General features: G+C 38.4%; 3 protein-coding genes and 1 long non-coding RNA gene across 4 annotated transcripts; 3 read left to right on the forward strand and 1 right to left on the reverse strand.

Moving 5' to 3' along the window:
- Positions 1-1,921: 1,921 nt before the first annotated feature.
- LOC137099533 (uncharacterized) lies at positions 1,922-12,016 on the reverse strand. The gene is made up of 5 exons (XR_010910766.1): positions 11,959-12,016; positions 7,302-7,436; positions 7,046-7,201; positions 6,599-6,767; positions 1,922-3,817 (listed from the first exon to the last, which is right to left on the reverse strand). It is a non-coding gene; the product is annotated as an uncharacterized lncRNA (long non-coding RNA).
- Positions 12,017-22,344: 10,328 nt separating this feature from the next.
- LOC137099529 (deleted in malignant brain tumors 1 protein-like) lies at positions 22,345-34,026 on the forward strand. The gene is made up of 8 exons (XM_067476502.1): positions 22,345-22,464; positions 22,655-22,690; positions 23,035-23,346; positions 23,665-23,976; positions 24,295-24,606; positions 31,280-31,513; positions 32,806-32,940; positions 33,038-34,026. The coding sequence occupies exons 1-8, from the start codon at positions 22,422-22,424 to the stop codon at positions 33,268-33,270; spliced, it is 1,617 nt and encodes a 538-aa protein (XP_067332603.1). The 5' UTR covers positions 22,345-22,421; the 3' UTR covers positions 33,271-34,026.
- Positions 34,027-46,090: 12,064 nt separating this feature from the next.
- LOC137099528 (deleted in malignant brain tumors 1 protein-like) lies at positions 46,091-52,597 on the forward strand. The gene is made up of 9 exons (XM_067476501.1): positions 46,091-46,201; positions 46,391-46,426; positions 46,749-47,060; positions 47,379-47,690; positions 48,010-48,321; positions 48,639-48,950; positions 49,269-49,580; positions 51,370-51,510; positions 51,608-52,597. The coding sequence occupies exons 1-9, from the start codon at positions 46,159-46,161 to the stop codon at positions 51,838-51,840; spliced, it is 2,013 nt and encodes a 670-aa protein (XP_067332602.1). The 5' UTR covers positions 46,091-46,158; the 3' UTR covers positions 51,841-52,597.
- Positions 52,598-63,064: 10,467 nt separating this feature from the next.
- Positions 63,065-70,413, forward strand: LOC137099530 (uncharacterized). The gene is made up of 8 exons (XM_067476503.1): positions 63,065-63,180; positions 63,377-63,412; positions 63,509-63,823; positions 63,908-64,219; positions 64,895-65,188; positions 65,576-65,899; positions 68,309-68,446; positions 68,549-70,413. The coding sequence occupies exons 1-8, from the start codon at positions 63,138-63,140 to the stop codon at positions 68,644-68,646; spliced, it is 1,560 nt and encodes a 519-aa protein (XP_067332604.1). The 5' UTR covers positions 63,065-63,137; the 3' UTR covers positions 68,647-70,413.
- Positions 70,414-72,089: the final 1,676 nt, after the last annotated feature.

Consider the following 72,089-nt stretch of genomic DNA (forward strand, 5'->3'; position numbering starts at 1 on the left):
GAGCTGACGCAGTGGTTATTGGGTACTAAAGTGTTTGGACACTTTAGTACTAACTGACCCAGGCAAGTCATAGAATTGTAAGTTAATTTAATCACCTTTTTACCCTGACTGTTTACAATGGGGTCCAACCAGACTTAAATTGAATCCAGACTAATAAACCTTTAACTCAGACTTAAACCAAACAAAACAAAGCTGATTGATAATTGTAGTGAATAACTGAAAACTACACAAACCTAAGACTGAGTTAAAAAGAAAGCAAATAAAAATATGAATTCTGCTACAACTTAAAGAAACATTTCTCACTGAAGTTATTTAAGATTTCATTTTTAAGTGAACTGCATCATATTTCATTGTGAATTTTGCTCACTGTTCAAACTATGTTTATACTGTTGAATAATTGTTGAGCCTGCTGAATGTAATTAGCTGGTAACTAATATTATAAAAACTATAATATAAAATATTTTATTTTTTCAAGCATTTTGAAGATATTTGCTAGTCTGAACGTAACCCTACGGCTCCAGCTACAGACTGTGTCTGTTACTCTTCTTCAACCCCTCCTTATGAACACTGGTCCATTCTATCCTCACATGGTTGCTAAAAATTTGTAATATCTGTACAGATTTACTTTTACAGTTTTTTTAAAGTTTAGAAATCTAAAACAAGAATAATAACCACCCTGTCCCAGCTGTAGCCCTACATCTTGATTGCTCTGCTCCTCCTGTCCATCACACATGCCTCAATTCAGCTGTAATTAGTCTCTTCAGTATAGAGTCAGCCATTTCCCACATACCGACTATCACAAAAGGAATTATTGCGATACTCTTTGCTCTGCATTAGATAGAATACACAAGACCACAGAACACTCAAGTTCATCACTAGTCAGTGTACATTACAGGTTTTTAATAGAAAAACAACAAGCACTATGTAGAACTCAAGTTATGTAGGGGGGACTATATGTATGTGTATATATATATATATGTGTGTGTGTGTGTGTGTATATACATATATATGTATACATATATATGTATATACACACACAGAAGGATGGGCAAACATTTTCTCTCTAGATGTGCAAAGTTGGTAGAGACATACCCCAAAACACTTGTATCTGTAAAGGTGTTTTTACATATTATTGACCTCAAAAAACTTTTGAAAACCATATATAATTTTTCTGTTTACTTCACAATTATGTACCACTTTGTGTTGGTCTATCACATAAAATACATTTATGTTTGTGTTTGTAACATGATAAAATATCTAGTAGCAAAGTCACTGTATCAGTGTGTGTACACTACTTTGTCTTCCTACAACTCCAACTGTCAAGAAATTCTGAATAATTTATCAACCATTAATCAATCACAACAGTTTATGTAAGTACCAGCATGTATTCAGAAAGATTCAATAGATCTACAGGCCCCACCAATCAAATCAGAAATGAAAAGAATAGTTTAGCTTAAAGCCATATTGTGGCAATATCCATGGAGATTGGAAATGAGGAATGTTCTTTCAATTTTATCAATAAACAACATAGGTGTCAGGATATCGTTGCACTTCCTGTCCCTGGACTTTTATTTTGTGGCCCCTTCTCCTTACTTCCTGTCCCTGGTTCTGTTCACCCAGCTTTACCCTCGTTGTCTCTCACTGTTTGCACCTGTTCCACCCTCTATTTAGGTTCAGTCTTCCCTTCACTCCCCTGCCAGATCCTTGTCATTGTTAATGTGGTCATTACTGTCATCAATGTTGCCATTGTTGTTACCCGCACCCTCCCTATAGTAGACTCTGGACTTTTGGAAAGAAGTACCTGACTTTGTGTTTTTTGGACCTTCATGGCTTCATGGATCCTTTAATTCTGGACTCTTCTGATGTCTCGTTTTTGGTCTGAGGTTTGCCTTCTGTTTCTTTCTGTGATTTGCTCTAATTTCCACTTGTTTGTCGTTGGTTGTTTCAGGTCTTAGGTATGCTTCTGTGTTTTTCTATTTGCCATTGCTTTGCATTCTCTTTGTTTATGTCTGCCTCCCCTGAATTCCTATATTAGTCTGTGCTCCCGTTTATAAGTTTTCTTTGTCATGCGTTCATTCGATTTTTGTGGGTTATGTTTCTCATCAGCGTAATCTATTTGGCATTTACCTGTTTGTTAGTTTCTTTAAGTTTTCCCGGTTTATCGAATTATTGTAGGCTTCAGATCCCTGTCCGAGGTTTTGGTTCAGTTCATGATTCACTTTAGTTATCCTCGGGTTTCATGTTTTATACCTGGCTTGTTTTCTTTGTGTTCCCCTCTCAGGAACGAGTTTGTTAATCCCTTTAGCCTTTTCTTAGTAAAGAACCTGTTAATCAGTTCCCTTCCCCTTGCCGTCTCTTCACTTGGGTCCACCCCCTTAAACCAGAATCGTGACAATAGGAAGGTTAAGAAAGGAGGATATCATGTCCAGCAGAATAAGATTAGGATTTTCTTACTGACAGTAGACAGTACACTTAAAATAGTAGATAAGCAGCTAACTGTGTTATGCAAGACATATCAGATATAGATGAGACAATAATGCATGATGTCATGATGGAGTGTCCGTGGTACCAACAGGAAAGACAGCAAATGTTGGAAAAATTTATAAGAGCCAAAATTTATCTGAAAACAATTTTTGTAACACGTAGTGGGCACAGTAAACTTGAGTTTTTTTCAACTTCAACTTCTCTAGAGAAAGTTTCATAGTGTGGGTTTTCAGTCTGTGGGGGGAATATTCTACACCTTACTGCTTTATATGAAAATGCTGATTGTGCAAAAGCTGTTTTGCATTTTGGAATACTACACTGCCTATTAGAAGTACTTCTTGTTGCTGTGTTAATCTTTTCAGAGGTCAAAAGAACAAAGTACTTGAGAGGTGCTAGTACACTGTTGTAAATACTTTTGAAAAACAGATGTAGCGAGTCTTATCATGTTATCAAAATTTAATATCTTGTGTTTAGTGAGTATGTGACAGTGCTGATGCTAAACATGTTCTTATCCCTGATGATTCTCTCCTCTCCACTCTGCTTTTTCCTCTCGTCGCTCTCCTGTCTCTCCTGGTCTCCAGTTAGCCTCAGTCCATTCACCTGTTCCCTTCCTTTATATGCTCCGTTGACCTGTCCCTCTCTGCCAGATCGTTTTTCTAATCCCCTGAGTAACAAGCCATTCTCTGGTCCTGAAAACCCCTATGGTAAAATCTAGTTCGAGTTCTCTGTTCTGTGTTTTTAGATTTTTGTGTTTATTCTCCAAGTGTCAGTTTGTTTTGATGCTTTGTTGCCTCCCTGTCTAGCGCCAGCGCTTCCTAAGAACGCCTGTCTATTTTTCCTTATTCAGTAAGTGACTTTGAACTCTTTGTATGCAGATTAAGAACTTGGCGGACTCATTGTTTACGAAGAGGATCTATAGTTTAGCCTATAATTCAGGGTCTGAGTTTTCCTTCTCCCCTGCATCTTTCCATTGTTACTTTGTCTTTTAGTTGTACTTTGTTCGGGTCTTTCTGTGTTTTTGTCTCCCTGGTATCTGCCAGCCACCTTTAGTTCCTTCCTCTCCAACTGATCAACATTCACATAATCATCGTCCTCTTCATTGTCATAATCATTACTGGCTCTGGTAGGCACTGAAAAGATGAGCATTGAAGCAAAATATTAATGGGTGTGAAAAGACTTTGATGAAAATGTGTATTTAAAATGAGTAAACTTTATGTCCCTATGAGAACATCTTGGCTGAAGATGAGGGTTGCAGGCTGGTCGACTTGTCTCCTCCTCCTCCTGTAGATGAAAAAGGCCACCAACAATGGCAGCAGCAGGCTCCCAGCAGTTACTGAGGACACCAGTGGCAACAAAGAGGAAAAAGAATAAATCTAGTCTGTAAAATATGATTGTCACAATATAAAACATCATCATCTGCATACATTTGCATTTTAATTCCTGCACAGTGAGGAGGAAGGTCCACTATAAAACCTGCACTGGTGGAAATTGAGAAGTTAAACTAAAGATTTAAGTCTTAAGTTTTACTCATTTCTATTACCTTGTTGAATTACTAACAATCATTTCTAACCACTACCTGACATCTCCCACCCTGTCAATGTGCCTGTCATAATGCTTATCATGGGTGGTTATGTGTCAGTCAGACACAGACCTAGATAAAACCAAAGATATTCTGGATGATGGAGGACGTTGTTTCAGTCAGAAGCTATAATTTGTCAGTCCACACATACTGCAGGTCGTTGATTAATACTTTGCATTAAGATGCTAATTATCTTTTCCATCTTTCTGTTTTTCCCAGCAGTTTTTTAAGAATTGTTATCAGCATAGTTATTTTTTTTAAGGATTGTTTTACCAATCTTTGTAATAAAAAACTGGTCATTGGAATCGATCTTCATTGTGAGGGTTGGGCAGATTTGATCAGTTATCAGCACATTGCGCATGCCAGGTAGTTTTCTGTTGGACGTGATCCTGACTTGTAGGCAATAGTAACTTTGTGAAATCAGGGCAGCTTCCGTTTTAGAGCCAGACCCTGCGGTCGCTTTCTGCTGACTGGAAAACCCCATGGGATGATGGGAAATACCAGGCTCTTACCTGATGTAACAGTGGATTGGTTTAGGCTTAGTCTTAGTTTTTTTTTCAATTGCTAACAAGCATTGGTTAGAGCTGAAGTCAGTGTCAAAACTATTCACAGACACTAAAACAGAAGTCCATGTGAAGCAAACTGTGAATTTTGACATTGTGACTTCAGTTGTTACCAATGTTTGTTATTAATTGAAAAAAAAACTGTCACTTGTGTTTCGAAGAAAACAAATATGCTGTTATGGCTTAAACGAGTGAAAAAATGGTTTAGTGTGTCTGGGGGCATTGTGGCTGTGGTGTTATTGTTTTAGCCAGTCAGTGTCTTTACCCCCTGCCACATGCCTCTGGGGTTCTTGTTGTTGAAGTTAGTCTTTATGCGCATCTAGTAAATGCCCTTGGTCATTTCAATGCTCGTCCACAGATTTGTGCCGTGCCCCTTTTTTAGCTCTGTGGGTCCATGATCTAAAAGCGTAGTTGCATAGTTAATCCTGTTTGTTGGCTTCGGGTTGGGGAACAGTTTTTATCTCTATCACACTTTCAGCCCAAAAGTTTATATAATGCAGTACTGGAGTCCACTGTTCGGTCGGCTCTGAACATAGTGTGGCCTGCTAGCTCGATAGCAGCATTGCGAATAATTTGGTCCAGCCACGTATCAGTGACAATTAAAAAACAGTATTCCAGACTGAAGTAATGCAGAGTAGTAATTCGTTAAGATTTTTGATAAGCGACCGGGAGTTCGTAAGAAGACTAGGAATGACCGATTTGTAGGGATTATCCTTTAGCTCAGCTGCTAGTTGCACCCCCTTCATACCCCACTTCTACTTTCTGTGCCTCCGCTGCCTGCAGCACTTCAAAGGGGTGATGGGAGAGAGAGAGAGATCTGAGTCTGCATTTTACTGCAACAGACAGCAGTTCCACCTTTTTCCTTTAAGGCAAAGTAGACCTGTGTCTCTTAAACAGAGCTACTTAAAACAGACCAGAAATGTGGTTTGGAGGATCCTTTCTCAAAGTGATGCCGAAAAACTGGTCCATGCATTTGTTACCTCTAGGTTGGACTACTGGAGTTCCCTACCTTCAGGATGCCCCAGTTACTCCCTAAAGAGCCTGTAATTAATCCAAAATGCTGCAGCAAGATTGCTGCTTGGAACTAGCAATAAGGATATTTCACCTTCACTAGCTTCACTCCATTGGCTTCCCATTAAATCTAGAATAGAATTTAAAACCCTGCTTCTTACATATAAAGCTCTGAATGGTCAGGCTCCATCATATATAGAAGACCTCATAGCATCATATCATCCCAGTAGACCACTTCGCTCTCAGAATGAAGACCTACTTGTGGTTCACAGAATCTGCAAAGGTAGAATGGGAGGTAGAGCCTTTAGCTATCAAGCTCCTCTCTTGTGGAACCAGCTCCCAGTTCAGATTTGGGAAGCAGACACCCTCTCTACTTTTAAGTCTAGGCTTAAAACCTTCCTCTTTAATAAAGCATATAGTTATGCTGCCATAGGCTTAGACTGCTGGGGGACCCACCCCCCAATGCACTGAGCTCCTGTCCTCCTCTTGACCATCTCTCCTCTCCTCTCGCCCTGCAATTGTCATCACTGTATGTCATTACTCTGTGTGTTCTCTCCCGTAGTTGTCTTTGTCCTTCTCTGTGTCTTCCAGTGTGCAGGTACTGGTCCAACCAATCTGCCCGATGTTTTGTTGTTGCTTTTTGTTGCTCTGTTCTTTTCTCTCTCCACTTTCCACTCACCCCAACCGGTCGAGGCAGATGGTCGTCCACCGAGTCTGGTTCTGCTGGAGGTTTCTTCCGTTAAAGGGAGTTTTTCCTCTTCACTGTTGCTTATGGCTTGTTCCAGGGGGAATTGTTGGGTTCTCTTTATACATCTTTATAATCTTGACTTTATTCTGTAAAGTGCCCTGAGATGACTTTGTTGTGAATTGGCGCTATATAAATAAAGTTGAATTGGTAACGTAAAAATAGAGAGAAAACAGAGTACTGCCAAAATCCTACAAAAACGTTTATTCAACTTACCATGAGGTTTGCTCCTAAAGTGCAGGATTCTGATGAATAATCGAGAGTTTAAGTCCAGCGTTGGCTCTGTGTCATTTAAAATACAGTAGCTGTAAATATTTTTAGGCTTCTGCTGTTGATTCTTAGATCCCTTCCAGTTGCAATCTGATCTTCAGGCCCTCAGGTGGTACTGCATTAAAAACAGGCCAATCATCGCATTCTGTTTTCAATTAAGTTTTTTACATCGTCCAAACTTGATTGGAATGGGGGTTGTAAAATAATGAAAATTACTTTGATGCAAATGTTTATATCCCCCTTCATTAAATATGTAAATAGCAATTGTACTAGCTAAATGTGAATTCAAAATTTTTGTAACAAATATATAAATAAAAAAACTTTTTGTTTTTGTGTTTTAGCCATTTCTAAATGCAAACTGTAACTAGTGGAAACATACTAACGCCTACTAACTTTATGCGAAATGTCCACACTTTCTTCACAAAATTCCTCAGATAGATTTAAATAGTCACTGATGCCAACTCCTCTTTAATTTCTTTCCTCTCCAGTTGATCATTTACATAGTTGTCGTCCCCTTCATCTTCATAATCGTGTCAGGTCTGACAGGCACTGAAACACAGTCATCAGAGCAAAATATGAATAGGTGTGAACAGACAGATGATAGTGTGTATTTAAAATGAGGAAACTTTATGTCCTGGTGAGAACAAACTTTGGCTGAAGATGAGGGTTGCAGGCTGGTTGACTTGTCTCCTCCTCCTGTAGATGAAAAAGGCCACCAACAATGGCAGCAGGAGCAGCAGCAGGCTCCCAGCAGTTACTGAGGACACCAGTGGCAACGAAGGCACTAGGAGAAAAAATATGTTTAGTCTGCATAATATGATTCTCACAATACATGCATAATAAAACATCATCATCTGCATACATTTACATTGTAATTCCTGAACAGTCCACTACACAACATGCACTGGTGGAGATTTGGAAGTCTGTTGAAAGCAGACAAATCTTTTGACAAAAAAGTGTTTTAGTTTTAGTCATTCGACGTATCAGTTACTAATTTCTTTTACCTTGTTACATTACCAACAATAATTTTCTGACATCTTCTATCCCTCCTGTCATAATGTTTTACATGGTCTGCTCCTCACATCATTTCAGTTTTTACCAACTGCTTACACACAAAATCTTTTCATGTCACACGATTTTTGAAACCTCTCACTCAAAGTGCAAAACTACATGCCAAATCTCCAAAACCATGAGATATTTCTCAGCCTTTGACTCAGTTTTCAATTGCATAAAACCCTTTTTTTAAAACACTACACACAATTCTCTACCTAAAACACAAAGATCTATCAGGAAGTGACTTGCTTTGCTTTTCCAAACACAACCAATGAAAATGCTACACTTCACCAGGTAACACAGACACACTCCTCAGATGTGCAAACACTAATTGCTTAACTGATCACAAACCAATCACTGCTTTACTTTACAGTAGTATAGATAGACCTATAAATAGGTCAAAGGTCAGATTACCTGTTTTGAACAATGGATGCTAACAATGAACAGAGAGCAAGAGGAGTAGGAGGAAGAGGCAGGGGACAACGAGGACAAATACCAGGAGGAGAAGGAGGAAGGAGAGCCATCTCTGATGAAATTAGGATAACACTTGTTGACGCATGTGGGAATATAGAGGTTGCCTCTGTCCAAGGTTGGAAACGTCATGCTAGGAGATACTTCCCTCGATGTTTGGCAAGAGAAAACATATCCTGTGATGTGGACGAAGTATTGTAGCCAGACCCAGCTCGGAGAAGAGATGAAGCTTAGCACTAGGGACTGCACCCCCCCTGCCAATTCCTGGACCGGGACCGCACACACAATTGACTGTATTCTACTGTAAAGAATATACTTTTGGTTTACATGTTTATAGTTTTGTTGTATGCTAATGTATACAACAGTAATGTGTGGCCTAATATAAATATTTTCTGTTTCTACATTGCATTGGCGTTTCCAATGTACTTGTTACCCGTCTTAGCGGATTACTTTCCCGGTAGAACATTGTGTTGAAATGATATATAGATATACATATAACCCTATGAAAGACCAAAGAGCTTTAGATTTAGAACAGCAGTGTTTACATGGTAAATCCAGAAATGTATTATTATGAAAGAAGTCATTCCTGCCAATGTCTTTCTCTCCTTCCTCTTCGCCCCCTCTCCCTGCCATTCTTCTCTCTTAATGCAAGTTTTTTTTTTTTTTTAATCATTCTGTTTTGATTGCATTTTAAACTGTTTTGAACAAAGTATGTTAGCATTTGAAAAACATGCTGCAAAAGTATAATCTTTTGCAGTATCTGAGAAAGAAATTAATACGTTTTGATGACTGTGGTCACTGAGTGCATTTTGTGTGAAAGCTGTGAAAAGTAATTCACAGTTTGCTTCACATGGACTTCTGTTTTGCTGACTGTGTGAAGAGTTTTGGCAATGTGGTTTCAGTTGTGACCAATGCTAGCAATTGAAAATTATGGTAAACTACATTTTAAAGTACAATATGTTTATATTTTACGTCTGACATCTTCTGTGTTTTATATTACTGTATATGTGTTAGCAGGATAAACAGAGAGATGCTATGCAAAAACCATAATATGATTTGTCTGCTGTCCCATTAGAGTAGAGGAAAACCTTCACTGACTATGAGCCATTTAGCTGTCAGTCATTAAAATGCTTAAGGCAAATTCTATAGTCTACTTACATTTAATAATGATATTAATGGGCGCAGTCCCAGTGGAATAAAGGCTTAATCCTTAGGGCCTTTATCAATATTCATTAAGCCAGCTGCCAGAAATCTTGGTGTTTTATTTGACTGCAACTTGAGTTTTGAGCATCACATCACTAAACTAGTTCAGTCCTGCCTTTATCATCTTAGCTAGCTATTAGCCTATTTTCGTCACTTCACCAAAAAGACTTGAAACGCCTACAAATTGTTCAGAACTCAGCAGCTCGGCTCCTGACTAGAACCGGGAAGTTCAGCCTTATTATTCCTTGTCTTGCATCTCTACATTGGCTCCCTGTTCATCTTAGGATAAATTTTAAGATTTTACAGATTTTTTTATAAATCACTGCATGATTTAGCGTCATCCATTCACACTCACAATCACACACAGATGGGGGAGCTGCTATGCAGCTGGCCAACACTCACAAAGAATGAGATTAAGAAATTACAACAGTATTCAAATTGATAACATAGATGTTGGAGCCAGTTATATACAGTAGAATGTGATCCTTGGGCGTATACTTGTGGTCTTTATTTTGCTTTGCTTTGTTCACTTGCTAAGAATAAGCTCTTTGATGTCATCTAATATCACCTGTCAATCTAATTGGCGTCAATAATGTTTACGACAAGCTCTGGTCTCTGATTGGCTGAAAATCTTAACAAGTGGTCAAGTTTATTTAGTAGTTTCTTGTTTTTTCTTAGAGCTTTGGAGTTAAAAGAGCACAAATATTTTTTCTTGTGTCCTGTGCCATATTTTACAGTTCTATCTTTAATTTGTACTGCAAAAAGAAAGTTTCAGTAAATAGATAAAATGAAAAACACAGACTAAAGGTTTTTTTGAAGCTACATGGTCGGACTCTATGTTCAAGTGACTATTTTTAATGACTAATGACTATGTTTACACAAAATAAACTGAACCCCAGTAACAATAGACATAAACAGGTAAATGGTCTGCACTTATAAAGCGCTTTTCTACCTATTGGCACTCAAAGCGCTTTACACTGTTTCTCATTCACCCATTCACACTCACAATCACACACACTCTCACACACTGATGGGGGAGCTGCTATGCAGCTGGCCAACTCTCAGCAGGAGCAACTAAATTAGTTCAGTGTATTGCTCCAGGACATTTCAATATTTGACTGGAGGAGCTGGGGATCGAACCAACCACTGGGTGAATTGGTGGAAGACCGTTCTACCTCCGGTGCCCCATTTCATACATTGTTTTTCCATCATGTTGGCTTGATGTCAATAAATTACATAACTTTAGCAGATAGGATCAAATGGCCTTAATGCCAATTTACACATAAACTTCGTGTTTCTGTTCCAATATTTGATGTAAAAGCAATGAGAATTTCTACATAACCCTTATTTGATTATTCAGTTATTTCAAACTATTGGTTAAACGTAACATAAAACCATAGACAGATAATACATGTAACCATGTAATAAAAAGAATTTACAAATTTGCTAAAACATAAAAAGCTGTTCCATCTGTTCTTCAACTGCAAAGGACATGAGCAAGATAATCCCATTGCCATAAAACCTTATTGTTACAGCTTAATCTTGCTGTTACTATTATTCACTCAATGGTCACAACTACACCATTCAGTTCAGTAAGACGCAGTTAATGGTTTGGTCATCCATTTGAATGGGGGATTGAAACATAACCACTTCTTTTTATAAATGCATTCCAGTACATCTCCACCACCCACTATGACCTAAATAATATGAATAGAATAATCACTTTTGATAATTTCAACTTATAAACATAAATTACATCTGGGTTGAATTGTACAAGTGTGCCTAACAGAGTGCCAAGAGAGTGTACAAAGGTTTCTGGACTAAAATAATAGCAACAGTACCCTTAAAGAATTTGTTAGAAACAAATACTGATCTGTTACAAGAACTAGACTCCAGATAATGCGGCTTGAAGATGAATTACATTTAAAGGTACAATGCTTAGTTTACATCAAAACACTGTAACAGACCTCGTATGTGAGGGCTGTATGCAGATATATGTTGGTTACAATACCTGTAAACAACAGTAAAATTATGAGATGTTTATGGTCTGTTTTCTTCCCCTGCTTCAGCCAGACTTTATTACTCAATTCAACAATGACATTTAAATACACCTTAACTGTAGTTCTCCAATCAAAATGTTCCATGCAAGTCTCTTACAACTCATGTTTAAAGGAAAATCTAAAATCTAATCACAATCATTGTGATTATGGTGATTACTGGTGGGCTATTATTAGCAAGAAGGAGAATTCCCTTAAGCAAAATAGTGAATCTGGCAAAGACATAATGTTCCCAAAAACTCATTTAAACTAGCTACACTCTACACAAACAAACCCAAATCAATGGACAAACGTATAACATTCACAAACAGGTGATAACATACAGTAGCAGGAGCCAGGTGCTAACACAGGTGTTTGGTAGGCTAAGCTAACCTAGCTTCCTTAACTTTAGCATACTGTTCACATCGTGTTCCAAACAAATAAAAATACGTTTCCTAGCGAAACAACAGGAGGAATACACATTCTTGTTAACAGAAATAATTTCAGACACACATTTGTGTTTAAATTTGTATTGTTACTGACCTGTAACCAGCAGTAAAATTATGAGACGGACGACGTCAGTCTGTTTTCTTCCCCTGCTTCAGCCAGACTGAAGTAGAGAGCGAGCTGCAGGCCACTACGAACGTCTCACCTGGGTGACGAGCCCCCTTGTGGCAGGAAGTGTGTACTACCTCCAAACAGATAATCAAATAAAATACATCTTAAAGTTTTTTTTTTTTTTCATGTATATATGCATACAACGTGACCACACGGTGCTGTGCATCACAATATCAACCAAGACCAGCAGGGTGTTGATACCATGGATAAAAACAAATGCACAAATGCAACTGAACATAACATCCAAAAATCCAACTTAATTCATTTTATGATATTGTCAGAAATGTGTCATTATCTTACATCAATTTAATTAAATTTGATTGTGCAGGTTTACCCAAACAAGTGTATCATTACATTATGTATGGTAAAAAGTAAATTCAAAGCTTACCTGTTACAGTGGTTACAGCAAACTAAGGTAAAAGGCAGAAGGAGAAAGAAAAAAAAATCACTGCTTCTAATACCTGTTATAAACATAGAAATTTACAAAATGTTACAAAATAATAAGTGATTTGTCATTTCGAGAACACAATTTGAAGCGACCTGAAATGACAGGATTGCACAAAATGACACAAATAGTTTGTGGCTTGTGACAGTACTCCCCAACATGCTTTGCATTTTCCAGACTAATAGGCATCTATAAATGAATGAGAAACAAACAAATATTCATCCATCTTTCAGGCAGTCCATGAAAGCATTTAACTGTTTTGCTTATTGCTCTTCATGTGTGACAAAAAAAATCTCAAATCCTGAGTTTATCCATGGTCAGTCAACCAGGCAACAAAACAAGCTGTTCCAGTGTTTGCTATTTTGATCACCTTTAATAAATCTCCCCACTGGTTGATGTGCTTTTAATGTCCAAAATGCCACAAACAAACCACCCTTTGACAATTTTATTGCATTCCAAATCTATCAGCACCTTCTGGAAGAACTCAAACTGTGAACTTTAGTTCACATGGGTAGTTGAGGGTTAGGGAGTATATGGGAGGGTTAGGGAGTATAAGTGTTTCTTAGGTTGGTCAGCAGTTCAACACTCCAAAATCCTCTGGCTGTTCAGCTTCATCTGCTCCTTCTTTATGAATCACGGAGATGCCCATGGTGATCTGTGCAATCCCACTTTCGCCATCTTTAAGGTTGACACTCTATAGTGTTAATAATAGTTTAAAAAGGATTTGCCATTTTAAAATAAATAAGGGTAAATGTATTCCACCCTAAGTCTGACCTTAAGTCTCAACAGAAAACAGCCTGAGCTTCCAACTGGAGAGAGTGATGCTGTACATGAGGCGAAAAGACAAATACTGGAGAATTTGTCCCGGCATTATGGAAAAAGTGGAGCTGACAGAAGTGATGCTTGCACATTAAAGAAGGACACTTTTTATTTCTAAAGAAAACACATCATGATGCAAAAGCCCGTCCTGTCACTGTCCTGAAAAGCAAGTGGACTTACCTCACACACACCTGGCAAAAGAATATCTGAGCAACAGCATGTAAATTCATGTTAATTGCTTGCAAACCAGAATCTGGCTGTGTTCTTAGGCCAATAAATAAATGGCACAACTTAAGAGAACTCACTAAGTTTCTTACCTGATTTTTAAGCTCACTGAACAAAATGGAGACATGGGCAGAAATGGTCCGGAAACAGACATGTTCTGCTGGCTGACTGAGTGTCATACACTGATGCTGCTGCATAAACTTTATATAAAACACAACAATAAGAGTAAAAAATATGTTCTAAAGCTGTTGAGGATAAATGTATAATACTTGAACATGACCAAATACCAAAACTTAATCTCTACAACACTTACAATAACAATTGTTATCAATTGTTATCACAATATATCAAAATAAATGTTTACCTTTATAAATGTTTATCTTAAAAAGAATCTGCATTCTAGAGAGTATAATTCTATGTTCAACCCAAAGACTAATTCAACTTAAATGACCACATTGCCATTGTATGCCTCCACCAAACCATCAAGTTTCCAGGCATATTTATTCATACTTGTAATTCTAATCAGTTGATCCATTAGTGCAGTGGACGTTTGTGCCAGATGAACTTTCCTCTGTGTTGATTGATCTCAGTGATGAGAAGAACTGTCAGCTTTTTTTAAAACCAAAATTGTCCAAATATAATATTACTTTTCTAATGCTTTAGTCTGCAACTAAGTTTTAAAAAATCCAATCTGTGAGTCTTGACGAATTAATCTGCAAAATTAGTTTTATTCTGTAAAGTCATACCTTAAAAATACCAAAACAATTTTTTTTACAATCATCATTAGATAGTTTTCCTTTCAAATAACAAGAAATGTCTGCAGATAACGATCATTATGGCTTGTTTAAATATAGTAAAATACTATTACTGCGACTGTGGCGCAGGAAGGTAGAACGGTTGTCCACCAATCTCACAGTTGTTGGTTCAATCCCCGGCTCCTCCAGTCACATGTCGAAGTGTCCTTGAGCAAGACACTGAACCCCAACTTAGTTGCTCCCGGTGAGTGTTGGCCAGCTGCATAGCAGCTCCCCCATCAGTGTGTGTGATTGTGAGTGTGAATGGGTAAATAAGAAGCAGTGTAAAGCGCTTTGAGTGCCAACAGGTAGAAAAGTGCTATATAAGTTTACCATATTATTTTACAGTACACTTAATTGTAAAAATAATTTTTAAAAAACTCTTAACTGCTACTGTTTTGTAACAAGTAACATGTTAATTACAATTCTGGCACTTTACCCCTTATAAGTCGTTATTTAACAAAAAAAAAAAAAACAGACAAATCTGTAAAACAATTTTTTTTTAATTACGGGAAAAAAAAAATTTTATTAGCTCTTTTGTTTCCTCATATGCAACAACTCTCCCGCCTCCTTTAACACAGCATGTCAGAATTGATATTTCTCTTTCTGACTCAAATGTGTTTGTTTGCTCCAAGAATGGAAACGTTCAATTCTTCTTTTCTAAAACAGACACTTTAACACGTTCATGCAGCTCCAACTGTTTCCTGAATGTGATTTTGTCTGTCTGTGTAGAAGAAGAAACAGGGACAGTGAAGATTGTTCAGATAAATTAGTTACTGATGTTACTGCACTGAAATGCAAAGAGTAAAGCGAATTGTGTTCAACGTCTGCTCTGTCCTCTAAGACATCATCCTGTGTCTCTAACACTTTAATTGAAACTGTCACAGAACTGCTCAGAACATTGTTTTGTATGATAATGTGCAGAGCGCACAGAGAAACCTCCACCTCCTCCATCCGATTGCTCCACTCTCATGTCGGATGTCCTGTCTTTGGTCGCTGAAGGCTCATGAAGCCAGTTTGATCTAAATATCTTCGTCCTATTCTCTGCTCCAGTCGTATCTAGTGTGGGAAACAAACTGTAGAACAAGAGTCAGTCGGACTGTGTGAACCACTGTCTCTGCTCCTCCTCTCCACCAACAGATTAACGTCAGCTACAGCTTCTCTTTAAAGCAGAGAAACACGCCTCTTTGACGCTCCTGTTTCATGTCGGAGCAGATGCAGAGACCAAGAGGAGATCTGAAAGGAAGACTGACTTTTAGACTGGACTCGGATGCACTCAGTGACACGTAAACGCCTCTGAAGTTCACATGAGGTGGACCAGACGCGGAGAGTGGGAGGATCTGTTTTCCTACATACTGAAGGCACTTGAACGCAGAGTGTGAGAGGTAGAGTCAGTACTTTGTCCTCACAAACCAAACCAGTGCCCAAATGATTACTATGAGTCCAAGTCTGTTTTCTTCATGCTGGAGACGAAAACGCGAGAGCGCGTTTAGGACAGAACGCTGCATCTGGATCAGAGCAGCTGTGCTGCTTCTGACTCCATCCATCCTGCTTCTGAAGAGAAGACAGAGCTGTGGCGGTTAAATCCATGAGTTGTCAGTCCTGAAACTCAACCATATGATGTCAAGTCACCTGCATGAGCTTTTAGACTGAAGGAGCAGATTCCAAACAATTGTTTTTACACACAAAGAGGAGGAGACACAACTGTCATTACTTTCGTTTTGGAACCAAACGCTGTGCATGTATTTACTACTGCAAATAAAAATCTGGGTGATGAGCCATTTGATAAGCAGGCTGAGCTATTTGTATTTGTACACTGTAACAAAAAAACAGTAAATCTTACAGTATAATACTGGCAGCAGGTTTACCAGCCCATTACTGTCATTTTACAGAAAATTTCCTGTAATAAGTTACTGTTCTTTACTGTAATCAGAAAATACATGAAGATACTTATTTAAGAATTCTACTGAAAACTACCTGGGCATACTTTCCAGTATAGTACTGTAAATTACTAGTAAACCAACCAATTTTGTGTGACCAGTTCAGCTATCAGACTTTTTAGGGCAAAGCAAATCACCTGAAATAAAGACCAAAACATCGTAATGATAGAAATCCAGCATCTAGTGACAGGAGACAGACTGGGGCAGAGCACAACGGGGTTAGAGCATTGACGAGCTCGAGGTCCAACATGGCAGACCTGCTTCTAAAGGGGAGTGCACAGGTGCAAACGATGAGAGAATGACAGAGAGATAGTTCATAAACAACTTTAACAAGTCTGTGTGGGACATTTTGATCATAGTTTCAATAAAAATATATAATTTTCTTTTGTGAAGAGTCTGCTGTCTCAGAGGCAAATGTCAGAAGAGGAAGTAGTTTTCTTAAGAAAAACTGATTGTGAACAAAGCTGACCATAGGGTCCGAGTTTTTTTTTTTTATGATTATCATTCATGCCATTTTCACCTTTTATAACATTAAATGATTTACACAGAATTCCTGTATGAGTCAAGGAGCTAACGGTTCTTAATTAAATGTACATACAACATTAATGCAAATTTGAAGTAATTTTATATGTACAGTACAAATTGCTACACACAATTGAACTTTTTCAGGCTTGTGAATTCCTGCATTTAATGATGTCGAACACTGTCGGGACAATATTCTATTTCATCATTTCACAGTGAACACACGCAAACACACACACACACACTTAAAAACAATATGTCATCCTGAGAATAAGATGACGCTATAATGGAATGCGATGAGAACACAGTAACAGACATGGTACAAATATAAAGTAAAGGGGGTGGCATCAGGGGTTATGTGGTGAAGGTAGGTAGAGCGATCATCCACCAATCCCGCAGTTGTTGGTTTGAGCCCCTGCTCCTCTGCTCACATGTCAAAGTGTCGTAGCAGCAACCATTGTGCGAATAGGTGAATGAGAAGCAGTGTAAAGCGCTTTGAGTGCAAATAGGTAGAAAAGCAGTATATAAGTGCAACAAGTTACAACAGTCAGTGTTGTAACTTTAAACTAATCTTTACATTGACCACATTGTTCCTTTGTTCCATTGTTCAAAAAAGTGTCCCTGAGCAAGAGACTGACATAACACACCATCAAAAAGGGGAAAGGTTTTTCTCAATATGTTTAGTGAAACACTGTTCAAAGTGCCCTCCCTCTTCCAAAAGCACGAACGGATGAACCCCATACATGTGTCCGTTTGTCCAAGTAGGTGAACACAAGTGCAAAAACAGTGATAAACATGACAGGGGGAAAACATGGGAATTAAAGGAACTGAACGTGTCAGAAAAGGAAACAGGAGGAGAACAAACTAAAGAAGAGTACAAAAAAAGCCAAATTACAACATGAACAAATCTATAGAAACATGCCGCATGAAACAACTAGAAATACAGGCCTTGTTAGAAGTGATTGTTGACAAGAATGTTAGTGAGGAAGCTGATAATTTACTCATGAAGCTGATTGTAACAGGAATCAGATGTGTGGCTTAGTAAAAAATCTAAGCAAAGAAAGAGGTGGAGCTGAGAGAGAGACTGGGCCTCAGCAAACATCATTATATTCTTCGCTAAAGGGTGAGTAATAACATTGTACACCAAAATAACCCAAAATATATTTGTTCTGTAACATTAAGCTTTAACATGGAGCTGTCTTTTGCCCACCTGGAGCTACTGATTACATATGTAAGTACCTAGCAAAGGTTGTTGTATCAGCAGCTATAGTAAAAGTCATATGTGAGGGGTTTTACTGCAGCATTTTTGGGGGACACTGTAGTGTTGACAAAACTGTGGTGATCATGGGAGCAGACTTTAACAAATGAGCTGCTGCTAAACAACAACCTGGAAACCTCAGACGTTCCCAAATGAGGAAAGATTTTTCCTGTTATTTATTTAAGTATAATTATTCAGCATATTTTGTTAAATAAGTTAAATAGGCTTCTTTCGGCATAGTAATGGAGCCTAATACATCTTTTATGGGGGGTAATACAGATTTAGTAAAAATATGGCCATTTAATCTGCTTTTTACAGAAAGCAGACTCTGAACTTAACATGGACCCAGATTAAGATGGACGCATATCTTTCTGTCACCTGCCAGTACATAAATGATGACACCAAACTGTCCACACAATAAAGAGCCAAATTATATTTTGCCTCAGTCTTGGGGAGGAATGAGGTCATGTGTCTACTTACAGATAGTGGTTTAAATAGGAGCCAGTGTGCCAGTCTGCTTCAAATGCACCATATCCCGTGCTTTGCCCACACTGTCAGCCTTGATGCAATTCAAAGCCAGACACATAAACTTGTGTCATTCTTCCAATCCAGTACTAACACCACAGAGAAGCTGTTCACCACCCAGCAACAGGTGGGCAGGCCTAAAAAAAAACTTCTTCAACAGGTGGAAAAAAGGTGGAGAAGCACTTTCTTCATGCTTCAACAATTATTTGACCCTCACATTCTCTTACTGTCCTGGACTTTTATTTTTTTACCCCTTTTTTCCACTTCCTGTTCCCAGTTCAGTTCTCCACCTTTTACCACTCGTCAATGTTCACAATTGTTTTCACCTGTTCTCCTGCCTTTTTAAACCCAGCTCACCTCTTGGTTCTCTGTCAGATCATCATCTCACCTTGGTTATCTATGCAACGTCTCCTGGTGCATCTGTCTCCTTGTTTTTGGACTCCTGACTCCGTCACCTGTTTCTTTGGCCTCAGATTTGATTTGATTGGTGTCTTAGTCATTTTTTATGGGTATTATTTGTTTTCTAGTGTGGGTTTGCCTAGTTAAGGTGTTACGTTCATGTTTAGCTTTTCCAGTGTTTGTGATTCCCTGGTATCATTGTTTTAGTTCTCGCTAGCTCCCTCATGTACTCATTAGCCTCATCCTTGTTGGTTTTGAGTTTGGTTAGTTCCTATAGGCCTGGTTTATGCTTCTGTGTTTGTTTGGTGTTCACCTTCCAAAAAAGTGGCAGTTTGTCCTTCTTGTAGGAGAGAAATAATGTTAGTAGTCTTCTTATTTTCCTCATAATTGTCAATAAAACTAATTTGCTCACCCTAACCTCTCCCGCCTTGTTTCACTTGCGTTCACTCTAAAGACTGACCTCACTGCAGCCTGACATAACTCTCCCAACTAGTGCTAGAATCCATCAACCAATTCCTCCAAGTTCTTAAACAATTAATCATGCTACTGTAGAAACATCAGGCAAAAAACTTGTCACAGCCTCAAAGACACTTCTCATCCAGGACACTCCCTGATTTTACTGTTGCCATCAGGTAGATTGTGCATATCAATCAAGACAAGGACAAACCCAACGGCAATAAGAACACTCAATTTATCCAAACCTAATTTCATGTGAAACTTTAATTCATTGATGTTTAATACTCATATTTATATTTGTGCAATAATTGATCTCCAGTGCATGAGGGATTGTGCTACTGCAAATGTAGAATGTACAGTTGTTTGTAATTTTTGTACTTCTTACTATTTTACCTTTTTATACTACTGTGATTGTAAATGATACACTGACCAGGTGGCACTTTAATTCTGTTGTACATGGTACAGTGACAAGATATTTTCTGAAACTCTTACTCAAAAAAAATTAAAGAAATTCAAGGTGCTTATAGCCTTATACAACCCTGACTAAGGGCTGTGTCAAATGAAGATGTCCACTGTCTACAATATAGGTCTGTCAGGCAGAATCGAGTCCTGCATGCGTTTAACATCTTATAAAAAAAAAATAAAAGGTGTTCATGAGGAGATCTTCTTTCCTTATATTCAGCAGCTCCCATATGTATGTTCAAACTACATCCCAGTGTTTACAATGAAGTTTACTCAAACAAGACTGAATGTGTTTTGGTAACGCAACAGACAAACTGGCTAACGTGACTCATTCGAAGGTCTATTATTAATTAACGGATCCATGGTTAAATTTGAAACACCAACCACTGAGCAGTCATGATGCAGCTTGTTGGAACGCCACTCGGAAAACAACAGTCAGCATAATCTAACGCCCGTACTTGAATTGATTTTCAGAAAGAGCCTCACACAGGAATTAATCACGAAAACCTTCTTAGGAAGTCTCAGATGTTGTTGGTTTATGAGCCTTTTGCAAACAAATTGTCATTTTGGGCTGTGAGCTTCTGTTTCAGCCTGTGTGTTAGCTGTTGTGAAAATGTGACTTCAGACTGGACACAAGCGTCGAAGCAAATAGGAGAAACTATTCTGCCTCAGGCATTTTGCCTCTGACCTGAAGATGGGACACAAGACTAAACATGGCTGTGTTCCAGTTCCACAATCAGGTTTTTTTTTTTTTTACAGTATTTACAGGTGGACACTGTGATACTGCATTAAGAAATTTCCTGTAATAGTTTCTATACTATCTGGAGTGTTGGCAGAACAATGCAATGAGGCATCCTGTTCTGTTCTTTTACTCTACTGTGACTTTAAGTGTCATTTTCTGAATGTCCTGACAATGGAGACCACTGAGAATAAGACTAAAACATGATGTTTGTTGCTCTAACTTAATCGGATTTGACTGATCTTGCTCTTCCTCGTCCTTGTCCAGCACCTCTGTTAGCAGCTCTTCGTTCTCCCCGACTGTCACCCTCCACTGCTGAAATTACAAACTAGCTCACACATGCCACTTCCTTTTAAACTGGCTTTTACCCTGTGTACTTACTGGATTCAGCCAAGTAAGTGACTGGGTACATGTCTTGTACAGTTTCTACCTGTAGTGGGATAATATAATCACTAACAGTATGTGTGTTTAATCTTGGTGGTTTATGTGTTGTTACATTTTGCATTAACTGTGCACACAAAACAACTTGAAGGCTAAAACACACATTGTGTCCTGCTGTCATGTTTTGGGCTCTAATGGTTTGTAGTTTTGCTCTCAGATCAGCTGGAACAGCTCCTTTACAGTCTCTCATGTCAACATCAACCATAATCAATTACATGCAATGTCAAATGATTTATAAAACAAATGAGTTATGAATCCATTTCCCCTATGACCATAAATATGACTCAATATTTACAGCTCCATTAAATCTACACCATGTCCAATGATCAACAGTCAACTGCTCCACTAATAAGTGCAGCACCCAGTCCGTCTCCCACATGGGGAGAAATTATAGTGGAGACTTTGATCAAGGCTCAAACTGTTCTATTTTTCATCCTAGGACTGCTGCTTTAAGTTTTCTTTTTTCATACCAGAAAGTCTCCATCTTGATTTAGAAGAAGATGTGTTTAGTTTGAGTTTTTAAATTTGACCTGATGTAGCAGCCCCAGTGTCCCCCTTCGACTCTTGGGAAGGTGAGCATCCTTATTTCAGCAGTTTACTGCTGGCTTTTGTTAATTACAACAATTTAGAATTCTTATTTAAGTTTGGAAGGTAAAAGCTACTGTCAGAGTTGAAAATGCTGCTGTTTACTAAACCTCAACCATCTTCTACTGCTGTCAATGAGCTTATTATCAGGTTGTCACGTCAGAATCAGACCCTGATTCTTAACTTATCAAAACAAAACTAATCAGATTAACTCAACAATTATATTGCAAATTACAACTTAAAAAACATTGTTAATATTAGGGAATACTAGTGAAAAGGGAAGAAAGTAATTTCACATACAGTCTACACATTGTACAGAGACCCGTCCCATTCTATGTAAAACGAAGTGACTGTGTGGCTGCTGGGAACAACATAGGTAGATCCACCATGTACTTCTTTGAACACGTTTTGTAACATGTTGTGAAGCAAGGTGTCACAACACATTACGGTTACACACCAGCAGTTGTGGTTTTTTTTCTATATATGTATTTCTGTAGGTAACAAAGTTTGATGTAACATTCAACAAACTTTCCAAAAGTGACGTGACAAAGGGTCAGTTTTTAATTGAAGTGTGTTGATCAATAACACTTCTCTTACTGTCCCTTGTAATGACACCATGCTTGGTTTCTGCAGCCTTTCTCAATTGCACTCTGTAGTTTCATAAAACTAAAAAAATGACTTTACAAAACACCAGAAGGAAGAAAAAAGTGTGTTTCTGCTTTTACTTGAGTTCACTGTGCTCTGCTCGACTACTGAAACATCCCTTTCAGCCTCAGCCATGGGGAGCACACATCATAGAAACTTGTTCTCTCTGACAATAGGTGAGATACTATTTACTAAATCCTTATCCCATTTTTGTCTACGGAATGGTGTTTCTTTTTGGAATCAAGGCTGAGTTCAAACATCCCTTCTTGTTCTTGTTCTGTTTCATTAAGAATTAGAAATCACTGAGAGTTGTTTCAGCTCACAGTGTGCGATATAATGATCCATGTCTTTTTTTTTTCTCCACAGTTGTCCTTCTACTTACCTCAGGTTCACCTTCCATAGGTCCGTTTTATCTTCTGTGTGTTTTATACAACTGTTGTAATTTTATATTATAATACATATGACAGTACATGACACATATTGTTTAGTGTCTGACATCAGACTTGGTTTATCTATTGTAGTCTGTCATAGTTAAAATTATTTTATGTCTTAACCCAAATAATAAAGTATTGTGTTTTATTGGTGTTTATAGTTGTGTTGATACAAACATGTATATCCTCAGATAAATAAGTAACAGTCCTGTTTTAAAAAAATGTTTTTTTTATGTTTTTAAAATATAGTTGCTGTGATGAACACGAAACATATTAAACTAAAATTTCTTCCAATCCTATGTTTTGTGACAACAGATGGTGTCAGATTAGCTGGGTCTGGATCTACTCGGTGCTCTGGAAGAGTTGAGATCTATTACAACAACACCTGGGGAACAGTCTGTGATGACGCCTGGGACTTAAATGATGCTGAGGTGGTTTGTAGACAGTTGGATTGTGGTACAGCAGTAAATGCCATTCATTCAGCTCACTTTGGTGAAGGAACTGGACAAATCTGGCTTGATGAAGTGGCCTGTTCAGGAAGTGAAAGGTCTCTGACTGAGTGTCAGCACAGTGGATTTGGGACACACAACTGTGGACATGGTGAGGATGCTGGTGTGATCTGTTCAGGTGAGAAAATCTTTGCATCAAATACACTTAAGAAAATCTATTTCTTGTTATAGTAGCCACACTGCAGCATGTTTTGAGAGCTGAAAAAAGCTTAGATATGTGAAAGAGCTACTGGTACATTGAACTGACACATCTGATTACTTACTATGCCATAAAGGCTTATGAAGGTTTTTATTGGTGTTTACAGTTGTGTTGATACAAACATGTATATCCTCAGATAAATAAATAACATTCCTGTTTTTAAAAATATAGTTGCTGGGATGAACACATAACATATAAAACTAATTTTCTTTCCGATCCCATGTTTTGTGCCTACAGGTGGTGTCAGATTATCTGGGTCTGGATCTACTCTGTGCTCTGGAAGAGTTGAGATCTATTACAACAACACCTGGGGAACAGTCTGTGATGATGGCTGGGGCTTAAATGATGCTGAGGTGGTTTGTAGACAGTTGGATTGTGGTACAGCACTAAATGCCACTCAGTCAGCTCACTTTGGTGAAGGAACTGGACAAATGTGGCTTGATAATGTGGCCTGTTCAGGAAGTGAAAGGTCTCTGACTGAGTGTGGGCACAATGGATTTGGGACACACAACTGTGGACATGGTGAGGATGCTGGTGTGATCTGTTCAGGTGAGAAAATCTTTGCATCAAATGCACTTAAGAAAATCTATTTCTTGTTATAGTAGCCACACTGCAGCATGTTTTGAGAGCTGAAAAAAGCTTGGATACACAAAAGAGCTACTGGTACATTAAACTGACACATCTGATTACTTACTATGCCATAAAGGCTTATGAAGGTTTTTATTGGTGTTTACAGTTGTGTTGATACAAACTTGTATATCCTCAGATAAATAAATAACATTCCTGTTTTTAAAAATATAGTTGCTGGGATGAACACATAACATATAAAACTAATTTTCCTTCCGATCCTATGTTTTGTGCCTACAGTTGCTGTCAGATTAGCTGGGTCTGGATCTACTCTGTGCTCTGGAAGAGTTGAGATCTATTACAACAACACCTGGGGAACAGTCTGTGATGATGACTGGGGCTTAAATGATGCTGAGGTGGTTTGTAGAAAGTTGGATTGTGGTACAGCACTAAGTGCCCCTCAGTCAGCTCACTTTGGTGAAGGAACTGGACAAATCTGGCTTGATAATGTGGCCTGTTCAGGAAGTGAAAGGTCTCTGACTGAGTGTGGGCACAATGGATTTGGGACACACAACTGTAATCATAGTGAGGATGCTGGTGTGATCTGTTCAGGTGAAGATTTTTTCTTATTACTGTTTTCCTACGTACTAAGTAGGATATTAGTAATGATTTTCAAAATGATAATTAGGTTGCAAGGCAGACAGTGTCGGCAATTCAGCCAACGTAGCAAATATAGGTAAGAATGCTGAATGGGCCTGTACTCTATACAAACAGTTGTTTAAGAAAAGTATCCACAGCCCTTAACTTGTAAATGAGAAAAATGCAGATTTTTTTTTTTTATTTAACTGAGATTTCTCATTTACATTAGTATTCAGACTTTTTCCTCTGACAGGAGAAATTATGGTCAGTTGCCATTTCAGTGTATTGGGATGGAAACTTAATTCTAAATTCAATTCAGCTAGTGCAATTTTCGGACGACACCTGCTGCAGATAATCTTGTCAACCAATCCATTGGACCACCTTCCCCGGTCCAGATGGAGAACCGTTTCACTGTTCTTGAAGAGCTGGAAAGTCCGACCTCCCCGGCGGCGGTTCCCTGTGACTCCCTGCCCCGTGAGATACCACACGGCTCCACCTCCCGCGGGCAGCGCGGTCGGAGCCTGCTGCCGGGGCCTCGCCAGACCAGACGTGCCACCACCACCAACACCGTGCCTCCAGAGAGGAATCCACATGCTCCTCCTCGGCGCACCTCTCCACCGCACCGTCCTCCCGGTCCGACGATGCTAATTATTGGCGACTCCATCGTTAGAGAAGTCCGCTTAAAATCAGCTAAAACGTGTTGCTTTCCTGGAGCCACAGTCACTGACATAGCGGAGAAAATTCCAAACCTGATTGAAAAACATCCTACAGCAACAAAAGTAGTGATACACGTTGGCACAAATGACACCAAACGCCAACAGTCTGAGTTGCTGAAACGTGACTTCGTGTCATTTTTCAACTCACTGGAGCGTTTCCACGACAGACGGTTCTTCATTTCCGGCCCTATTCCCACGCTGGTTCGTGGTGTTGGCTGGTTCTCCAGACTCCTCAGCCTGCACACATGGCTTCAATCACAAGTCTCCGAACACGGACTCTTTTACGTGGACAATTTCAATCTTTTCTGGGATCGTCCTCAGTACTTCAAGCAAGACGGACTGCACCCGAACTTTCTGGGATCACGGATGTTGACTGAGAACATTGTCCACATCATCTCAGTCTCCGGAGACTGACTGACCATTGAAAACACCTGTGGCTCTGATGTGCTCACCTGTCCTGCAACCTCCGCTACAACACCCGACAACATCCACAGGTATAAACAGTCCGAGATACTTCTGACTTCTGACTAATCTGACGTTACCAGCAGACAAAATGCAGCTCTTATGGATTCTAATTTTTCACCCAGGGACTTTTATTATTTTGTTGAATGTTATGATCTTAACCACACTGCTCTTTGCCCCATAGAGACTATGTCTGCTCCACGACCAATTAAACTTTTTAAACCAAAAATGAACACAAAGGGAGTTAATCATAAAAAGTTAAGACTACTGCTCATACTGAACCAAAACCCAAAACTTTCAAATATGGATTATTAAATATCAGATCTCTCTCTTCTGAATCTCTGTTAGTAAATGACTTAATAAACGATCATCAATTCGATTTATTTTGTCTCACTGAAACTTGGTTGCAGCAGGAAGAATATGACAGTTTAAATGAGTCATATTAAGTATCATGTTCCTAGAAGCACAGGCCGAGGTGGAGGAGTAGCAGCCATCTTCCATTCTAGCTTATCAATAAACCATAGACCTAAACATAGCTATAACTCATTTGAGAGTCTTACTCTTAACCTTTCACACCCAAACTGGAAAACTCAAAAACCACTATTATTTGTTATAGTGTACCGTCCTCCAGTCCCTTATTCAGAGTTTTTGATTGAATTTTCTGATTTTCTATCTGATTTAGTGCTTAGTACAGATAAAGTCATTATAGTGGGTGACTTCAACATTCATGTAGATGCTGACAGTAACTGTCTCAGCACTTTGTTTAATTCATTATTAGATTCAATTGGTTTTTCCCAAAATGTAAATAAACCCACTCACTGTTTTAGTCACAGCTTAGACCTTGTCCTTACATATGGCATTGAAACTGATGATTTAATAGTATTTCCTCATAATTCTCTTCTGTCTGACCATTTTCTAATAACATTTGAATTTACAATAACGGACTATACAGCAGTTAGGAAAAAATTCCACTACAGCAGATGTTTATCTGAAAATGCTGTGAATACATTTAAAGAAATGATTTCTTCATCTTTTTCACCACCATGTGTCAACACTATGGTGAGTAGCCATCTTACTCCTGTACAAATTGATTATTTAATTGACGATTCTGCAGCCTCACTGCGTATGGTACTAGATACAGTTGCCCCTCTGAAAAAGAAGGCCGTGAATCAGAGGAGCCGACCTCCATGGTTCAATTCACAAATGCACAGCTTAAAGCAGGCGTCATGAAAGTTAGAAAGGAAGTGGCGTTCCACTAATTTAGAAGAATCCCGGTTAGCCTGGAAAAACAGTTTAAAAATGTACAAAAAAGCTCTGTGATGCCAGAACAGCATATTATTCATCATTAATAGAAGAAAACAAGAACAACCCCCGGTTTCTGTTCAGCACTGTAGCCAGGCTGACTAAGAGCCATAGTTCTGTTGAGCCTAGTTTTCCCTTAACTCTGAGCAGCAATGACTTCATGACTTTCTTTACTAATAAAATTGTAGCTATTAGAGAAAGAATTCACCAGATCCTCCCTACAAATATTACAGATAGCTCTTCATGTACAGAAGTGCTAGAATCCTCATAAAGGCCCCAATCCATCTTAGATGGCTTTACACCCATAGATCTCACTGAGTTAAGTTCAACTATTGCCTCCTCAAAACTAACAACATGTCTTTTAGACCCTGTTCCAACCAAATTGCTTAAAGATGTTCTACCTTTAATAGACACGTATATACACGTATCATATTAGATTTGATTAATCTCTCTTTAGAAACTGGCTATGTACCAAAGGCCTATAAAGTTGCTGTAATCAAACCATTACTTAAAAAACCTTGTCTTGACCCAGGTGTCTTAGCCAATTACAGACCAATATCAAATCTCCCGTTTATTTCTAAAATCCTTGAAAAAGTAGTTACAAAACAATTATGTGACCACCTGTACAGGAATGATTTGTATGAAGACTTTCAGTCAGGATTTAGAGTTCATCATAGTACAGAAACAGCACTGGTAAAATTCTCCAATGATCTTCTCCTGGCTTCAGATAATGGACTTGTGTCCGTACTCGTCTTACTAGACCTTAGTGCCGCATTTGACACCATTGACCACAACATTTTATTACAGAGACTAGAACATGGATTTGGGATTAAAGGAACCACATTACATTGGTTTAAATCTTATCTGTCAGACAGATTCCAACTTGTTCATGTTAATGATGACTCTTCTTTATGCACCAAAGTTAGTTATGGAGTTCCACAGGGCTCTGTGTTAAGACCAATACTTTTTAATCTGTATATGTCACCTTTAGGCAAAATTATTAAAAAACATTCCATAAACTTCCACTGCTATGCAGATGATACCCAGCTCTATTTATCTGTGAAACCAGAAGATACCAACCAATTAGTCAAACTTGAAGCATGTCTAAAAGACATAAAGACCTGGATGTCCTACAATTTCCTACTTCTAAATTCAGACAAAACTGAAATTATTTTCTTTGGGCCAAAAAGATGAGAAATAATCTGTCTAACAATATAGTTACTTTAGATGACATAACTTTGGCCTCCAGTACTGCGGTGAGGAACCTTGGAGTTATTTTTGACCAGGATTTGGCCTTTACGTCACATATAAGACAAATCTCTAGAACAGCCTTCTTCCACCAACGGAACATTGCTAAATTAGAAGCATCCTGTCTCAAAGTGATGCCGAAAAACTGGTCCGTGCATTTGTTACTTCTAGGTTGGACTATTGTAATTCCCTACTCTTGGGGTGTCCTAATAACTCTCTAAAAAGCCTTCAGTTAATCCAAAATGCTGCAGCAAGAGTGCTAACTGGATTAGGAAAGAGAGATCATATTTCACCTTCACTAGCTTCCCATAAAATCTAGAATAGAGTTCAAAACCCTCCTCCTTACATACAAAGCTCTTAATGGTCAAGCTCCATCATATTTAAAAGATCTCATAGTTCTGTATCGCCTGATTAGACCACTTCGATCCCAGAATACAGGCCTACTTGTGGTTCCCAGAGTTTGCAAAAGTAGAATGGGAGGCAGAGCCTTTAGCTATCAAGCTCTTCTCCTGTGGAACCAGCTTCCAATCCAAATTCATGGGGCAGACACCCTCTCTACTTTTAAGACTAGACTGAAAACCTTCCTTTTTGATAAAGCTTATAGTTAAAACTGCTCACTCAACCTGAACTAGCTTTTCTCTATATAGTTATTTGTCACCACTGTATGCCATTAATTTTGTGTCCTACAACCTGTACAATGCTTTGTTGTTGCTTTTTTGTTGTTTTTTTGTTGCTTTTCTTGTTGTTTTGTTGTTGCTTTTTGTTGTTGTTTTGTTGTTGCTTTTTGTTGCTTTTTGTTGCTCTTTTCTTTCTCCACTTTCCACTCACCCCAACCGGTCAAGGCAGATGGCCGTTCACCCTGAGCCTGGTTCTGCTGGAGGTTTCTCCCATTAAAGGGAGTTTTTCCTCTCCACTGTTGCCTAGGGCTTGCTCAAGGGGGATTTGTTGGGTTGCTTCTACATACTTGTGTAGTCTGGACTTTATTCTGTAAAGTGCCTTGAGATGACTTTGTTGTAAATTGACGCTATATAAATAAAGTTGAATTGAATTGAATTAAATTGTGTGTGTGAATGTGACTGTGGTTGTCTGTGTATGTCTCTCTGTGTTGGCCCTGATAGACTGGAGACATGTCCAGAGTGTACCCCAACTCATACCTTATGACAGCTAGGATGGACTCCAGCCCCTGCCACCCTCAACAGAATAAACAGTCAAGGCTGTTTGAGCTGCATGAAACACATAAGAAATATCAACATTTTACGCACATTTGTTTTGAATGATATTGAGGTCACTATAACATGCTATTTTATGATCTTCAAAAAGATTTAGGGCCCTAAAATAACATAACCACAACTGTAGTAGTTCAAGAACCGCTGATAGTTCGCACAACATGGGGGAGGGGAAAACATAATTCTGTGAAGAACATTACACACCCTGGGTGAAGAACTGCTGAAAACGAAGGTAACCACGTTAGGGACAGTCAGAAAAAACAAGCTGAAGCTTCCCTTGAGCTGCTTGTGATGAAGAAGAGGAAGATGGCAACTTCAATGTTTGCCTTCACTGACAGAGCCACTGTTGCCAGCTATGGGAAAAAGAAATATCCTGTTTATGAGCACCCAGCAGTGACATGCTGTCCTAAGCACCAGAGAAGACTAAAAAACCACAAATAGTCTTGGACTACAATGAGACAAAGAGAAGGGGTTGATAAGCAGAACAAATCTCACAGCCACATAAAACCGCTGATGCACGACTGCCCGTTGGCGTCTTGTAATTATGGAGTGAAATAAAAAGGACTGGAACAGGGAAAAACTGAGTCGAAAGAGAATTTTCCTGGATCACCTAGGTTATATGTTGCATGTTGCCTTGCAAGAGCATCAACAGCTGCTGCAACTGTTGTGAAGGAAATCCAAGCAGAGACACACAACACAAATTCTTCAGTGGTTCAAACTGGATGCAGGTAATGTGGCAGGTGCCAGGTGTGGCCCAAGAGACAAGTCTCCAAGACCAGCAACACCTGTGTGAAATGCTAGAAACGCCTCTGCAAGGAACATGCATGCACTCTCTGTACATCATGTTTACAGTAGTGCAGACAAAACCTGGAATGTACCTTCTGGTGGCCTGAATGAAAAATATGCCTCATTTTAGTAAGTTTGTTTTTTACTATCTCAAACAAACAAATAAATAATATAAAACCAATAAAACACAAAAAATACATTTCTTTCCAATGTTAGATCAATCAGTGAGATTTTATGGTTTTTAATTATACATATAGGTGAAAGCAGATTTTTGTAAAACAATATGTGGCCTCAAGATTTTCCATCAGTTGTATTTTTTTAAACCAAACTGACATAAATTTCACCTATAGTATTTATTTTTAATTAAGATCAAACAAACATATTCAGATACATACAAAAACATCTACTTAGAAATAATATAAAACCAATAAAACACCAAAAAGATATTTCTTTCCAATGTTAGATCAATCAGTGAGATTTTATGGTGATCTACATATTTCCTCATAGTTGCGTAACAGGTATTCTAGATGTATAAGCGGGGTGGGTGGAGGGGTCGTTTTATTTAAAGGAATATTTAGGTGGTCGACAAGCAAACAAGGTACCTCAGACATAAACTTATCAGTTTTAATTATACTTATTTTGTGCAGGTTTAAATTGCTGGGGTCAAATTGAACCCAAGGATAAAATATGTTAGTGAATTAGAAGATAACAGGAGGGTAAAGATAATGGATGGATGGATGAATGGATATACTCTCTTCATTCATTCTAAAATATTTTATAGATGAAATGATTTGTATGAAGTCATTCTTTGTATTATATGATTGTAAAGCTGTATTATGTTCAACATCCAGTCTGAACTTACAATTTTAAACCTTTCTAACCTACAGTATTGTGTGTTTTACCCAGTGACTCTGCAGCCCAGCATCTCTCTGACATCCCCTAACAGAGGTCTGGTCTGGGGTCCTGAAGGTGCTGAGATCACCAGAGGCTACAGCTTTGTCATTAAATGCTCCATTTCCCCTGTCAATCCCGGAGGTTTTTTTCATCTCATCTTCTCAGACTCCGACATCACTGACACCAAGTCAGCAGTCAACTACTCAGCCTCTTTTGACTTCCCTGCAGCTGAGTATGAACATCAGGGTAACTACAGCTGTGTGTATGAAGTGACGTGGTCTACACATAATTACACATCAAGGCCATCAGCACCAATTAGAGTCATCATTAAAGGTAGAGTTTGTTTCTGAATGATACACTGTGTAAATGATAACATCACAACACAAAGAAAACTGGAAAAGTGACTTAATATTAACTTAATCAGCTTAGTCAGAACCGGATAAAGATTGGTAGAACCGGATAAGATTAAAAATGATTACATTCATATGAAATCTTAATATATATTATATTTTATATAATTATACATGTGGGCGAAAGCAGATTTTTGTAAAACAACATGTGGCCTCAAGATTTTCCATCAGTTGTATTTTTTTAAACCAAACTGACCTAAATTTCACCTATAATATTTATTTTTAATATTTGCCTCATTTTCCATTGCATCAAAATATGCTGATAGAGTTAATTCTTCAAATAAAGAAAACCAACTGAAATATTTTTTCCTTTCCTGGAGGACACTGAAATATGGATTGTTGGAGACAGCTGTCCTTAGTCTCCAGTTTCCATATGAGCCCATAACTTTGTTAACCTGTACAAAATACAGCCTGTAGTATCTCCTGTACTTAATTGACATATGACCCTAATTCTCTGTATATAACACCATATAGCTAAGCAGCCTCCTCTACTGCCACAATCAACCTACTCTGCAACAGCCATTTCGATCTCTTCTGTGCCATTACACAAACTGAGATGTCATGTTACACTTTATGTCAGAGTTACCATAGGTTTCAGGGTTTTTTTCCATCATAGCCTCCTCCTTTATTACTGTGGGCATATTTACAGTTATGCCAAATTCTTTTCATTTCCTAATCACTATAAGTGTTCAGAGATATGGACGTGGACTCATATCACTGTCTGGCTTCTGCCCTGAACCACTTTTTCATGAAATTGATTAGAAATTCTAATTTCTTAAACTTGGTACTTACTCATCATAATTTTTGACTTGATTGTAGTCAACAGTGCAGGAAGTCCTAATCATAGAGTATTTGGTTTAGTGAATATAGTTTACCAGGACAGAAAATTAAATATACGGGATGAACCAAAAATGTCCAGTACCTGCCTGTAGTACATCCTGGACCTCATTGGTTCAACGTATTTTATGTCAAAACCTACTGTAATTCTTAGTATCACTGGTTGAAAAAATAAAAATAAATCAGCCATATATCCAAACTAGAACAATAATGAAATCAGATTAAGCTCCAGAAAAAGATTTTTGTTGGAGGTGGAAGGTTCATATAAGTATTAAATCTTTTTCTTTCTAGTGCCTCTGTCGTTGGTGGCCTCCTTGGTAACTTCTGGGGTCCTGCTGCTGCTGCTGCTGCTCTTGTTGGTGGTCTGTGTGTTCCACAGGAGACGACAACAAATCAACCAGCCTGGATCAGCCATCGTAAATCAAAGTATGTGCTCAGCAGGAAACACAATGTATTAACAAATATGTTACTTTATATACGGTTTTAAAAACTTGCCATAATTGTTCTAATGTCTGTATTTCAGTGAATATCAAGAACAGTTCTGAAGATGATGAGGACAACAGAGTCTATGTGAATATTGAGCCTTTCAACACCAAAAGGAAACAGAAAGAGAAAGTAGGAGGAACAAAGGAAGAAGATGATGATGATGGTTATGAGATGCTGGACACTAAAAACAATTATACAGTATATGGGGATCTTTTTGGTACAGGACAGGACAAAAGAGAAGAAGAGGATGATGTAAAAAGCAGTGATTAAGAAAATGAAATGTAAATGCTCCCAACCCACTTACTCACTGATCACATTTATCACATTTATTCTCATAGATAAAGTTTGAAACATTTTTTCTTCATTAACATAGTATTTAATTACAATTCAGCAAATTATCATTCATTTATTAGGGGGAATGCAAACCTATGGACTGAAATGATTAATTCAATTCAATTCAACTTTATTTAGTCATCTCAATGCACTTGAGAGAATAAAGTACAGAATAAAGTCAAGACTATAAAGAGGGTCGACCAATTTCTTTAAATTTGTTTACAGCTTTTCACTGAAGCATCTGCTTTAGCGGAATTTTTCCCTAACTGCTGTATAGTCTGTTATTGTAAATTCAAATGTTATAAAAAAAATGATCAGACAGAAGAGAGTTGTGAGGAAATATTGTTAAATTATCCGCTTCAATTCCATAAGTAAGAACAAGGTCTAAGCTGTGACTAAAACAGTGAGTGGGTTTATTTACATTTTGGGAAAAACCAATTGAATCTAATAATGAATTAAACGCAGTGCTCAGGCAGTTACTGTCAGCATCTACATGGATGTTAAAGTCACCCACTATAATGACTTTATCTGTACTAAGCACTAAATCAGATAGAAAATCAGAAAATTCAATCAAAAACTCTGAATAAGGGACTGGAGGACGGTACACGATAATTCTGTGTTTTCTTTTTTATTATAAAAAATTATATCAAAATAATAAACTGCTTTTATAAAAGAACATTTGCACTGGCTTAATGTGGATTATTATTCTGTTTAGGTTAAGTGTTGAGCTTGGATTCATGTGGCATTTCAATGTAAGAGGACACAAAATTCTGCACCCTACTGTACATGGATGTGTAACTTATTACCATAAACTAAGATTTGGTCCAATATAAAGTAAAACTATGAAGTTACTAAACAGCATTTTTAATAATGTTACAATGAAAGTAAATATAAAAATGAGAGTAATATTATTTTAAGATATGAGAATGGTATTTATACAGGATTTATAAGCAGAAAAGTCCAATAAAGTGCTGAACAGCTTATTCTAAATTCTCATTCCTCTGACAAGTTGCTGCAAGACAAGTGCTTATTATCGTGGTATAACTCAGCCCTTCACTCATAGTTCTATATTTTGTCACATTAAAGAGTTACACCAGCAGCAGCGTGACTTTGACACACTGATGTAATCCCAGGTTTTTGTAACAGTCTTGTCCAATGTCATGTGCGTACTAACCACAAAGAAATCTCGGTGGCATTACAACAAAGTTGCAGCTGAAAGAAGGAAATGTGCCTGGTCACACCATTTTCCTTTACCACATATTTGCCCAGCTGTAGACAAAAACACACATTTTGCTTTGTGGCAAGAGATCGGGTTGAGAAAAACTAAGATACAGTACAAACCATAGTTGGCACCACATATAATTTATAGAAGGTACTTTTATGTATGTGTTAATGACAACAAGCAAAACTAACAATTATAGTAACGAGTAAGGTCAGTAGCTGTTTCCAAATAAACTAAAACATCTTTGCTAAAATGTTTAACATCATCACACACACACACACACACACACACACACACATAAAGTCACACTAGTGTGAATTCCATTATTCAGTAAGAGGATATTGGAAATATACTTGATCATATAAAAATATGGTAAACTTTTTTGATAAGCTGCCATTTATAAAGGGCATGTGACATTGTATTATTAATAAAATCATTTATAAACATTTACCAAACATTTACTAAAACAGTTCTTTTATTAGGATTAATAAAACTGATAATCTGGTTGGGTTGTGGAAAACCTCTAGTTTTATCCACTGCTTGTTCTAAGCTTTAAGGACTTTAAGTAATTTAACCAGGGAGACTTCTCCAACGAACGGCTGAACCTCTTCCTTTATACATGCGTTTGCATTTATATAAAATAATTTTATCACAGTTACAACTGTACAGTTAGTATGTCATAACTTAGGCTCTCTCATTCTAATACTGTATATAATTAGCAGATGTTGGTCTGATTTTTTAATATATATATATATAAATAAAAAAGTGTCCATAGTGAAGAGTGTTGGTATAAAAATAGGAAAGCAGTTTGCTGCCTGTGTTTGCAATAATGGGCTCACACATCTGTGTATATTATGTGGAAGGTACTGTACCTTCCACATAATATACATAATGACCTGAGCCAGCTCTCGCCATTTTCCTGTCCAAGTCCTGACAGCTCCCATAATATGAATATACTAAAAAGGTGCTATGTTCAAACAATACAAAGCAGTGCAATATCACATAAAAACGGAAAAACAAAAGTTGCAGTGCAGGTTTAAATTAAGCATTTTGTTTTTAATTAAGCAATTTTTTTGCATTTATGCAAACTACATAAATGGAAATAGTGCTATGGTCAGTGAATACTCTGTACTTGTATTTAGTAACAATGTAAACAATGGACAAAATGCACAAAAAAGACAACATAAAACTATAATGTAGCACTAAAGTCCAAAGTTCTTGAAGGCTTCATTTAAAACTGTACACATCTGGACTATCTATGGTATCATTAAAAGATACCTGCCTAGAAAACGCACCTGAGGACTTCAACTGCCTTTTCATCATGACATATTCAATATGACAAATAAAAAATAAGATAAGATCAAACTTTATTGATCCCACAGTGGAATTCACTCGTTAAGCTGCTCACATGAATGGTACAAAGTGAAAAAAGTGCATTTTTAAAGTTCTTACAGTAATTGAAAAGCTAAATAGCTCAACAAATGAAAAACGGGGGGGGGTGTCTGTATTTCTTATTTTTATGTTTTCAATACAAAGCATGATGAAAACGCTCCAGTTGGGGCTGTGAACCATTACTATTATGCATTTTATTTATTGTTTTAGGGTAGCTCAGTTGGTAAAACAGTCGTCCACGGACCACAGGGTGGTTTGATCCCCAGCCCTGGCTATATGTCAAAGTGTCCCTGGGCAAGACACTGAACCCCTAACAGCCCATTCCCATCCTCAGCTGTGCAGTGTCGGTGCAAGCCCGGTAGAAATTGGGGAGGGTTGCGTCAGGAAGGGCATCCGGCGTCAAAACTGTGCCAAATCAACATGCGGACAATGATCTGCTGTGGCGACTCTGAACTCACGGGATAAGCCGACACGACAAATAAAAAAAAATGTTTTAATTTTGTGCTTGAGAGCTTCCAGCAGTGCTCTGTCCAGCAGGTGGCGCACTTTGTAGCCTATGTCAAGAGCTGGCTTTGATGTTACAGTCACAAACCCTGTTCATTCAGATTTTCTTTCTACTCAAAGAACACGTTTAAAAATATGAACTAAAAACTTCACTTCACTCAATCTCTGCACATTTGCTTTTTAATTGACTTAGTATTGTGAGAAGGACATAAGATGCAAGAAAAACCTTTATTATTATTAAAATGTTAAACAGATGCAAATACAAATTCCTGTCACGGTTTTGTTAGGGATGGACCCAAGAGAGGAGAAAGTGCGAGGGATGAACGAAAAAGGGTTTTATTTGACAGATATATAATACAACCAAAATCGCTCCTAAAAGGAGGTAACAAAAAACCCAGGCTATAGGGAGAACAGATACAGAAATAAAACTTAAATGGACACACGGGAGAAACACTAAGGGACGGGTTAACATAGACAACTAAAGCAAGTAAACACAAGGGGAAGGCTAAGGAGAACTCTCTTAACATAAATACTCTAAACTAGAAACCTCAGAACGCTACTACCAAACAGGGGGAAAGGAAACAAAACACCGAGCAATTTTTAAATCAAAAGAAACCTGCAGGTTTAACTAACGAGACCCAGGAGGACAGGCTAAGGGTACCAACAGGAAACTAAACAGGTTTGGAAGAGCAGGGGGGGAAACACAAAAAACTAACATGGGAACTCAGGGGAGGCCGGGAAGCTCCCGGGAACAACAGGCAGAGAAAATGTCGAATCAACAAGAGTCCTGAAAGCAAGAGTGCATGAAACATACATACAGATGTGGGGTTGGTGAGGGTAACGAGAACAACGATGTCAGAGACCTCATTAACAACGACGAGGATCTGGCAGGGGAGTGAAGGGAAGACTGAACTTAAATAGAGGGGGGAACAGGTGCAAACAATGAGGGACAACGAGGGTAAAGCTGGGTAAACAGAACCAGGGACAGGAAGTAAGGAGAAGGGGGCCACAAAATAGTCTGGCCTCCAGTGCTACTGCAAGGAACCTTGGAGTTATTTTTGACCAGGATTTGTCCTTTAACTCACATATAAAACAAATCTCTAGAACAGCCTTCTTCCACCTACGGAACATTGCCAAAATTAGGAGCATCCTGTCTCAAAGTGATGCCGAAAAACTGGTCCATGCATTTGTTACTTCTAGGTTGGACTACTGTAATTCCTTACTTTCAGGATGCCCCAGTAACTCCCTAAAGAGCCTGCAATTAATCCAAAATGCTGCAACAACAGTGCTGACTGGAACTAGCAAGAGAGATCATATTTCACCTTCACTAGCTTCTCTCCATTGGCTTCCCATTAAATGTAGAATAGAATTTAAAACCCTGCTTCTTACATATAAAGCTCTGAATGGTCAAGCTCCATCATATATAGAAGACCTCATAGCACCATATCATCCCAGTAGACCACTTCGCTCTCAGAATGCAGGCCTACTTGTGGTTCCCAGAATTTCCAAAAGTAGAATGGGAGGCAGAGCCTTTAGCTATCAAGCTCCTCTCTTGTGGAACCAGCTCCCAGTTCAGATTCGGGAAGCAGACACCCTCTCTACTTTTAAGTCTAGGCTTAAAACCTTCCTCTTTAATAAAGCATATAGTTAGTTATAGTTATGCTGCTATAGGCTTAGACTGCTGGGGGACCCACCCCCCGATGCACTGAGCTCCTTTCCTCCTCTTGACCATCTCTCCTCTCACCCCACAATTGTCACCACTGTATGTCATTAACTCTGTGTGTTCTCTCCCGTGGTTGTCTTTGTCCTACTCTGTCCCCCTCTCTCTGTCCCTTTCTGCAGGTGTCCCCCGTCTTTCCACTCACCCCAACCGGTCGCGGCAGATGGCCGTCCACCCTGAGCCTGGTTCTGCTGGAGGTTTCTTCCGTTAAAGGGAGTTTTTCCTCTCCACTGTTGCCTATGGCTTGCTCCAGGGGGAATTGTTGGGTTCTCTTTATACATCTTTATAATCTTGACTTTATTCTGTAAAGTGCCCTGAGATGACTTTGTTGTGAATTGGCGCTATATAAATAAAGTTGAATTGAATTGAATTGAATTGAATTGAAAATTGAGTTTATTGTAAATGCAATCATCAAAATAGTCTTGTCCAAGTGATTTCTACATTTAGCACTTTCATAACAAAAAAAAAAAAGAAAGAAAAAAAAAGCACATTACCGCAGTGTAATTAAGATTCATTCTTCAACATCATGTCTTTGTGCGGGCTTTGGACAGAGGACTTCATCATATCACAGGCAATATTTTCCCTTGCCAGGGAACTGCTTCCTTCATTATCATCCCATGAACAGCAACATGGTCTACAATAGTTGTCAGAATTTCATCAGTAATGATTGTTCTTGGTCTTCTTCGTTCTCCTCCTCGTCATCCATCACCTCCCACTCCAACTCAACCTCCTGTGCTTCTCTGTATGATTTTCTCCATGGCAGATGGATGTACTTGTGCAATTTAGTGTGAAATGTGTCTAGTGACTGAGAATGTGTTTCAAGTTTAGCAACAACGAGTGGATGAGTTTTGCAAATTGCGTCAAAAAACCTTAACAGCGTTTGGCCAAAAGAGTGTTTGATTTGATGGAGAAGATTTCTTTGGCAGCGCCATCAGGAAAGATGTCTTCCATCCTTCTCCTGACTCAGACTCAGGTTAAAGAGGTGCTGTAGAATCTCACTTAGCTGCTCAGCACAGGTTTTCTGGACTCTGGGGCTGATACTGACCCGCAACCTTGTTCTGATTCAACTTCTGCAGCTGGCTCTTCACCTGGCTGCTGGAACATACAGGTCAACGAGGGGATAAACATGTTGGTGGGAATGGAGAGAGGTGATGGTGGGGTACTATTGTTTTCTGTGGTGTCTGGGGAGAGTGTACGTGTGTCTGTGTCTCTGGAGGTAAGGGGGTAGATGCCAGCTGGGGGTCACAAACTGTACCTGTTGAACCATTGATTACCTTCATTGGAGCTATCCAGGTTGCCCCTAGCTTGATTTTTTTCTCTCTAAATCATGTGATTTTTTTTTTCACACATGACCACATGTCCTTCATGCTGTTTTGCTGGAGCTGGTTCTCCAGTTTCTTCCTGTAGGAGTCTTTGTTCTCCCTCAGTCTAATTTTTAGCTCCTTCCACACAGACTTCAGCAGGTCTCTGCCCCTGTCCCTGAAAGTGCTCTTCGTCCTTATGAGCAGCTCCTTCAGTTGACTGGTGTGTCCCAGGTTTATTGTTGGGGTGTTGTTCAAACAGGAGTTTATGTTCTCTGTAACACTGTCTATCTATATTATCTCATGTAGAGGTGTTTGCTGTTTTCACACTTGCATACAGTAACCCCAAAGTTTTATGTCTGGGTCTGTGTGTATGTCAACAACAGCTGGTAAACAAACACAGTGTCTACAGCCACTGTGACTGTTAAATGTTGACCCATTTATCTCCCCAGAGTTTACTGCAGTCATGGTAACTGCTGTTTATATTCCACCAGATGCAAATGTTAACTCAGCTCTCAGATATTTAAATGGCAGCATTAGCAGTCAGCAGAGCAAGTATCCTGATGTGGTGCATATTGTAGCAGGGAACCATGCAAACCTTAAATCAATGCTCCCTTTAATTCTACCAGCATGTAAAGTGTGCTATTAGAGGAGCTAACACACTAGATAAGGTGCACTCTAACATTAAGCTGGGCTATAGAGCTCCAGCTCCAGCATCTTACCAACTTCAGGATTAACCCGGGAGCTGCTGAAGGTGAGGCAGAGGAGCTAAACATCTTCTTTGCCCGCTTCGATGTAGAGTCACCGGAGGCAGCAACAATAAGCTGATGGCAGCTTCAGCCGTAAAGTAGAAGAGCATGAGGTGAGGCATACGCTGTGGGTTACAGGCATGAGGTGGAGCAGTTGACAGCGTGGTGAAGAGAAAACAACCCGCTCGTAAACACATCCAAATCCAAGGAGCTGAAAATGGACAAAATGAAGAAAGAAAACTTATACATTAGTGGGGGCTGTGTAGAGAGGTACCAGATTTCTGCTTCTTGGGGGCCCACATTGAGGAGGACCCGACCTGTGGTGTTAACACCTCTGGACTGGTTAAAAAGGCAAGACAGAGACTGTATTTTAGAGACTGTCCTGAGGAAAGATCACGTCACACAGAGACTGCTGGTGTCTTTTTATAGCTGCTCCATTAAGAGCATCTTAACATCCTAAAATTCCACTTCCAAAAGTGTCGAGACTAATATGTAATGACTATATTATTTGAAGCAGAATTTTAGATCCTTCTGCCTGAAACCAGACTGAAACATTTCTAGTTTGGTTGTATTGAAAATTCCTTCTAGTTAATAATTTTTGTATAAATTATTTTGTCTAAAAATTTAGGAATTTGGAATCTGGTCCATAGCCACTGGTTGTGTATACGTCAAAGCTGCTTTTTTTTTTTTTGAAGCATATTTAGCAACAGCAGTAGGGAAAACACACATTTGCAGACAGTGGTTGACAGTAATTAAATCTTCAGTTATTTAATTTTTTTTAAAGGAGGTGGGCATTGGGCAAAGAAAACAGGTGGAAGACAGTTTTGAATGTCATATGTGGCTTAATATTGTCCACTGCATGGACAATGGGATTGTGTGCTTGGTTGATGCCAGATCTCAACATTAAATTCTTTTCCTTTGCAAAATTAAACCATTTTGTATTAAAATACATCCAACAAAGCACACAGCTCACATTCAACAGAACATACAGCTGCTGCTTATTGCACAGGGTTTCTTACTGTTGATGAACAGCTTCTATTTTGTGCTGTGGTTTCTGTATTTCTTTTTTGTTTTAGAAGTTTTCTTCACATGCTGGACTGTAGTATCGTACTCTGTAGAGGTTGTTGGTGATTTGACTAATATTTTGGATGTTTCTTCACCGCTGTCACAACAGAAGTCTTTCTTGACTGACCTGTTCTGTGCATGTTGCTCAGCCCACCAGTGGTTTCTTTGCTATTATCGACATACTAATTTGTTATATTGGCTATGCCCAATGTTTGTGCAATACTCTGTACCTACTGAGCCACTGCCTCTAGTTTTATTCTTCTGTATTGCACTGGGAGCCAGTGAAGCAGTTCACTTGAGTAAAGTGCCACTATGTTGGCTCATGTGGAGAATTGTGTGTTTGGTGGTGGTTTCATTGAACGCATCTTAGTAATTGAGTAAAACTGTAATATTAGGACACAAAGAGTTTGGATATTGACTCTGAACAGAAGTTACAGTATATTTTAAAATGTGAGTTATTATTAGGAGCTTCCTCCACATTTTTTACTAAAATGTTCATTGAAGATGATTTTATCATAGCACCCATAATGCTTCTAATCCAATCAAGTAAATATAGTATGTCTTGAACATGTTATTTAAACAAATATAATGTTTATAACAGTATTATATATAAACATATAATTGTGGATAAAAAACATTGTGATATGCTCATTTATTGTATTAGCATTTTATCGTATTCAAGACGTACTAATTTACACAAAAGCACAGAAAACATGCAACACTTTATTTTATTTACATACTTTTTTTTTTACCACAAATATAATCTTGACTCTGAGAAAAAAAAGCAATGTCACTAGATTTGTATTTCAAGTTTTTTACATTACATTTACATTTCTAACAAGACATTTAAACACTAACATTTTCAGAAATGCCTTCCCAACATAAAAGTGAACTATTATGCAACAGATGTTATTCAAACGTTAAATGATCTTTTATGCAACAAAATGACCAAAATACCCACAGGCTATGAAAAATAAATCCAAAATAGTGTAATGCAATATCATAACATCAATATCATTCCCGAATCTGGGAATACAAAGCAACACTTGGACCATTGTTTTAACTTTAATCAGTCTTATTTAAGCTCATGTAATCTAGACACTTGTGATGGATTATGCAAACAAGAAAAAGCTCCTGCAAAATTCCAAAAAATATATATTTTTTGATTTGTTTCAGTGTTGTCCAAGCTCATCTACTCCAGAACCTTGTTTTTGAGAAACTGTATCATGGGTGACACTCCCATCACAGTTTGCTCCATGGGAGCGTGTGCGTTATGGTCTGCATCCTGTAGGATTAAACACAAAAGGGGTCACGTGAACAAGAAATATTTTTTTGGTGCATAAGTTAAAGTGGAGCAAAATTGACTGAAACAAAATCCAAAAAAATAAAATAAATCAAAATAACAATATTCCCACACACAAGAGCCCTTTGTAGAAAGCTTACATTCAGAGATGTACCATAGTAATAGAGGTAAGATGCATAAATATAAAATGTTAGTTTTAAACTGTCAGAAAGGTGATAATTCTACTATGTGTTTACTATTAAGGTCAAAGTGCGGAGTGGAGTCGTACTGAAGTGAAGAAGTGGTGATTCCCAAGTTTTACCCACTTCATTTTAAACTGTGTGTTGATAATGTTATGCCTGATTACTGCTCTAGTCGACAACCACGAGAGCATAAAGTAATCACAGATGATAAAATCCATCATTTGTAATTTAACTCTCAAGTGAGTTTTTGAAGAATCAATATAACTATTAGAAGATCCAGAATTACTCATTTGATCTTGGATCTGTTATGCCACTACAATGAACGGGCCCTTGAGTAAAGCTAGCCTACCATTGCACAAAAACCATAAAAGCTCACCTGCAGTTTCTCAAAAATAACTAATAAGCACAGCTTGACAATTTCAACATTAAATGTTCTCTAAAGTCAAAAATCCAACTCACAAATGTGAAAAAACAGAGCAAAAATTACAGAGCATGTGGACTTTTGTATTTTCTCAATAACTCACCATATATTCCTCCCTTTTCGTTCAGGTGGGTGACTCTGGTGGTGAGGAAGATGAAGTGGACTAAGGCAGAGCAGAGGACGAAGTGGTGGAAGTTGAAAAAGGAAGAATGTTGTGTAGTTTTCAGGGAGGAGCTGAGACAGACTCTGGGTGGTTTGGAGGTGCTTCCAGGTGACTGGACCACTACAGCTAATTTGATCACGGCGACAGGTAGGAGGGTACTCAGTGTGTCATCTGGAAAGAGGAAAGTGGACAAGGAGACTTGGTGGTGGAACGAAGAAGTTCAGGACTGTATACAAGGAAAAAGGTTAGCTAACAAGAAGTGAGACACTGAGAGGACTGAAGAGATGGAGAAGCGTAAGGTGAAGGTATTTTTTTTAAGAACAAGGGAGATGTGCAGAGCTGTAGCAACTACAGGGGAATAAAGCTGATGAGCCAAACAATGAAGTTGTGGGAAAGAGTAGTGGAAGCTCGGCTAAGGGCAGAGGTGAGTATTTGTGAGCAACAATATGGTTTCATGCCTAGAAAGAGAAAAACAGATGCAGTATTTGCTTTGAGGACGCTGATGGAGAAGTACAGAGAAGGTCAGAGGGAGTTGCATTGTGTCTTCGTAGATTTAGAGAAAGCGTCTGACAGGGTGCAGAGAGAGGAGCTGTGGTATTGTATGAGGACGTCTGGAGCGGCAGATAAGTATGTTAGAGTGGTGCAGGACATGTATGAGAGCTGTAAGACAGTGGTGAGGTGCTGTAGGTGTGACAGAGGAGTTCAAGGTGGAGGTGGGTCTGCATCAAGGATCAGCTCTGAGCCCCTTCTTGTTTGCTCTGGTGATGGACAGGCTGACAGATGAGGTTAGACAGGAATCTCCATGGACTATGATGTTTGCAGATGACATTGTGATTTGTAGTGAGAGCAGGGAGCAGGTGGAGGAAAATCTAGAGAGGTGGAGGTCTGCTCTGGAAAACAGAGGAATGAAGCTTAGCTGCAGTAAGACAGAATACATGTGTGTCAATGAGAGGGATCCTGGTGGAACGGTGAGGTTACAGGGAGCAGAGGTGAAGAAGGTGCAGGACTTTAAGTACTCAGGGTCAACGGTTCAGAGCAACGGTGAGTGTGGAAAAGAGGTGAAGAGGCGAGTGCAGGCAGGTTGGAACGGGTGGAGAAAAGTGTCAGGTGTGTTGTGTGATAAAAGAGTATCAGCGAGAATGAAAGGAAAGGTGTTCAAGACGGTGGTGAGACCAGAGATGTTGTTCGGCTTAGAGACAGTGGCACTGAAGAAAAGACAGGAGGCAGAGCTGGAGGTAGCAGAGCTTAAGATGTTGAGGTTCTCTTTGGGAGTGACGAGGATGGACAGGATCAGGAATGAGGACATCAGAGGGACAGATCATATTAGATTTTTTGGAGATAAAATCAGAGAGGACAGATTGAGGTGGTTTGGACATGTTCAGAGGAGAGATGGTGAATACATTGGTAGAAGGATGCTAAGGTTGGAGCTGCCAGGCAGGAGGTCTAGAGGAAGATCAAAGAGGAGATTTATGGATGTAGTGAGAGAGGACATGAAGTTAGTTGGTGTGAGTGAAGAGGATGCAGAGGACAGGGTTAGATGGAGGCACATGAGTTGCTGTGGCAACACCTGAAAGGGAACAGCCCAAAGGAAAAGAAGAAGAAGAGGTTTATGCGTTGTTACATTTTGCATTAACTGTGCACACAAAACAACTTGAAGGCTAAAACACACATTGTGTCCTGCTGTCATGTTTTGGGCTCTAATGGTTTGTAGTTTTGCTCTCAGATCAGCTGGAACAGCTCCTTTACAGTCTCTCATGTCAACATCAACCATAATCAATTACATGCAATGTCAAATGATTTATAAAACAAATGAGTTATGAATCCATTTCCCCTATGACCATAAATATGACTCAATATTTACAGCTCCATTAAATCTACACCATGTCCAATGATCAACAGTCAACTGCTCCACTAATAAGTGCAGCTACCAGTCTGTCTCCCAACTGGGGAGCAATGATAGTGGAGATCAAGGCTCAAACTGTTCTATTTTTCATCCTAGGACTGCTGCTTTTAGTTTTCTCTTTATGCCAGAAAGTCTCCATCTACATTTAGAAGAAGATGTGATCAGTTTGAGTTTTTAAATTTTACTGTCAGAGTTGAAAATGCTGCTGTTTACTAAACCCCAACCATCTTCTACTGCTGTCAATGAGCTTATTATCAGGTTGTCACGTCAGAATCAGACCCTGATTCTTAACTTATCAAAACAAAACTAATCAGATTAACTCAACAATTATATTGCAAATTACAACTTAAAAAACATTGTTAATATTAGGGAATACTAGTGAAAAGGGAAGAAAGTAATTTCACATACAGTCTACACATTGTACAGAGACCCGTCCCATTCTATGTAAAACGAAGTGACTGTGTGGCTGCTGGGAACAACATAGGTAGATCCACCATGTACTTCTTTGAACACGTTTTGTAACATGTTGTGAAGCAAGGTGTCACAACACATTACGGTTACACACCAGCAGTTGTGTTTTTTTTTCTATATATGTATTTCTGTAGGTAACAAAGTTTGATGTAACATTCAACAAACTTTCCAAAAGTGACGTGACAAAGGGTCAGTTTTTAATTGAAGTGTGTTGATCAATAACACTTCTCTTACTGTCCCTTGTAATGACACCATGCTTGGTTTCTGCAGCCTTTCTCAATTGCACTCTGTAGTTTCATAAAACTAAAAAAATGACTTTACAAAACACCAGAATGAAGGAAGTACCTCAAGAAAAAAAGTGTGTTTCTGCTTTTACTTGAGTTCACTGTGCTCTGCTCGACTACTGAAACATCCCTTTCAGCCTCAGCCATGGGGAGCACACATCATAGAAACTTGTTCTCTCTGACAATAGGTGAGATACTATTTACTAAATCCTTATCCCATTTTTGTCTACGGAATGGTGTTTCTTTTTGGAATCAAGGCTGAGTTCAAACATCCCTTCTTGTTCTTGTTCTGTTTCATTAAGAATTAGAAATCACTGAGAGTTGTTTCAGCTCACAGTGTGCGATATAATGATCCATGTCTTTTATTTTCTCCACAGTTGTCCTTCTACTTACCTCAGCTTCACCTTCCATAGGTCCGTTTTATCTTCTGTGTGTTTTATACAACTGTTGTAATTTTATATTATAATACATATGACAGTACATGACACATATTGTTTAGTGTCTGACATCACATTCACTTGGTTTGTCTTTTGTAGTCTGTCATAGTTAAAATTATTTTATGTCTTAACCCAAATAATAAAGTATTGTGTTTTATTGGTGTTTACAGTTGTGTTGATACAAACATGTATATCCTCAGATAAATAAATAACATTCCTGTTTTAAAAATATAGTTGCTGTGATGAACAAAAAACATATAATACATTTTCCTTCCGATCCTATGTTTTCTACCTACAGATCCTGTCAGATTAGCTGCGTCTGGATCTACTCTGTGCTCTGGAAGAGTTGAGATCTATTACAACAACACCTGGGGAACAGTCTGTGATGACAGATGGGACTTAAATGATGCTGAGGTGGTTTGTAGACAGTTGGGCTGTGATACAGCACTAAATGCCCCTCAGTTAGCTCACTTTGGTGAAGGAACTGGACAAATCTGGCTTGATGAAGTTGCCTGTTCAGGAAGTGAAAGGTCTCTGACTGAGTGTGGGCACAATGGATTTGGGACACACAACTGTAATCATAGTGAGGATGCTGGTGTGATCTGTTCAGGTGAGAAAATCTTTGCATCAAATACACTTAAGAAAATCTATTTCTTGTTATAGTAGCCACACTGCAGCATGTTTTGAGAGCTGAAAAAAGCTTAGATACACAAAAGAGCAACTGGTACATTGAACTGAAATATCTGATTACTTACGATGCCATCAAGGCTTATGAAGGTTTTTATCGGTGTTTACAGTTGTGTTGATAGAAACATGTATATCCTCAGATAAATAAATAAAATTCCTGTTTTTAAAAATATAGTTGCTGTGATGAACACGAAACATATAAAACTCATTTTCCTTCTGATCCTATGTTTTGTGCCTACAGATGCTGTCAGATTAGCTGCATCTGGATCTACGCTGTGCTCTGGAAGAGTTGAGATCTATTACAACAACACCTGGGGAACAGTCTGTGATGACAGATGGGACTTAAATGATGCTGAGGTGGTTTGTAGACAGTTGGATTGTGGTACAGCAGTAAATGCCATTCAGTCAGCTCACTTTGGTGAAGGAACTGGACAAATCTGGCTTGATGAAGTGGCCTGTTCAGGAAGTGAAAGGTCTCTGACTGAGTGTGGGCACAATGGATTTGGGACACACAACTGTAATCATAGTGAGGATGCTGGTGTGATCTGTTCAGGTGAGAAAACCTTTGCATCAAATACACTTAAGAAAATCTGGCTACCATAACAAGAATCAATCTGCAGAATTGTTTGAGAGCTGAAAAAAGCTTAGATACGTGAAAGAGCTACTGGTCCATTAAACTGACACATCTGATTACTTACTATGCCATAAAGGCTTATGAAGGTTTTTATTGGTGTTTACAGTTGTGTTTATGCAAACATGTATATCCTCAGATAAATAAATAACATTCCTGTTTTTAAAAATATAGTTGCTGTGATGAACACGAAACATATAAAACTCATTTTCCTTCCGATCCTATGTTTTTTTGCCTACAGATCCTGTCAGATTAGCTGCGTCTGGATCTACTCTGTGCTCTGGAAGAGTTGAGATCTATTACAACAACACCTGGGGAACAATCTGTGATGACAGATGGGACTTAAATGATGCTGAGGTGGTTTGTAGACAGTTGGATTGTGGTACAGCAGTAAATGCCATTCAGTCAGCTCACTTTGGTGAAGGAACTGGACAAATCTGGCTTGATGAAGTGGCCTGTTCAGGAAGTGAAAGGTCTCTGACTGAGTGTGGGCACAATGGATTTGGGACACACAACTGTAATCATAGTGAGGATGCTGGTGTGATCTGTTCAGGTGAGAAAATCTTTGCATCAAATACACTTAAGAAAATCTATTTCTTGTTATAGTAGCCACACTGCAGCATGTTTTGAGAGCTGAAAAAAGCTTAGATATGTGAAAGAGCTACTGGTACATTGAACTGACACATCTGATTACTACTATGCCATAAAGGCTTATGAAGGTTTTTATTGGTGTTTACAGTTGTGTTGATACAAACATGTATATCCTCAGATAAATAAATAACATTCCTGTTTTTAAAAATATAGTTGCTGGGATGAACACATAACATATAAAACTAATTTTCTTTCCGATCCCATGTTTTGTGCCTACAGATGGTGTCAGATTATCTGGGTCTGGATCTACTTTGTGCTCTGGAAGAGTTGAGATCTATCACAGCAACACCTGGGGAACAATCTGTGATGACAGATGGGACTTAAATGATGCTGAGGTGGTTTGTAGACAGTTGGATTGTGGTACAGCACTAAATGCCACTCAGTCAGCTCACTTTGGTGAAGGAACTGGACAAATCTGGCTTGATGAAGTGGCCTGTTCAGGAAGTGAAAGGTCTCTGACTGAGTGTAGGCACAATGGATTTGGGACACACAACTGTATTCATAGTGAGGATGCTAGTGTGATCTGTTCAGGTGAGAAAATCTTTGCATCAAATACACTTAAGAAACTCTATTTCTTGTTATAGTAGCCACACTGCAGCATGTTTTGAGGTTTGAAAAAAGCTTAGATACGCAAAAGAGCTACTGGTACATTGAACTGACACATCTAATTACTTACTATGCCATAAAGGCTTATGAAGGTTTTTATTGGTGTTTACAGTTGTGTTGATACAAACATGTATATCCTCAGATAAATAAATAACATTCCTGTTTTTAAAAATATAGTTGCTGTGATGAACACGAAACAAATAAAACTCATTTTCCTTCCGATCCTATGTTTTGTGCCTACAGGTCCTGTCAGATTAGTTGGGTCTGGATCTACTCTGTGCTCTGGAAGAGTTGAGATCTATTACAACAACACCTGGGGAACAATCTGTGATGACAGATGGGGTTTAAATGATGCTGAGGTGGTTTGTAGACAGTTGGGCTGTGGTGCAGCAATAAATGCTACTCATTCAGCTCACTTTGGTGAAGGAACTGGACAAATCTGGCTTGATGAAGTGGCCTGTTCAGGAAGTGAAAGGTCTCTGACTGAGTGTGGGCACAGTGGATTTGGGACACACAAATGTGGACATGATGAGGATGCTGGTGTGATCTGTTCAGGTGAAGATTTTTTCTTATTACTGTTTTCCTACGTAGTAAGTAGGATATTAGTAATGATTTTCAAAATGATAATTAGGTTGCAAGGCAGACAGTGTTGGCAATTCAGCCAACGTAGCAAATATAGGTAAGAATGCTGAATGGGCCTGTACTCTATACAAACAGTTGTTTAAAAAAAGTATCCACAGCCCTTAACTTGTAAATGAGAAAAATGAAGATTTTTTTTCACAGCTGAGCATTTTCCTGGATCACCTATGTTATATGTTGCATGTTGCCTTGCAAGAGCATCAACAGCTGCTGCAACTGTTGTGAAGGAAATCCAAGCAGAGACACACACCACAAATTCTTCAGTGGTTCAAACTGGATGCAGGTAATGTGGCAGGTGCCAGGTGCCAGGTGTGGCCCAAGAGACAAGTCTCCAAGACCAGCAACACCTGTGTGAAATGCTAGAAACGCCTCTGCAAGGAACATGCATGCACTCTCTGTACATCATGTTTACAGTAGTGCAGACAAAACCTGGAATGTACCTTCTGGTGGCCTGAATGAAAAATATGCCTCATTTTAGTAAGTTTGTTTTTTACTATCTCCAACAAACATATAAATAATATAAAACCAATAAAACACCAAAAAGATATTTCTTTCCAATGTTAGATCAATCAGTAAGATTTTATGGTTTTTAATTATACATTTAGATGAAAGCAGATTTTTTTAAAACAATATGTGGCCTCAAGATTTTCCATCAGTTGTATTTTTTTAAACGTAACTGACATAAATTTTACGTATAGTATTTATTTTTAATTAAGAATATTTGCCACATTTTCCATTGCATCAAAATATGCTGATAGAGTTAATCCTTCAAATAAAGAAAACTAACTGAAATATTTTCAAATGTGTCAAATTTACATATAAGCAGTGTAGACCAGGCGGCTTTAAAATCTACTTCCCATGACATTTTCCTTTCCTGTCCTCAGCTCGTTCCTGGAGGACACTGAAATATGGATTGTTGGAGACAGCTGTCCTTAGTCTCCAGTTTCCATATGAGCCCATAACTTTGTTAACCTGTACAAAATACAGCCTGTAGTATCTCCTGTACTTAATTGACATATGACCCTAATTCTCTGTATATAACACCATATAGCTAAGCAGCCTCCTTTACTGCCACAATCAACCTACTCTGCAACAGCCATTTCGATCTCTTCTGTGCCATTACACAAACTGAGATGTCATGTTACACTTTATGTCAGAGTTGCCATAGGTTTCAGGGTTTTTTTCCATCATAGCCTCCTCCTTTATTACTGTGGGCATATTTACAGTTATGCCAAATTCTTTTCATTTCCTAATCACTATAAGTGTTCAGAGATATGGACGTGGACTCATATCACTGTCTGGCTTCTGCCCTGAACCACTTTTTCATGAAATTGATTAGAAATTCTAATTTCTTAAACTTGGTACTTACTCATCATAATTTTTGACTTGATTGTAGTCAACAGTGCAGGAAGTCCTAATCATAGAGTATTTGGTTTAGTGAATATAGTTTACCAGGACAGAAAATTAAATATACGGGATGAACCAAAAATGTCCAGTACCTGCCTGTAGTACATCCTGGACCTCATTGGTTCAACGTATTTTATGTCAAAACCTACTGTAATTCTTAGTATCACTGGTTGAAAAAATAAAAATAAATCAGCCATATATCCAAACTAGAACAATAATGAAATCAGATTAAGCTCCAGAAAAAGATTTTTGTTGGAGGTGGAAGGTTCATATAAGTATTAAATCTTTTTCTTTCTAGTGCCTCTGTCGTTGGTGGTCTACTTGGTAACTTCTGGGGTTCTGCTGCTGCTGCTGCTCCTGCTGCTCTTGTTGGTGGTCTGTGTGTTCCACAGGAGACGACAACAAATCAACCAGCCTGGATCAGCCATCGTAAATCAAAGTATGTGCTCAGCAGGAAACACAATGTATTAACAAATATGTTACTTTAGATACGGTTTTAAAAACTTGCCATAATTGTTCTAATGTCTGTATTTCAGTGAATATCAAGAACAGTTCTGAAGATGATGAGGACAACAGATTCTATGTGAATATTGAGCCTTTCAACACCAAAAGGAAACAGAAAGAGAAAGTAGGAGGAACAAAGGAAGAAGATGATGATGATGGTTATGAGATGCTGGACACTAAAAACAATTATACAGTATATGGGGATCTTTTTGGTACAGGACAGGACAAAAGAGAAGAAGAGGATGATGTAAAAAGCAGTGATTAAGAAAATGAAATGTAAATGCTCCCAACCCACTTACTCACTGATCACATTTATCACATTTATTCTCATAGATAAAGTTTGAAACATTTTTTCTTCATTAACATAGTATTTAATTACAATTCAGCAAATTATCATTCATTTATTAGGGGGAATGCAAACCTATGGACTGAAATGATTAATTCAATTCAATTCAACTTTATTTAGTCATCTCAATGCACTTGAGAGAATAAAGTACAGAATAAAGTCAAGACTATAAAGAGGGTCGACCAATTTCTTTAAATTTGTTTACAGCTTTTCACTGAAGCATCTGCTTTAGCGGAATTTTTCCCTAACTGCTGTATAGTCTGTTATTGTAAATTCAAATGTTATAAAAAAAATGATCAGACAGAAGAGAGTTGTGAGGAAATATTGTTAAATTATCCGCTTCAATTCCATAAGTAAGAACAAGGTCTAAGCTGTGACTAAAACAGTGAGTGGGTTTATTTACATTTTGGGAAAAACCAATTGAATCTAATAATGAATTAAACGCAGTGCTCAGGCAGTTACTGTCAGCATCTACATGAATGTTAAAGTCACCCACTATAATGACTTTATCTGTACTAAGCACTAAATCAGATAGAAAATCAGAAAATTCAATCAAAAACTCTGAATAAGGGACTGGAGGACGGTACACGATAATTCTGTGTTTTCTTTTTTATTATAAAAAATTATATCAAAATAATAAACTGCTTTTATAAAAGAACATTTGCACTGGCTCAATGTGGATTATTATTCTGTTTAGGTTAAGTGTTGATCTTGGATTCATGTGGCATTTCAATGTAAGAGGACACAAAATTCTGCACCCTACTGTACATGGATGTGTAACTTATTACCATAAACTAAGATTTGGTCCAATATAAAGTAAAACTATGAAGTTACTAAACAGCATTTTTAATAATGTTACAATGAAAGTAAATATAAAAATGAGAGTAATATTATTTTAAGATATGAGAATGGTATTTATACAGGATTTATAAGCAGAAAAGTCCAATAAAGTGCTGAACAGCTTATTCTAAATTCTCATTCCTCTGACAAGTTGCTGCAAGACAAGTGCTTATTATCGTGGTATAACTCAGCCCTTCACTCATAGTTCTATATTTTGTCACATTAAAGAGTTACACCAGCAGCAGCGTGACTTTGACACACTGATGTAATCCCAGGTTTTTGTAACAGTCTTGTCCAATGTCATGTGCGTACTAACCACAAAGAAATCTCGGTGGCATTACAACAAAGTTGCAGCTGAAAGAAGGAAATGTGCCTGGTCACACCATTTTCCTTTACCACATATTTGCCCAGCTGTAGACAAAAACACACATTTTGCTTTGTGGCAAGAGATCGGGTTGAGAAAAACTAAGATACAGTACAAACCATAGTTGGCACCACATATAATTTATAGAAGGTACTTTTATGTATGTGTTAATGACAACAAGCAAAACTAACAATTATAGTAACGAGTAAGGTCAGTAGCTGTTTCCAAATAAACTAAAACATCTTTGCTAAAATGTTTAACATCATCTCACAAAATAATTCAACAAGTGAAAAACAAAGACAAAGCATGATGAAAACGCTCCCATTGGGGCTGTGAACTATTACTATTATGAATTATATTTATTGTTTCAATTTTGTGCTTGAGGGCTTGCAGCAGTGCTCCGTCCAGCAGGTGGCGCACTTTATAGCCTATGTCAAGAGCTGGCTTTGATGTTACAGTCACAAACCCTGTTCTTTCAGATTTTTTCTACTCAAAGAACACGTTTAAAAATATGAACTAAAAACTTCACTTCACTCAATCTCTGCAAATTTGCTTTTTAATTGACTTAGTATTGTGAGAAGGACATAAGATGCAAGATAAGATTGTGTCAATTCACTATATGCACACAATAGAGTGGCGCAATATACACCTTGCATAGCAGCTTACACCCAACCAGTAAAATATTACACAACATTTGAAAAGCACTTCTTGCAAAAATCTTCACATGAAGCATCACATTGTATAAGACTTTACTACATGTATGAAACACATATACACCCAGATATTGAATTACTCTCTCCATAACACACCATCAAAAAGGGGAAAAGTTTTTACTCAATATGTTTTACTGAAACACTGTTCGAAGTGCCCTTCCACTTCCAAAACCACCAATGCATGAATTCCATACATGTGTCCGTTTGTATAAAAAGGTGAACACAAGTGGAAAAGCAGTGATGAACATGACAGGGGGAAAAACAGGGGAACTAAAGAAACTGAACATGAGCAGAGACACAAGTCAGAAAAGGGAACAGGAGGGAGTCTGAGCACAAACTAAAGACGAGTCCAAAAGAAGCCGAATTGCAAGAAAAACATGAACAAGTCTATAGAAACAAGGGGCCGCTACAGACTGGAACAACTGAAAATTTAGGTCTTGTTAGATCTGAGTGTTCACAAAAATTTCACAATGTGTGAAGAAGCTGATTATTCACTGAGGGGGCTGATTCTAACAGGAATCACATGTGTGGCTGAGAAGAGAATAACTGAGAAAAGAAAGAGGTGGAGCTGAGAGAGACAGTGTGTGTGTGTGTGTGTGTGTGTGCGAGCAGACTAAGGGCCGAATTTACAGTTTTTTTCGATTGCTAAACGACAGTGAGCACAACTGGAGCTACATGTGCAAAACTTTAACTACAGTCTGCACTACCAACAGTCACCTGAGCTAAACAGTTCACATCAGCTGCAAAACTCATTCCAAGCAACACAACTCTTAACACATGGCTCAAAACAGGCTCAGTGCAGCCAAACACTATGCACAACCCTCACTGAGATTACTGTACACACTGTCACTCAGAAACACACTGAGTAAAAACACAGCATCAAACACCAATACAGAAAATACAAACTTTTCATCTTTACAGTTTAAACAATCTCAGTGACTTCATACAAAGTAATATTTTCTTCAAATAATAGAGCAATCAGCAGTGTTTGAAAGGCAAAAGGCTGAAATCAATTCAGTTTTGAATGTGTGGTTCACAGTTTTGACAGCAGTGTGTTAGCATTTGAACAAAGTGCTGTAAATCCACAGTGTTGTGCAGGTTGGGGTTAAAGTCATGGGATACTTATGCATTTGGTAGCAGGTGTTAGTGTAGCAAAACTTTGGCAGATCCTTCAAAATGTGAAGGTTGTGAATTTAGTGTAAAGGGGACTGGATTTAAATAAAATCACTCAGTTTGACAAGATTGAAACAAAACAGGTTTAAAAAATTACTAAAAATGGTTGTAGTCAAATATTTTGCCACATTGTTTTCTATTTATTGAAAAATGGGAGGCTGTGCTGAGATGTCAACAAAAATGGTCTGAAGTATGTCAGAACACATATGAGGAAGCTACCAAAATAAAAAGAAGGTAACATGTGGGTCTATGTTGAATTAGCGTATTCTACAAATATGAGAAGTGCATGCAATGAGCGACTCAGGCAAATATCTGATTTTATTTAAAAAAAAAGAGGAAGAGGAGAAAAAGCAAGATAGTGGTAGGTGGAGCAGATAATAACGATCAAACATACTACAGTGATAACTAAATGGTACCAGTGTACCTGTAATTGTGGTGAAGACTTCTTTTATTTACTTTGACATTTAACATGAGGTAACTAAGTTAGCAGAGCAGCCTAATGTGTCCAGGTTTGCTGGAGTTACCAGCTCTGATATATAGAGAGACGCATGGACAACAGCCTAGAATCTACAGAGAAATGTGGATGTAAAATAAGTTTGTAAAAAAGCAAAGTTCAGGTAAAGTTGTTACAGTAGTCTGTAAAAAAAAATAAGGTGTTAGCAAAAGAACATACCTTTAATTATCCCACAGTGGGGAAATTTCTATGGTATAGCAGCAGCAAAAGAACAAGATCTAACTAGCTTCACTTTTGTTGTCAATGATCATGAAACATTTTTCCATCTCCACCTTCCTGCAGACGTTAATGCAGTATCAGGTGTGAGTACAAGTTACAAGAGCAGTATTGAACTTAATACTTGTACAGGCATTGGGACATTCCTAGATCAAGATTATATCATTTCCCTTCCAATTAAAAAAAGCTTTTAAATCTTCGTAGCAAATATAAAATAGAGGCAAATGCAAACTCCTGGGAAACCAACTAAAAAAAAATTATTAAATAAAAATCCTCTCTCCTCCACTGATCCACCCAGCTTTATATTCTTTCACTTAAATGGAACCTACCACCTGTACAGGTAAGAATGGGGTGAGGTTAATCACAGCAAAATACGCAGGTTAGTTCAATTTATATGCAAAATATGAAAGCTAGATATCCACTGCAAACATCACAATGTGCCTATGGCTGCATGTATACAACTCTCTCTAATCACACCCTGTTTATTAAACTGTACTGTACTTAAGTTATATAGAACCTATTCTCCTTTAACTTGGTAGCACCCAACCTCACACTACCTGAACCTGATTCTAGAAAAACAATAAACCAAACACCACCCATATGTCCTGAAACAAAACTAATCAGATTAATTCAACAATTATATTACAAATAATAACTTAAAAAAACTCACTCACTCACTGTAAAACTGAAGACAAATAACAATAGGAATGAAAATAACTGAAAATAATAATACAGGTACAATTCAAGGTTTCAAATATTGAAATAGAAATATGCTGAGTCACAACAGCAATGATCACCACAATTTACTATAGCTCTTAATTAACGATTTTGAAGCAAAATATTACCATATTATGTTTCACAGCATCAAAAAGGGTAATAACCAAAATACTTAGGCTACAATGTTATAAAGAAGATTAGCAGCATGCAATCAGTCCCGCTCTGTCCTCTACCTGCTGCAGTAAGTCTCAGGCTCTAAACCTGCTGCTGCTGGCTGACCAGAAGGGGGCACTGCTGTTCACAAAACTCTATGCACAAAGGTTAAAGGTTTTTAGCAGCTGTAAATGCACTCAAACAGAGGGCAGAGCAGTTCTTTGAAGAATCAAAGGTTTTTCATTTTTAGCTAATTGAGTTAATGGATAGTGAACAACGACATTCGTATATAAATTCTTTATAACAATTATACAGTTTTTACCAATTGCAAAAACTAATTTCCTGAAATGTCCGACCATTTTCTCAGAACCTTAAACACAAATCCAAACATTCAAAGTACATTTACAAAACAGACTTTTCTATTAACACCAAACAAAAGCACATTACTGCATAATCACTCTATTTGGAATTCATTCTGCAACATCAAGTTTTTGTGCAGGGTTTGGCCAGAGGTTCTCCTCCACAACCCAAGCAATATTTTCCTGTGCCAGGGAACTGCTTCCCTCATCGCCCTCAAATGATCAAGGACATGGTCTACAATAGTTGCCCGAATTTCATCAGTAATGATTGTTCTTGGACTTCATCGTCCCCTTACTCTTTATCCACCTAGTCTTCCTCCTCTGTTTCGTTGTATCTTTCTCTCCATTGTAGATGGATGCACATGAGCCAACTGTGCAATCTAAACCAACTTTTATGCTGCCATTGGAAACATTGAGTTGGTGGATGAGTTGTGTATAAAAGATGACGGCTAAAATATTTAGTTACTTATTTACAAGCATAAATAATTTTATTAGCCACTTCAGAGTTTAGATTAATCAACTGAATCTACCTCTGTTGTTATTTCTTGCATTTACCTATCTAGTTCTGATTGGTGGGTACATGTCACGTGAGAGAGTGGAATTAGGAAGTGAAGTGTCTGAACTGCTGAGGAAAGTTATCGGTCTCAATCTGGCTCTTCTTTGTTAAAAGAGTGATTCAACTACCACACACTGAACCCACACATTACAATAGCTTTTATAACCACTTATTTTTTTAATTCTTCTGTTAAATTAAAAAGATAATGGTTTCTGAAACTGTCAGGACGATGCTGTATTGCTGGAGCTGGTTCTCCAGTTTCCTCCTGTAGGAGTCTTTGTTCTCCATGAGTCTTACTTTTACCTCTTTCTGCTAAGACTTCAGCAAGTCTCTGCCCCCATCCCTGAAGGCACACTTCTTTCTGTTGAAAAGCTACTTGGTGATCCTGGGTTTATTGTTGGGGAAGCACCTCACTGTCCTGGTAGGGATGGTGTTGTCCACACATGTGAAGTTTATGTACACAGTCTGTCATGGAGTCAATGTTATATCAATGTAGAGGTATATGCTTCCTTCATGCTAGCATGAAGTGAGACCCTGGAATATGCTCCTGCAGACAAGTCTCAATCAAGCATAATGCTGCACTCCCGATATTCCCACTGGGTTGTGATCAGTGCACCAAGCTTTTCCATTTTATTTACCAGGGACCTCACATTAAAAACATAAAACATAACCATAACAAAAACATACAATTCCTCCTTTTAGCCTTCAGTTTGAGTCTGGCCCTGCATCCCTGGCATCTTCTTCTTAACTGCGAAGAGATCTGGGGTCCTGGCGCCCATCGTTGTAAAGTGAGGAAAAAACTGACAGTGTCCATGATAAGGTGAAAAAATTCAGAGAAGAGATCTTAAAAGTAGTAGAAAAACAAAAACACAGTAAAAACTAATGGGAGCTACTGGGACAGGTGGCCACCTGAAGTCTTTGAGAAAAAAATGTTAGTTGTTTGTGAAGTAAAGTCACTTCAGTCAAGTCAAGTGTTTTTTTAAAACTATTAAAACTGTAGGGACATAATAATCCTTAAATGTAATCTTGAACTTAAAACATTGCTTCATTGCATTCAGCAGAACATATCAACTAAACATGTGTTGTATTCAGAAACTTAATTAAACCTTTAATTCTTAAAGTCTGCAACCTGGCAGCACACACAGTTGCAATGGTTTGGTGCTTTCCCTGTGCTTTGTATGTTTGTTTGTATGGTATTGTGTATTTGTATTGTGTTCACACTCGGAACGTGTAGATTAGCAAACAACATCTACAGCCGGCACGATCTGTCTATAGCCCCTGGTTCCGGAACCTGGAGTGTATGACGGTTAAATGCAGACCCATTTATTTCCACAGAGAGTTTACTGTAGTCATGATAACTGCTGTTTATATTCCATCCGATGCAAATGCTAACTCCGCTCTCGGACATTTATACATGGCAGCATTAACAGTCAGCAGAGCAAGTATCCTGACATGGGACTTCAATCCTGCAAAGCTTAAAGCAGTGCTCCCTTAATTCTACCAAAATGTAAGAGCTAACACACTGGTGTACTGTAATATCAAGGTGGGCTATAGAGCCAAACCAGTGGCACACCTAGGCCAGTCTGACCACATGTCTCTGCTTCTGATCCCTGCGTATGCCCCCCTCAGGAAAACTGCCCACACCACCACAATGACATGTGAAAACTTGGCCGGATGGCTTTCAGGTCTGGTGACAGGGCTCTGTAGAGCGTGGCCCAATTAAACCTGAAGAGAGGCATCAGAAAGGCTAAGATGGACTATAGGTAGATTGAGGACCACATGGACAGCAACAACAGCAGCCATGTGTGGCAGGGACTCCAGCATCTTACCAACTTCAGAACCAACTTTGGAGCTGCTGAAGGTGATGCATCACTGACAGAGGAACTAAATGTCTTAGCCCATTTTGGAGGCACCGGAGGCAGCTGGTGCCCCAGGGACAGTTGTTGTTGACTGATCAAAAGAGGGAAGGTAATGCACATTGAAACGCACTGCAATGAAGACATGCTCACACACACATACACTGATTTAGCTTGCCAGACATGCACTGATTATTTGCCAGATGAATGCAATGAAAACTGCCTTACAAAGCTCATGCATGCTGAAGTGGATGTGGATTTGACTTTGGAAGCTGTCTGTCTGTATTGTCTTGTCTAGAGTCACTCTCATGTGCATGAGCGTTGGTGTCCCCAACGTGCAAAAATTTCATGTAAGAAGGTGATTTACATTGTACAGCGCATGAAGTCATATTGAAACGATGGATCCAAAATGACCAAGACAATAGTGGTCTTTGTCCAATTATTCCATGGAAAAACCTCTCACCTACTGAACATTGCCAAAATTAGGAGCATCCTGTCTAAATGTGATGCTGAAAAACTGGTCCATGCATTTGTTACCTCTAGGTTGGACTACTGTAATTCCCTACTTTCAGGATGCCCCAGTAACTAAAGAGCCTGCAATTAATCAAAAATGCTGCAGCAAGAGTGCTGACTGGAACTAGCAAGAGAGATCATATTTCACCTTCACTAGCGTCTCCATTGGCTTCCCATTAAATCTAGAATAGAATTTAAAACCCTGCTTCTTACATATAAAGCTCTAAATGGTCAGGCTCCATCATATACAGAAGACCTCATAGCACCATATCATCCCAGTAGACCACTTCGCTCTCAGAATGCAGACCTACCTGTGGTTCCCAGAATCTCCAAAGGTAGAATGGGAGGTAGAGCCTTTAGCTATCAAGCTCCTCTCTTGTGGACCCAGTTCCCAGTTCAGATTCGGGAAGCAGACACCCTCTCTACTGTTAAGTCTAGGCTTAGAACCTTCCTCTTTGATGAAGCTTATACTTAGTTATAGTTATGCTGATATAGGCTTAGACTGCTGGGGGACCCACCCCCGATGCACTGAGCTCCTTTCCTCCTCTTGACCCTCTCTTCTCTCCTCTCACCCCACAACTGTCACCACTGTATGTCATTAACTCTGTGTGTTTTCTCCCTTAGTTGTCTTTCTCCTTCTCTGTCCCCCTCTCTCTGTCCCCCTCTGCAGGTGTCCCCGGGCTTTGGAGCTTTGTTTTTTCCAGTGTGCAGCTACTGCTCCTACCAACCTGCCAGATGTTTTGTTGTTGCTTTTTTTGCTCGTTTTCTTCTCTCTCTTCACTTTCCACTCACCCCAACCGGTCGAGGCAGATGGCCGCCCACCCTGAGCCTGGTTCTGCTGGAGGTTTCTTCCATTAAAGGGAGTTTTTCCTCTCCACTGTTGCCTATGGCTTGCTCCAGGGGGAATTGTTGGGTTCTCTGTATACATCTATATAATCTTGACTTTATTCTGTAAATTGCCTTGAGATGACTTTGTTGTGAATTTGCGCTATATACATAAAGTTGAATTGAAGAAAATTAATTGATAAAATAATTTGAGCACTATTAGCAGACTCCACATTGTTAACCAATCCATATGTTAACTTTGTTAACCTGAGAAATAACTGACATATATTTTGTTACAGGACCATGATGGCAGATAATAACCTATTGCTTACATTTCGGCTAAGATGGATCCTGTAGATTATGATGCCTGCAAGCTGTGACAGTTGCAGAGAAAGCTGTCATGGCATCTTTATCTTTCCTTATCTGTGCGACAATACAAAGGCAGCGCATCCTTCATCTGTGATCCTTTGCAGCTTGTGACACATGGTTCCTCTGTCTTGTATTCAGCGTTACGTCTCGTTTCACAGCCTTTGATGAGATTTGTACTGAGGATGACACTACAAATGTGATAGAATCCAGCCTTGTATTCCTCTGGAGGGAGGAACTCAAACTGTAGGGATGCTTACCTGCTATAAAAGGAAGCTACTTTTACTGAAACTTCTTCACCGTCTCCAGACTGGTAAGAACTCTGTATGACTGCCTGACCTTCTATGCATAGAATAAACATAAGAAAGACAATTCTCTTGTCTTAGTTGTTATTTCAGTTCTCATCATCAAGGTATTCTTGTTTCCATACCCTAGGTCAGCCAATTATAGCTGCTACAACCAGAGTCAGTTATTTAGGATGCATACTGCATAATCAGTTCTCAGGAGATGATATGGCCCAGAAACCACTTAGTAAAATCTATCAAAAGACAAAATGTTTAGCTAGAAAGTCACTGCTGCTTGATAGTGTTATACTAAAAATTTTGTCCGGGGCTTTTGTGCCATTCCACTTTGATTATGGTGCCTCTTATTGGTACAGCAGTTGTTCTCAACTCAAAAAAACACACTAGACAACTCAAAATAAGTTGATTAGAGTCATGCGTCCCTCTCATGAGTTCTAAAATACTTTCTTACTGCCGTAGTTCTTTTAAACAGTTCCCCATTATATTTAAAGCAACTGTCCACTCAGAGGGGTTTGCTAAAACATTAGTTGTTAGAAATTCAATCATAAGTTGTGTTGCTTAGAAAATATATTAAATTAGTTGAGTGTTGTTTTTATTGTATTTATATGAATTTTATATTTTTATATTTGTGACCAGTCTTGCCTGAACTAAAGTTCTCCCATTTTATTCATCAGAACACCAGAATAAAAATATTCTTTGACTTTATTCTGTTTTTATCCCGAACAATCTATTTGTTAAATAAGTCTAATACTAAATTTACTATTAACAGAGCCCTTTATTTTGGCAACTTCAAATCTTTATCTTCTTTATCTTCTAAAAATGTCTTTCCTGTTCTCACTTTTCTCTAAAGTGTCAAATTACTCAATTTTAAAAAGGAAATAGCAGCCGATGATGCATTTGCATTATTTGAGCAGAAATCTGTGTTGATTACAGTCATACATACACTCACAGTGTTACACACGAGGTTGTAAAAGCTTAGTTACAAACTTCTCTTAAGTTGTTTTAGTGTAAAGTATACAGAACATACAGCCAACTATTATGTACTGTAAGGTATGTCCGGTGTGAACACATGCAAAAGCAGGCACAAACCAACACGTAGACATTTTTGGTGGGAGCAGATCTGATTGACACCTACTGCAAACTGTTCCATTGTAAACCCAGATTTTTAAGATTACCTGGCTTCTTAATCAGTCAGTGTGTAGTCTGATGGTCAAAAGCTAATTTTTGTTCTCTTCCAGTTGAGTTCAGTCTTCAGTCAAACGTCTGAGAAATTGGTGAAAATGTATGTAGGTCTGTACAGTCTTTAAACGAGTGACAAGCTTCAGCAGCTGACATGGCAGAGGTGTGTTGGTTGCCTCCCTCACTAGTCTCCAGGCATAGTAACTTAGTTTTTTTGAGGACAGCCTACTCTAGGCCAACTTTTACATGTGCCAAATTCCTTCTGTTTTCAATGATGGATTTAACTGTACTCAGAGAGATGTTTAAAGGAAATGTTCTTTTATCCATCCCCATGCTTCTGCTGCCCGTGTGTGTGTGTGCATGTGTGTCATGTGTGCGTGTGAGTGTGTGAGAAAGAGAGACAGAGAGATAATGATAGTTTAGCGTGTTTTAGTTCCCACTAGAAATATAAATAGGTCCTGTTTTAGGAAGGATGATTCATATGAAGTGCTTTTGCACACTGAGAGGTTTAGATGTTCAGTTTTCTGACGTTTGTGATAAATGATACAGAGCAGCTTTTCAGTCTGAACCATGATGAGCAGACAACAGAGAAACCTTCATTTTGTGATCATTGGTATGACATTTTTATTGAATGTAGTCTTTTTTCTAGTTCTTTTGTAAAGTTGTATGGATTCCCAGAGCATTTGTATTAAGGAGGTTTTGGTTGTGAAAGTGTCACTTTAGATAGAAAAATTTGCAATCTAAGTAGTAATCTTAGAATCTTCCCTTTTTAAGATTTCTGTATATAATTCTGCATTTTTTTCCCATAGTCTCTTTTCTCTTGGCCTTGTCTTCACCTGATGCAGGTCAGTTTATTCTAGTATTACATGTATGTGTCACACATAACTTTTTAGGTTTGAGCTTAATATTAAATATGGCTTGCTACATCTTGTGCTTCATAGTTGTTCAGATCAGATTATCTGCGTCTGGATCTACTTCGTGCTCTGGAAGAGTTGAGATCTATTACAACAACACCTGGGGAACAGTCTGTGATGATTACTGGGACTTAAATGATGCTAAGGTGGTTTGTAGACAGTTGGGCTGTGGTGCAGCAATAAGTGCACCTCAGTCAGCTCACTTTGGTCAAGGAACTGGACAAATCTGGCTTGATGATGTGGCCTGTTCAGGAAGTGAAAGGTCTCTGACTGAGTGTGGGCACAATGGATTTGGGAAACATTACTGTAGTCACTATGAGGATGCTGGTGTGATCTGTTCAGGTAAGAAAATCTTTGGATCATGTGCACTTTTTCAAAAACATCAGTATTTTGTTATGGCAGCCATCCTATGTTCTCTGCCTCCAGATGCTGTCAGATTAGCTGGGTCTGGATCTACTCTGTGCACTGGAAGAGTTGAGATTCATTACAATGGTGCCTGGGGAACAGTCTGTGATGACAGATGGGACTTAAATGATGCTGAGGTGGTTTGTAGACAGTTGGATTGTGGTACAGCACTAAGTGCACCTAAGTCAGCTCACTTTGGTGAAGGAACTGGACAAATCTGGCTTGATTACGTGGCCTGTTCAGGAAGTGAAAGGTCTCTGACTGAGTGTCGGCACAGTGGATTTGGGAAACACGATTGTAAACACAAAGAGGATGCTGGTGTGATCTGTTCAGGTAAGAAGAATCTTCAATTTTTTGCTGAATCTGAAATACAGTATGTTTTAATATCATGTTGCAACAGGTTGGCAACTAGCACACAGCACAATTCACATAGAAAACCTGTAATGTCTTTACCAGAAAAGCTATACTAAAAATACATTCAAGAAGTAACACTGTTTAACAAGTTTTTGGTAAATCTGATTAGTTCCCTAAAACTAAACCAATAAGTGGAAGTGTGCATTCATGTTTTTTCCTAAAGACATGTTTTTCATCTAATCTTTTTCAAAAAGAAGCATTTTAAAAAAATATTGCACTAAAACAAATATTTGGATTGCACTACAAACATATTTATTATGGTAAACCTATTGACACTCAAAGAACTTTACACTGCTTCTCATTCACCCATTCACACTCACAGTCACACACACTCATACACTGATGGGGGAGCTGCTATGCAGCTGGCCAACACTCACCGGGAGCAACTAAGTTGGGGTTCAGTGTCTTGCTCAAGGACACTTTGACATGTGGCCAGAGGAGCCGGGGATTGAACCAACAACTTTGAGATTGGTGGACAGCTGATCTACCTTCCTGGGCCACAGTCGCCCCAAACATTATCCATTCATTCATAACTCAGTTCAGTGATTCTGCACTGAATGTTGTTTCTCAATCTGATTATGTTGTTTTCTTCAGGCAGTCTCCAAAACCCCATAATCTCCATGAGTCCTGCTAGTGAGGTCGCCTGGGGTCAGGACATTAGCATCACTTGTTCAATCTCAACTCAGGTTTTAGATGGAACATTCATTCTGCAAAAGAGCTCAAGCTCATTCACAGAGACTCAGACATCAAGTACCAACTCTGCTACCTTCAACATTCGTAAAGTGGACTTTGACAAAGAGGGATTGTACCAGTGCCAGTATCAGAAAAGGGGCTCAAGTCATGACTTCACCTCCCCTCAAAGTGAATCTGTCAGACTCTCCATCACTGGTAAGAAAAGTAAACATATCACCAAACAAAACTGTGAACATTGTCTATTATCACCATTAATTCTGTCTGGAATATTGGTACCATATGTCAGTTGACACTATAATTTTTTGTGAGTGAAAAAGTTAAAAAGTGCTACTGCTTTTAAGTTGCCAAAAAGGTTTTTTTTTTTCAGTTTAAAGCTAAGTCGCTAAGTTTATGTACATGATACTGAAAGGTTAGAAATCAAACTGCAACACTGGCAGGTTATCAAAATTCATTTTCAAATATTAAATTGAGATCTATATTTAAAAAAGAAATTTGATTTTCAAATTCATGTGTCACGTTAACATGAATCTGGATCTTTTCTGACTTCATATGGTTTCATTGCTGCTCATTTTTCTAACCTAGTGAGTCTGCAGCAGCCCATCATCTCCCTGACATCTTCTAACAGAGGTGTGGTCCTCGGTCCTGAGGGTGCAGAGGTCACCAGAGGTTACAACTTTGTCATCACCTGCTCCATTTACTCCACTTATCCTGAAGGTCGTTTCTTTCTTATCTTCTCTGGCTCCAACATCACTGACACCAAGTCAGCAGTCAACTACGCTGCCTCCTTTAACTTCCCTGCAGCTGAGTATGAACATCAGGGCAGCTACAGCTGTGTGTATGAAGTCACACTCTCTACACGGAGATTCACTTCCACTGGGACTGCACCCATTCATATCATCATTAAATGTAAGTAGACTGTAGAATTTACCTTAAGCATTTTAATGACTGACAGCTAAAGGCTCATATTCAGTGATGGTTGTCCTCTTAACTCTAATGTGACGGCACACAAATCATATTATGGTTTTTGGATAGCATCTCTCTGTTTATCCTGCTAACAGTACAGAACAGTAATATAAAACACAGAACAATCAATATATTTCAAAGATGTCAGACGTAAAATATAAACATATTGTACTGTAAAATGTAGTTTACCATGATTTTCAATTACTAGAATTGGTCAAAACTGAAACCACATTGCCAAAACTCTTCACACAGTCAGCAAAACAGAAGTCCATGTGAAGCAAACTGTGAATCACTTTTCACAGCTTTCACACAAATGAACTCAGTGACCACAGTCATCAAAATTCATAAACTTCTTTCTCAATTACAGCCCATCCAGGGGTTGCTTTCCATGTTTTTCAAATGCTAACATACTTTGTTCAAAACTGTTTAAAATGCAATCAAACAGAATGATTTCAATTCAATTCAACTTTATTTATACAGCGGCAATTCACAACAAAGTCATCTCAAGGGATTTTACAGAATAAAGTCTATAGACTATAAAGATGTATAGAGAGAACCCAGCAATTCCCCCTTGAGCAAGCCCTAGGCAACAGTGGAGAGGAAAAACTCCCTTTAATGGAAGAAACCTCCAGCAGAACCAGGCTCAGGGTGGGTGGCCATCTGCCTTGAACGGTTGGGATGAGTGGAAAGTGAAGAGATAAACGAAAAAGAGCAACAAAAGCAACAACAAAACAACAAAACATCAAAGCCAGGGAAACCTGCAGAAAGGGACAGAGAGAGGGAGACAGAGAAGGAGAAAGACAACTACAGAAGAAAACACACAGTTAATCTCATACAGTAGCTACAATTTGAAGTGAGAGGAGAGGAGAGAGTGACAGGAGGATGGGGGTCCCCTAGTAGTCTAAGCTAAGCTTTATGAAAGAGGAAGGTTTTGAGCCTAAACTTAAAAGTAGAGAGGGTGTCTGCTTCCCAAATCTGAACTGGGAGCTGGTTCCACAGGAGAGGAGCTTGATAGCTAAAGGCTCTACCTCCCATTCTACCTTTGGACATTCTGGGAACCACAAGTAGGCCTGCATTCTGAGAGCGAAGTGGTCTACTGGGATGATATGGTGCTATGAGGTCTTCTATATATGATGGAGCCTGACCATTCAGAGCTTTATATGTAAGAAGCAGGGTTTTAAATTCTATTCTAGATTTAATGGGAAGCCAATGGAGAAAAGCTAGTGAAGGTGAAATATGATCTCTCTTGCTAGTTCCAGTCAGCACTCTTGCTGCAGCATTTTGGATTAATTGCAGGCTCTTTAGTTACTGGGGCACCCTGAAAGTAGGGAATTACAGTAGTCCAACCTAGAAGTAACAAATGCATGGACCAGTTTTTCAGCATCACTTTGAGACAGGATGCTCCTAATTTTGGCAATGTTCAGTAGGTGGAAGAAGGCTGTTCTAGAGATTTGTTTTATATGTGAGGTAAAGGACAGTTCCTGATCAAAAATAACTCCAAGGTTCCTTGCAGTAGTACTGGAGGCCAGACTTATGCCAAATAGAGTAATGATAAGGTTGGACATCATACAGTATTTCTTAGATATTTGGGCCCAAATACTATGACTTCAGTTTTGTCGAGTTTAGAAGTAAAACTTTGTGGGACATCCAGATCTTTATGTCTTGTAGGGTTGAAGCTTTATTAACTGATTATTTTCATATGGTTCCATAGATAAATATAGCTGGATATCATCAGCATAGCAGTTGAAATATATGGAGTGTTTTCTAATAATGTTGCCTAAAGGAGACATGTATAAAGTAAAAAGTATTGGTCCTAACACAGAGCCTTGTGGAACTCCATAGCTAACCTTTGTGTGCATGGAGGATTCATCATTAACATGAACAATGATGGAAAAAAAACTTGCATGAAGAGAGAAGAATGGCAAGGAGAGGGGGAAGGAGAGAAAGACATTGCCAGAGATGACATAAGATGTGATGTTGATGAAAACATGTGGCCAAATGCAGAGGAGAGTGTGTGAATGTTATACATCAAGTATTGTAACCACCCATGACAAATATTATGACAGGCGGGATGGAAGATGTCAGGAAATTATTGTTGTTAATGTAACAAGGTAAAAGAAATTGGTAACGGATACATCGAATGACTATACCTAAAACACTTTTGTGTCTTTTTCTTCTTCTTCTTTTTCTTCTCCTTTTGTCAAAAGAATAAGACTTCTGAATTTCCGCCAGTGCATGTTGTGTAGTGGACTGTTCAGGAATTACAATGTAAATGTTTGCAGATGATGATGTTTTATTATACATGTATTGTGAGAATCATATTATGCAGACTAAACATATTTTTTCTCCTAGTGCCTTTGTTGCCACCGGTGTCCTCAGTAACTGCAGGGAGCCTGCTTCTGCTCCTGCTGCCAGTGTTGGTGGCCTTTTTCATCTACAGGAGGAGGAGGAGACAAGTCAACCAGCCTGCAACCCTCATCTTCAGCCAATGTTTGTTCTCACCAGGACATAAAGTTTCCTCATTTTAAATACACACTTTCATCAAAATCTGTTTACGCCCATTAATATTTTGCTCTCATGCCTGTGTTTCAGTGCCTGTCAGACCTGACAACTATTATGAAGATGAAGGGGATGACAACTGTGTGAATGTTGATCAATTGGAGAGGAAGAAAATTAAAGCGGAGATGTAAATGTAAATGAGGAATTTTGTGTGTGGACATTTCGCATAACGTTAGTAGGCAACTATGTTTCCACTAGTTAAAGTTTGCATCCCCTTATTTAGAAATGGCTAAAACACAAAAACAAAAGTTTTTTTATTTATGTATTTATTACAAAAATATTGAATTCACATTTAGCTAGTTATTTACATATTTGATAAAGGGGGATATAAATATTTGCACCAAAGTAATTTTTATTATTTTCCAATCCCAATTCCAATTCAAAATCTTTTGTTGACATTATCTACTGTAGATGGTGAGATCTCTGAATCCTAAAGATCTTTGCAATTTTACGTCGTGCAACATTCCACAATGTTTAGACACAGCTTGACACAGATTGGTGAACCTCTGTCCATCTTTACATTCAAAAGCTCTGCCTCTTTAAAATGATGTAGGTTGATGTTTCAATTAACCTAATTAGTTGACAAATGCTCCTCTATTGTTTTTTTTTTTTTTTTTGTGGCAATTACTTTTCCAGCCTTTCGTTGCCCCTCTTCCAACTTTTTTGAGATTTGTTGCTCCCATCAAATTCAAAATGAGCTAACATTTTCCATGAAATTTGCAAATCTCATCAACCCACATTTTAATCACAATTTAACATGAAAAACATATTAGATGTTGGAAATGAGATATTTTACATCACCGCATTCTGTTTTTATTTATGATTTCACATCTTTCCAGCTTTTTTGAATTAGGGTTGTACTATAACTTTTTTATACACTAGTAAAAAAATTATTTTATCATCAGAAGTAACAATTGGTCAAAGATTTTCCAAAAAGTGTTTGAAATTACCTCAGTGAAAGGTTTCCATCCCCCTTGATAAATTCAAAATTAACTTTCATTTCTGGTAAAGGAACATTTGTACCATCTGAATATGCATTAGATATCATATCGATGAAAAAAAAAGTTTCATTCTTTTTGCCATTTCAAAATAAGTGGATACAAAATTTTGCACACTCCTGTAAATGGCTTTTGCAGGGTGTGAACTTCTATGTCCCTGTAGGCTAAGAAAGTGAAACAGCATTAGTTTCAGTCTCCTTTCACTGACCTAGTTGCCAATAGAAGTTTTTCGTCTTTTGTCTTTATTTTAATTTTATTTTTTTATTTTTATGTGCTGTCTTTATGTAAGCTTTATGTAAGCTTCTCCTCAATTGTGGCTACAACTTCACCACCCTAACTTGCTCAAGTGTGGATCAAAGCTTACAATCTACCTGTTAATCCTCACTTTCTAAATATAAGTTTACTCAGCCCACCAGGGATTATCAAAATTGTTTTTAGAGAAAAATCCTAAATTCTAGCATTTTGTATAGATAGTTTTTTTGCTGTCGCTCCTGTTGGTACCACAGACACTCCAACATGACATGCATTAGACATTGTGTCTCATCATAGCTGATATCTCTCACATAAGTGTACTGTTTACTGTTTGTAAGAATGTCCTAATCTTATTCTGTTGGACATGACCTCTTCCCTTCTTAACCTGTCCATGTTACTGTATGTTGTTTATTGATAAAATTAAAAGAACATTTCCATTTTCCACTGATCTTGCCACTATTCTACTACTTTTATCTAAAGTATTCTTTTGATTTCTGATTTTCTCAATGGGAGAAAAACGTTAATGTATTAAATGTATTGTATGTATTGCTTGCTTGTACACTACTAACTAAACTGAAGTGCCTTCCCTTGATTAGTAATTCTGAATTACCTGCACCTGCAAAATGTCAAACAGAATTTATTGATATATTAAACCACATTAGTTGCGTGATGCTTTGGGTCCTACTTTCCCTTTTTCGTCCCTTTTAACTTCCAGCAAAAACACATTGTATGTTAGCTTGAATGTTAATGTCTTCCAGTGGTGACATACTGTATAAATGTCAGCTACAGCAGCATACTGTATCTAAGAGCTGGTTCAGAGTCACTGAGCATCTCTAACTATACTCTGTAACAAACTTCTGTAAGAAAACTGACAAATTACAACAATAACATATTTTCCCCTTAAAATGCCACTGTAGTGTAGAAAACAATGCATTCTGCTAAATATTTATGGGCACCTTGTCATTTCTGTAAAATAATATACTTTAAATAGTTTTGTATTCTGGAAGTGATATAAGAATCAACAGCAGAGGCTGCAAAAATATGAACTGCTACTGTATTTCAAATGACACAGAGCCAACACTGGACTTAAACTCTCAATTATTCAACTGAATCCTGCCTTTTAGGAGCAAATCTTATTAACAAATTTCTAGGTCTGTTTTAAGTAGCTCCCCCCTCCCAGGGATCTGGCAATTTCCGAACCTCGAAAAATCCATCTCCATCTTTACCATCACCCCGCTGAAGTGGTGCAGGCGGCGTAGGCACAAAACATTTCTAACATTTGGACTCATAATTAAATTATATAATATAATAACATTATAATCAATTATGCAACCACAAGGAGGCACATACCACTGTGTTCTTGTGCCAGTCCCAAGTCTGGAGGACTTCAGGAATGTTCTGGAGGTAAAAAGAGTATCAGACAGGTTGATGAGTCTAAAGCTGGAAATTCAAGGTGGGATCTTAAATGTTGTTAGTGGTTATGTCCCACAGGTAGGATGTGAGTTAGAACAGAAGGAGGAATTCTGAAGTGAAATTGATGAAGTGATGCAGAGCATCGCCAGAGGTGAGAGAGTAGTGATTGTTGCAGATTTCGATGGACATGTTAGGAACAGATGATGAGAGTGTGATGGGCAGGTTTGGACAGATGGTGGTAGGATGGAAATGGCTGCAGTGAACACTTTCTTACAGAAGAGGCAGGAACATAGAGTGACATATAAGAGTGGAGGGAGAAGCACTCAGGTGGACTACAACTTGTGTAGACGTTGTAATCTGAAAGAGATCAGTGACTGCAAAGTATTGGTAGGGTAGAGTGTAGCCAGACAACACAGGATGGTGGTGTGTAAAATGACTCTGGTGGTGAGGAAGATGAAGAGGACAAAGGCAGAGCAGAGGACGAAGTCATGGAACTTAAAAAATAAATAATAATGTGTAGTTTTCAGGGAGGAGGTGAGACAGGCTGTGGGTGGTCAGGAGATGCTTCCAGATGACTGGACCACTACAGCAAAGGAGGGAGAGGTGGATTTGTACAGGTTGCCCAGACAAAGAGATAGAGATGGGAAGGATGTGCAGCAGGTTAGTGTGATTAAAGATAAGGATGGAAATGTATTGATAGGTGCCAGGAGTGTGATGGGAAGATGGAAGGAGAACTTTGAAGAGTTGATGAATGAGGAAAATGAAAGAGAACGAAGAGTAGAAGAGGTGACTGGTGTGGAGCAGGAAGTAGCAAAGATTAGTAAGAGTGAAGTGAGGAGGACATTGAAGAGGATGAAGAGCAGAAAGCAGGGAGCAGGTGGAGGAAAATCTAGAGAGGTGGAGGTCTGCTT

The sequence above is a fragment of the Channa argus genome, chromosome 15, assembly GCF_033026475.1.
Source record: "Channa argus isolate prfri chromosome 15, Channa argus male v1.0, whole genome shotgun sequence".
Classification (NCBI taxonomy): Eukaryota; Metazoa; Chordata; class Actinopteri; order Anabantiformes; family Channidae; genus Channa; species Channa argus.

Bases quoted from the DNA above. Each gene is read 5' to 3' on its own strand.
- LOC137099529 (XM_067476502.1), top strand. From the start codon at position 22,422: ATGGGGAGCACACATCATAGAAACTTGTTCTCTCTGACAATAG. The intron at 31,514-32,805 runs GTAACTACAGCT...TTTTCTTTCTAG, and splicing joins AGCTGAGTATGAACATCAGG to TGCCTCTGTCGTTGGTGGCC. The intron at 32,941-33,037 runs GTATGTGCTCAG...TCTGTATTTCAG, and splicing joins ATCAGCCATCGTAAATCAAA to TGAATATCAAGAACAGTTCT.
- LOC137099528 (XM_067476501.1), top strand. From the start codon at position 46,159: ATGGGGAGCACACATCATAGAAACTTGTTCTCTCTGACAATAG. The intron at 48,322-48,638 runs GTGAGAAAATCT...TTGTGCCTACAG, and splicing joins TGCTGGTGTGATCTGTTCAG to ATGGTGTCAGATTATCTGGG. The intron at 48,951-49,268 runs GTGAGAAAATCT...TTGTGCCTACAG, and splicing joins TGCTAGTGTGATCTGTTCAG to GTCCTGTCAGATTAGTTGGG.
- LOC137099530 (XM_067476503.1), top strand. From the start codon at position 63,138: ATGATGAGCAGACAACAGAGAAACCTTCATTTTGTGATCATTG. The intron at 63,413-63,508 runs GTCAGTTTATTC...TGTGCTTCATAG, and splicing joins CTTGTCTTCACCTGATGCAG to TTGTTCAGATCAGATTATCT. The intron at 64,220-64,894 runs GTAAGAAGAATC...TGTTTTCTTCAG, and splicing joins TGCTGGTGTGATCTGTTCAG to GCAGTCTCCAAAACCCCATA.